The sequence below is a fragment of the Juglans microcarpa x Juglans regia genome, chromosome 4D (genome assembly GCF_004785595.1).
Source record: "Juglans microcarpa x Juglans regia isolate MS1-56 chromosome 4D, Jm3101_v1.0, whole genome shotgun sequence".
Lineage (NCBI taxonomy): Eukaryota > Viridiplantae > Streptophyta > Magnoliopsida > Fagales > Juglandaceae > Juglans > Juglans microcarpa x Juglans regia.
The window spans coordinates 34,615,426-34,666,007 of NC_054600.1; the positions used below are offsets into that span (position 1 = coordinate 34,615,426).

General features: G+C 34.6%; 6 protein-coding genes across 9 annotated transcripts in view; 4 read left to right on the plus strand and 2 right to left on the minus strand.

Annotated features, from left to right (window-relative positions):
• LOC121259363 (40S ribosomal protein S11-like) overlaps window positions 1–1,477 on the plus strand; it is a 2,571-nt gene extending 1,094 nt beyond the window's left edge. Inside the window, exons 4-6 of the mRNA XM_041160924.1 lie at window positions 710–854; window positions 940–1,029; window positions 1,203–1,477. Of these exons, the coding sequence (XP_041016858.1) occupies window positions 710–854; window positions 940–1,029; window positions 1,203–1,293 (326 nt within the window). The 3' untranslated portion in view covers window positions 1,294–1,477. The remainder of the gene's footprint in view (window positions 1–709; window positions 855–939; window positions 1,030–1,202) is intronic.
• A 3,007-nt stretch (window positions 1,478–4,484) lies between these two features.
• LOC121259364 lies at window positions 4,485–22,551 on the plus strand. 2 transcript variants are annotated; one of them, XM_041160925.1, is made up of 19 exons: window positions 4,485–4,991; window positions 6,167–6,818; window positions 6,912–7,000; window positions 7,097–7,195; window positions 8,990–9,686; window positions 9,812–10,858; window positions 10,998–11,079; window positions 12,564–14,368; window positions 15,055–15,184; window positions 15,393–15,513; window positions 15,600–15,683; window positions 16,505–16,969; window positions 18,062–18,157; window positions 19,302–19,466; window positions 19,602–19,778; window positions 19,960–20,073; window positions 20,154–20,336; window positions 21,608–21,652; window positions 22,209–22,551. In XM_041160925.1, the coding sequence occupies exons 1-19, from the start codon at window positions 4,899–4,901 to the stop codon at window positions 22,341–22,343; spliced, it is 6,279 nt and encodes a 2,092-aa protein (XP_041016859.1). In that variant the 5' UTR covers window positions 4,485–4,898; the 3' UTR covers window positions 22,344–22,551. The 2 variants fall into 2 exon arrangements, with proteins under 2 accessions (XP_041016859.1, XP_041016860.1); XM_041160926.1 differs by having other exon boundaries at window positions 6,177–6,818.
• Window positions 22,552–23,068: 517 nt separating this feature from the next.
• LOC121259365 (hydroxyproline O-arabinosyltransferase 1-like) lies at window positions 23,069–27,062 on the minus strand. Its single transcript, XM_041160927.1, has 8 exons — window positions 26,474–27,062; window positions 25,917–25,984; window positions 25,560–25,761; window positions 25,310–25,407; window positions 25,121–25,190; window positions 24,592–24,663; window positions 24,272–24,385; window positions 23,069–23,452 (listed from the first exon to the last, which is right to left on the minus strand). Exons 1-8 carry the CDS (start codon window positions 26,882–26,884, stop codon window positions 23,393–23,395), a joined length of 1,095 nt encoding a protein of 364 aa, XP_041016861.1. The 5' UTR covers window positions 26,885–27,062; the 3' UTR covers window positions 23,069–23,392.
• A 1,961-nt stretch (window positions 27,063–29,023) lies between these two features.
• LOC121259367 lies at window positions 29,024–29,733 on the plus strand. The gene has a single exon (XM_041160928.1). The coding sequence runs from the start codon at window positions 29,125–29,127 to the stop codon at window positions 29,533–29,535; it is 411 nt and encodes a 136-aa protein (XP_041016862.1). The 5' UTR covers window positions 29,024–29,124; the 3' UTR covers window positions 29,536–29,733.
• Window positions 29,734–32,255: 2,522 nt separating this feature from the next.
• LOC121260322 lies at window positions 32,256–32,660 on the plus strand. Its single transcript, XM_041162146.1, has one exon. The coding sequence runs from the start codon at window positions 32,256–32,258 to the stop codon at window positions 32,658–32,660; it is 405 nt and encodes a 134-aa protein (XP_041018080.1).
• Window positions 32,661–33,616: 956 nt separating this feature from the next.
• Window positions 33,617–39,080, minus strand: LOC121259368 (homeobox protein knotted-1-like 3). Of its 3 annotated transcripts, none has more exons than XM_041160929.1 (6): window positions 38,125–39,080; window positions 35,510–35,630; window positions 34,845–35,038; window positions 34,629–34,760; window positions 34,112–34,248; window positions 33,617–34,036 (listed from the first exon to the last, which is right to left on the minus strand). In XM_041160929.1, exons 1-6 carry the CDS (start codon window positions 38,926–38,928, stop codon window positions 33,997–33,999), a joined length of 1,428 nt encoding a protein of 475 aa, XP_041016863.1. In that variant the 5' UTR covers window positions 38,929–39,080; the 3' UTR covers window positions 33,617–33,996. The 3 variants fall into 3 exon arrangements, with proteins under 3 accessions (XP_041016863.1, XP_041016864.1, XP_041016865.1); XM_041160930.1 differs by having other exon boundaries at window positions 33,617–34,033; window positions 38,125–39,079; XM_041160931.1 differs by having other exon boundaries at window positions 33,617–34,025; window positions 38,125–39,078.
• Between the last annotated feature and the right edge of the window lie 11,502 nt (window positions 39,081–50,582).

A 50,582-nucleotide genomic window follows, 5' to 3' on the forward strand; every position in this document is an offset into this window, starting at 1 on the left:
GATGATATATGATCTCACCATGGTAGGGTCCTTTGGACCCACACCTAGGGAGTATTTTCCAGATACATGAACCCACTCACCAAAACTGTGTATCGGGTAATCCAGGGGAACTCCTAGTTCGGAATTGAGCCTTAGATGTCTGAGTCTACAGCTTCTCTTTAAACCTGTCCGTCAACTACTGGGCAGCACCTTGATGTGTAGTTTGGTCGTGCGACTTTTTGGAGATTACCCTGATATAGTTCTTTTTTTTTCTTCTTTTCCGCTTCTTTCGACTTGCATGGCACATAACTGAATTGGTCTTGCAAGTTTGATCTCTTTGGAATTTTGAACTGAGATTGTGGATTATTGTGATCGTATGCATTAACCAAACTAATTGCTTAGAAAATATGGTTAGCTCTGATAGACTTGCAATTTAATGATTTTGTAACTTGGTTTCTGAAAATCATGTATATTTTGATGTTTTTTATTTCAGTTTTAGAATATTCACTTTTGCTGGCTACACTTTGCAGTTTTTTTGTTTTGTTTTGTTTGGCAGCAAATGAATGGTCTATGGTGATCTTAAATTATTTTGGATTTATACCTGTTACTCCGTGTGCAATTTTATGGGTTAGAGTGGATTTGCTGTTATCTCTTGTTTGATCGGTTCATTTTGTACATTGTTTTTTTTTTCAAATATTAAGTAATTAGATTTTCTGCTATCTCTTCACAGGTACATATATCGATAAGAAATGCCCATTCGTTGGAAATGTTTCCATTAGGGGTCGGATCCTTGCTGGTACTTGCCACAGCGCGAAAATGATGAGGACCATCATTGTTCGGCGCAATTATCTACATTTTGTTAAGAAATACCAAAGGTAAAAACCATTCACATGTGCCATTAATTTAGTTCTCAGTGCTTGTTTTGTTGTGGAGGAAATTAACTGCTTATGTTAACTCTAGATATGAGAAGAGACATTCAAACATCGCAGCACATATATCCCCATGTTTCCGTGTGAAAGAGGGAGACTATGTCACAATTGGGCAGTGCAGGTAAAATTTCAATTCTAGTTCCTGTTAATGTTTTTGCCAATGAATATTCAAGTAATTTGCTTCTGGAAGTACCTTTTGGTTGTTTGTGAAGTGAATGAAGTACTGGTTTTGGTAAATTGTATGTTTTATTTCCCAGAAAAAGACAAAAACATATATTTTGTTATCTTGTGCAGGCCTCTGTCAAAGACAGTGAGGTTTAATGTCTTGAAGGTGATTCCAGCTGGTTCTTCCGGAGGTGGTAAGAAGGCATTCACTGGTATATGAGTTCCAGCCTGCAAGGTCTCAGAGGCATTAGATTTGATGACACCGATGTTAGATTGAGTTTCTTCTTCCAGACAACAATTTTTTGTCCGTTTGTTTGCTATTTAAGTATTATATATTTGTACGACCTGTTTATGCTTGCTTTCATTCGGAGTTAATGAATTTTGCCATGCCAATCATTTTTTTTTTTTTTCTTTTTGAGATCCTTATGAAGCTTTAACATGATGTGTTGTTTTATCGTTAAGAAGTTCTTGAATGTAGTTTAGCCATGGGATTTTCATGCCTTCCAGCTGATGTTCCAAAACCCCTTCATTACCTCCCATCCTTGACCTCTTTCGGTATCAATATATGTTAACGCTTCCTATAATCAATTGTTCTAGTTACCACTTACCACCACCTAAAGGAAGCTTGGTCAGTGTTGCTTGGCTTATTTTTGAAAAGAGGAATGATGTATTTTGGGTGACGTTAATCAAGGCTTGTTATAAAGGTAATAACTAATTATCTTTTTTTAGGGGCCGTTTGAATAATGAGATGAGATGATTTTAGATAAATTGAATAAAATATTATTAGAATATTATTTTTTAATATTATTATTATTTTGAAATTTAAAAAAATTATATTGTTTATTATATTTTTTGTTGGAATTTAAAAAGATTGTAAGGATGAAAATAGATTAGATGAAATATGAGATGATTTCTGTATTCAAACGAGCTTGTAAATGATACTATTGACTATGGTGGACTTGTTTAAATTCCATCCTTATTAGGTTATGTTTGGATATTGAGTTGAGTTCAATTGAGCTCAATTTTTTATAAATAGTAATGAGTTGAGTAGTGAAGAGAGTTATGTAAGATTCATTTAAACTTAGTTTAAAGTGTGTTTGAACGTTAATATGAATTTATTACTTTTATAGGAAGTTGAAAAAGATTGTGGGTTTCACATAAAGATGTGTTAAGTTGAAAAATATTGTGGGTTTTACATGTAAAAATGTTTTGAATTGAGATGAGGTTAGTAATTTAAAAATGCATTAGATGTTGAATTGAGTTGAGTTGAGATGATAAAATATTATTAAAATATTATTTTTTAATATTATTATTATTTTGAGATTTGAAAAAATTGAATTATTTATTATATTTTGTATTAAAATTTAAAAAAGTTGTAATGATGAGTTGAAATGTGTTCAAGATCTAAAAAGTTAGATGTTTGAATGTTACAATCAGTTTAAAATTAGATTGACTTCAAGTGAGTTCAACTGAATTTTGTAACAAACGCAGTTTTAATCATCAAATAAATTATTTATTGTCAGGTTAAATTTTGTCGTGTTCAGATAATTTGAATCATTAAATAGAATTTGAATCGGTTACCAGTATTCTTATTTAGACTTTTTAAGTAATTTCCCAGTAGAGAGATGCCTAGGGTCGAATCTCTTCACATAATTTGAAATTTGACTTCTCTGGAATGCCGTGGGAACGTGGGGGAGATTGCTGGGGGCTATTGGACACGACCACCATTGTTTCCGGGTCGAATCTCGTCACATAATTTGAAAATTGACTTCTTGGAATGCTGTGGGAACGTGGTGGAGATTGCTAGGGGCTATTGGATACGACCACCATTGTTCCCGTGAGCAAATTGGAATGCTGTTGCCAGTAACAAAAAGAAAGAAAGGAATAACAATCATCCTTCGATATTATATAGCTAACTGCACTTAACTTTGGTGGCGAGACGAAGGCCAAGTAGTTCCTCGCGTGGAAAGAACAAGTGGATGAGACACCTTTATTTGTATGAGTGAGGGAGCATCATATCATGCACACTGCCGCCCCGTAACTCCAATGTAGCTTCCCTTTCCCCTTAATTTGGTTAGTAGTTCCTACTTTTGGTTTGGTCCCACCCACCAATATCTACTACTCGACAACTAACTATATCTTTATTTTTCCGGGGGGAGAGAATGTTCCACGTGTAAATAATATTCCATGTATACTAACTAAACTTTTACTCTAACATTGAACAAGATATGTATCTAAATAAATATTGGTCCTGCTGTTCATCTTTTCTTTTGGGGGGAGAGTTGGAGGGGGTGTGAACGATAGGGGAATAATAATTTGAATGTTACACCATCATTATATTATTATTATCATGACGATGAATTGACATTATCCATTAAGCTTTAATTTTTTTTAAAAAATGGGACAATCCAAAGTTAATATTAAATTACACGTTTATCAAATTAAATATAAGCGAAATAATAATGTACTATATAACATTATCAAAATTAAATTTAAAATTGTAAGACATTGAAAAAGTAGGTATATCGTTCGAAAATAAAGTCAAGATCCGATAAATTCCCCAAACAATAGAAGATATTAAAAATAAAATGATTAATTGCAAAATCAATTTTTAAATTCTATGTTTGCTTAATTTGAGTTCTCAGTTTTATCTTGTTTCAAGTTTCTTGAAATCAAAATATCAATTTCAAAAGAGTTAAAAATTGAGATAATATATTGTAAAAATAAAAAAAAAAAGTATTGATTTTTACAATTAGCCTAAATAAAATAAAAATGTTACCGCAATCCAAACACAATTTAGCTGTCCTTCACATTATTAAGTTGGCCTCATTTCACTTTAAAAAGAATATAAATTGAGTAATTCTATACACTATATTCTCATCCTATTTTAATCATACTAAGTGATATGTAACACATTCATCACCATTAGATGATAAAAAAATATGTAATAAATGATCATTTAATAGAGATAAATGTGCCAATCATATTTAATAGGATGAAAATGAGATAATAGTATGGTATATATAATTTTCCATATAAACTAGTTAAGAGTTATTTTTATAATTTTTTTAAAATAATAGATTGGGAAATAAATAAACTTTTTTAGGGTTTGGATAGTGAGATGATTTTAGATGAGTTGAATAAAATATTATTATAATATTATTTTTTAATATTATTATTTTTTTAAAAATTAAAAAAATTATAATTATGAAATGAGATGAATTGAAAGTATTTCTATATCACGAAACTTAAAAGTTCTTATCCCTCAATACCCTTCCTACCCCACCCAACCACTATGTACACGTGTCTTTCTTTCATTCGAAGCTTTGCTCGACCCCGCGCCAATCCACCCTGGCGTATCCTTCTTCCTTTCCTTGTGACGCTGGAGTCCCGAACTACAACCCCTATACTCTTCTCTTATGCAAAGAACAATCCCAGCTGTATACACGATCAACGGCCCCAGATCAATCTCTACTTTATTCCTCAATATCAACGGCCCATACTTTATCAGTCCACTGCACGCGTTCTGAGAGTGCCGATGTCAGTGTCCGGTCAGTCCCGCCTCGAAATACAGCACCTTCTATCGGATGCTCCCATCATTCTCCCTATCTAAAGGCTAAAGCCTCTGACCTCTCTGCAGCACACACTCTCTCTCTCGTACTGGAAGTCTAGGGTTTCTTTCATGGTTTGCTTCTCTCTAATCTCCTTTTTCTATTGTTAGTATAGCTGTTGAAAGGGCATTTCTTCAGTTGATCGGTGAGTCCGTTCGTTTAGAGATTTTTTGTGGTTTTAATGGAGGAAGTGTGTTTCTGAGAACCTAGACAGATGGAGAACTCGTGGCAGATCAAATGTGGTTCGACATTTCCGTCATCATCGACGCCGTCCATGGCTCCGTCATCGATGGATCATCGGGATCAGGTAATGCTTACGGTGCCGTTTTGCTTTTCTTTGTTGGTGCTAAAGCCATTGACGATCGCTTGCATGTGCTTTATGTGATATTTGAGAGGTATTGGCTTATGCATTGTAACTTTGCTATTGATACAATGTGCTGCTGGAAAAAATTCACGTGGATGGTTAATAGTTGTGTGCAAATTCATAAATTCCATCTAAAGCTTTATGATCTAGCCGCTTTCGGCTTTTATCATCTGCAGTGCAGTTTTCAAAATTGATGTTTCGTGCATTCTAATAGAGAGAATGTAAAACCATGACATTCACGCTCTAAAATGGGTGCTAAATAATTTAATTCTGATTCCAGGTAGCTAAATGCTGCATTAAATTCTCTGTGGTGAAAGAGTATAAATAGAATAGATCCTTGAGGAAGCCTTATATTTCCCTAAGAATTCCAGGGAATCCATCATTCAACGCTCTGAAATGATTGCTAAATAATTTAATTCTGATTCCAAGTAGCCAAATGCTGCATTAAATTCTCAGTGGCGAAAGAGTATATATAGAATAGATCCTTAAAGAAGCCTTAATATTTCCCTAAGAATTCCAGGGAATCCATGTCCGGCCAAGGGAGAATGTCAATTCTCGAAATTCAATGCACTGAAATGGAGTTCCAATTCAATGTCAATTCGATTCCAATTCCAAATAGCCATATGCAGCTTAAAACCTTTTCTGTGGAGAAAATCTTCATCATCTTAAATCGTGCATATTTGTACTTCCTTGGCTTTATCATGAATATATATGGACTTAATACATTTGAATTGGCACCATTCTATATGTGATCTTTTAATATATTTTGCTAGTGAGGCCGATTTTTAGTGATTTCATGAAGTTGAGAGACAATTTAAGTGCGAGAGATGGGAAATTCCTTGAATGCAAGTTTGGAATCTATCATTATTTGAAGCAAACTCGGATAAGGAAGATTAGAATACTAGGTGGAATACTCTGACCTTATGTTTCGTTTTGTGTGTGTGTGTTTTTTTTTTTTTTTTTCGCCTATGGTGCTAGTTCTTCCTTTGAGGATATCACTTTATGTGATTTATATGGTGGATACATGTATGCTTTTCTGTTTGATAGTTGTTAATAGCCATCATCGTTGCAGAAGTTCTAATTCATTCATTTATTTTAACTATTAAATATTGATTCAGATGAATACAGGCTACTATTCTTATCCACATGCTGAACCAGATTTAAGATCAATGGTGCTTGGAAGGATGGAAGATTCTGTCTTTTCCAACAGTGTGAGTTTTAGTATCCATAAGACTGGTCGTGCAGACCTGGGAAATTCGTTTCTGGCTCTCCTATCTGGGCCACCATCACTGTTGCAGTGTGATTTTCAGGAATTTTCACATCCAAAATCATCTAGTTCCTCTGGTAAACTTCCTTCGAATGTTAGTAGTTTCTCTGTGAATGCTGTTGGAAGTGATATTCCCCTGATATCCAGTAGGTTGCTATCAGAAAATCTAAGCAACCAAAACCTGAGAAATGGAGCAGATTTTGGTCCTGTTTTTTCATCTAGGGCAGTGGTGAATTCCAATAGTAGCAATTCTGTTTTGCACGATCTTCAGGGATCGGAGTTGACCAAGGCCGTTGTCAGTCACATAATTCCTTGTAATGAGAAAGTAAAAGATCCTGCTTTGAATGGGGAATGTCATGTCACAAACCCTGCGGATACTAGGAAGCTCAGCAGTGGGAATGTTCAGAGTTCACAAAATGTGCCTTTAGAAGCCAACTCTTCTAGTTCTAAGCAGCCATCTACTTTCATGAGTGGATGCCCTCGCGTATTTTGCTTGGATAAAAGTGAGTGCATATTGATTCCTGTGGTAAGTTAATTGATTTTCCATGTTTTCATAGTACATCCTGATATCTTAATATGATTATATTTTTGAGAAGGTGGGCATCTACTTCTCAGCAATACAGGACTTCTTGGTATTGTTTGCTCGTGCCACTATTTTCACATGTCAGTCTCCAAATTTTGTGAGGTAACTTTGGCTTTACCCTCACTATTATGAAACACATCTGCGCCCATTTGATATGAAATCTTCCTTAGAAAAAGGTTTATTTCTGTTGTTCTGCAGCATTCAGGATTATGTGATGTTAATGCTGGGGATGTTGTTCATATGGACAGTGGAGAAACCATTGCTCAGTGGCGTAAGTTCTACTTTCAGAAATCCAGGGTACGATCTGTTAAACACTTAGTAGTTGCTTCTTTCCATATACAAGCATGTGTGTGCATGAGGGTTATATGTACATGTTCAAAGACTCGTTTGTTTGGGTGTGCATCTGTTTTGTTTGTGTCATAAGCCAAACAAATAAATTCCGAATTGTGTACATGACCATTTTTTTAATACAGGTCTAACCTGACATTAACAGAACCAAAATGAAAACGTAAACAAACACTTTAGATCTTGGTATTAGGATGTCTGAACTTCTCTCTTCAAATGGCTAGAAAATAATAGTTATAGACTGAGACAACGAATCTACACAAATCTCCAATATAACTTCTCTACAAATTTGAATAAATAAGAGATCCTAAATACAATAAATTCTGAACAGCCTCAACATGGGCCTAACACCTTCAAACAAAAAAAACTTAAAAAAGACAAATTAATTCACAAATTGAGCACCGCCATACTATAACAGAAAGTAAGACTGGTCTAATCCAAAACATAAGGGTGCTGGCAAGCTTCTCATCAAACTCAACTAAGGCTTCCATTGCTCTCAAGGATAACCTTCCCTTTGGAAACATAATTAAGGCCGAGCTTCATAAGTGCATGTGACAGGTGAATTTCTTAAGTGCGTGTTTGTGAATGGTGGGTTAATAGTGCTTTTGCTTGTAGAGCTTTATAAAAAAGCTCTACTGTTAAAAAGGTATTTAACCCTGAGGGGTAGCTCAACTGGTCCGGTCTTGGGTTTGCTCCCCAATGGTCACTAGTTCGAGTCCCCTTAGGGCCACTGGAGGTTTACCTGGTCGTTAACTTCAAGGCCTCATGGGATTAGTCAAAGTGCGCGGAAGCTGGCCCGGACACCCACGGTTATAAAAAAAAAAAAAAAAAAATGGTATTTACTATTTGGTAACCATATGCCTGAAGTACTTTTAAAGTTGTTACCCTTTGGTAACAAAATAAAAAAGTTCTTTAAGAGAGAAAATGACAAAAAAAGGGCAGTTGAATGATTTTTTTAGATTGTGCTCTCTATTTCTTGGTATGGGGGTTGAGAAAAGGTGAGTTTGAGAGGGAACCCATCTGAACGTGGAATATTTAGAGGCATAATTGTCAGTTTTATTATTTCATTAAAATCGGTAACACACCCTGTACAAGTTCATAAACCATGTTTCTGGAAAAGCATCAATTTCTAGCTTTGTCAAAAAGTAGTTTTTTGGCATTTCTAAGATATTGAAAGTACGTTTAAATTTATCAAACACCTATTCTTTCTTTTAAAAGTGCTTAAAAGTAACTTTTCATCTCTTAAATGCAAAACCAAACAGGCACTTAGCCTATATATGCATGTAAACATTCATCCATGATAAGTGTTGTCTCATGCCAAACAAACATGACACAAAATAACGATGAAGAGCCATTTGTCAGAAACATTTTCTGGCACAAATTTCAACAAGATGGCTGAGCAAATCTTGTGCTTTCCAAAAGAGAGCCTTGCCTCATTAGATGGGCTGGTGTTGTGGATGAATACACAACTACACTAATCCAAGTGATAATTTGCTTGAACTGGATAGTCTTCAATAGTTTGTTTATGTATATATAAATAGTAGGTTCATGTATACTTCCTGAGTACTTGGGCTTTGCCTTCTCTTATGAATAAAACTTCTTGATTACCTATCGAAAAACTAAATAGTAGGTTATAGTTTTTAACCACTCACGTTTCCTTAACTTTGGAATTGAGTGTTGTATTCTTATTTGCATGTGTTTGAAGCAACGAGAACACTGGATGGTGATGTTTTTATAATGCTTTAGATTAGGGTTCCGGAAGATCAGAGTGAGTGGGACTGGCCTGAAGGATTATCAGTGACTGGAGGCTTTGTCAAATCTAGTGTGACTCTGCCCAACTTGTGCAAGAGCTCTGATTTGTCTCACTGGTTTGGTTCATCTGGAGGTTTAGTAAGGTCTGGACAGCCTCTAGACCATGTTCTCTTTCCAATGAACCATCCAGAGCAGAATTTGCTTATTGATGCTCTGCAAAATAAAAAACAGAGGAATATTCCAGATGTTGACAACTTTCTTCTGAAGAGTTCTATTGGGTCTTCATGCAGCAATTTAGATTCTGTAGTGGACAACCAGAAAATGGAGTGCCCTGTATCTAGGTGTTCGACCGTCCAAAAGTTTGTCAGTAGTGGACTGGATAATGGTCGTCAGTCCATCTCTGCTTGCATTGATTCTGTCGTGAAGAATGGAAATTCATCCATCTCTTCTACTTTGCAGAATGTAAGAGAACTCAATAAAGATTCTGATATTAGCAGAAATAAAAATGCGAAAGATAATGTGATTGTGGGCAGGGATGCTGCTTCTTCAAGCATCGAGTTGAGGCTTGGGCAGCCATACCAACCAAGTCGGACTTCAGGGAACTCAATTCTACCAGTTATAGGACCTCAGAAATTTGACAAACTTCTTGATCCGCCAAATATGTGCTTCCGTCGGCAGATGATTCATAATGGTTTGTTGGAAAACTATTTTTACTTAGCTCATCATCTATGGTATAAATGCTTTTTTCTTATTCCACCAATTTTATCCATTTTGGCTGCAACCATATAATGGTTACTTCTGGAATTTTTGTTGCAGCTGCCAACTACACGGAGGAGGATTATAGGCAATATCGTCTCTGTGCTGCTGACCCATTTAGTTATAGCACAGAAAAGGAACCAAGCCAGTTGAATCTTGGTAACCATGCAATTGGAAGCATCAGTGCTATGAATGTGAGACTAGAGAAGTCAAAAGTCAATGCTGCCAATAGTTCTGTGGTTTTGCCGTTTTCAGACTTTACTACTGCAACAGAGGGTGCACACTCTAAAGCTAATGTTGATATGGTTAATGGCGATGGGCATATGATGACCAGGGCACTGCATCATGAATCTCATGCTTCTGAGTGTGACCAATTCACTTTCTGTTGGAATGGTGGTAATGGTTTAGAGAGACAATTGAATATTTCTCAGTTAGACTCCCTGAGGCTTATGGACAAGGGTAAGGGGGTGGGATGTGTTTCTGATGTCCCTTGCATTTCAAAAGATACATTATTTAATCTGAAACCGGTGGAAAATTCAGTTTTAGGTGGAAGCAGTGAGCCTTGTTTCCCAGCTGTGAATAATAGAAGCTGTTATTCACGTCTGCCATTTAGCGTAGTGCCGGATGCATCTGATTCCAGGAACTTATCTGGCTATGTTGAGAAGGTTCCTTGTCTTGGAAGTAGTGGACAAGGTGATCATGCTGTTCTTAGATCAAATTTTCCATTGCAAGGAATCTCAATGGGCTTTCCTTTGGTAAGTTCAACATCTACTTTGGATAAGAATCCTGCTTTCATGAGACAAGAGGGCTTTGGTGCAAGCCCTTATTTACTTGATGACAATTTGAGATTGCTTGCATTGAGGCAAATAATGGAGTTATCCAAGCAACAGCATGCATTGACTTCCGTGATTAATGAAGAGCAAGGTAAATACGGGAGCTCTTCTCATATACATCATTTGCTCATCGATGCTTCAACTTCTCCAGAGCAAAGGCATGGACCTAATCTTACCAGTAAACGGGATGTTTCTGAAGCCTCCATGAATTTTCTCCAATCTGCTGCTGCTCTGAGGATGGGTGATGATAAGAAAAAAGTGGCTTCTGTCACAGGCAAGTGCATATCTTGAGTTTTTAATGTAAAAAATTTGGTGAAGCAAGAGTCCTAACATTCCTGTTGTTGTAAGAGGTTATCATTATTTAGTCTTTATGTAGGTCCCTATGACTACTTATTTTTTAACATTTACTCCAGGAAATTTGTTACATCCAGACGGAACAGATTTGCCATATCAACTTTCTGATGATCCTATTCAAAATGAGAGGCCCTCACTAAGGTTAGGTTGAAACATTGTTAAGTCAAATAAAAAGTAAAATCTTTTATTTGGCCTCACATATATCCTGTATGTAGGTCACAATGTCATGCTTTTTTATCCTCTTCTCGTATAAATCCCGATATTTTTGTTACATTTTCTTGTATATAATGTAGCCTGGATGTGCAAGTTTGTTCTGCTTTCAGAAGTGCTTTGGATGGGAATATTCTGCACATGTTTTTCATTTTTAGCCATAGCATTCTTAATATGTTGGTGCTAGTTGCTACGTTCTTACTTGAGTTGTGCCTATCACTACCCATATGCTTCAGTTAGTATATGTCACTACAGGGGCACACGATTTGTGGCCAAGGGAAGAAATTGGAAATTAATGAATGCATTAGGATAGAACCTAGTGACCTAGGAGTGAGAAGGCTTGGCTTTCAGGCGGTGAATGGGGAAAATGCATTGGCAACACCAATTTAAGTAGTTGGAATATATAATTAAGTTGATTTGATTTGTTAAGAATAAGTTATTGATATTGTTGTGATATCTTGCAATGTGAAAATGATGCCGTTGTGGAAAAAATGGAAGTACAGTGGTTAATAGTTTATGAGTGAAAGCAGTGAAACATAAGAAATGCTATTAGTGACAATGATGAGCTATTTTTTTTTTTTTTTTATAGGTTACAATGATGAGCAATTTTGAACTGGCATGTGTTAAATGAAATGTGGCAAGCTATTCCTAGGTGACATGCCAGTCAGAACTCCAGTGTGTGTTTGTTTTATTCTGGATAGTTTTATTGCTATTATCCGAAGGTTAAGGAATGAAGCCACTCATCTTCTCACTGAGGTTCTGGATTAAATTGTGCTCAAACGATGTTTGAGATGATTTGTTTATTTTGGGTTCCGCTCTTATGGTTCTCTCTATGACATGGTTTCAAAGCAACTATACGAATTTATGTATTAAATTCTGCTATGCATTAAAAGATTTGTTGAGAGAGAGAGAGAGAGAGAGAGAGAGGGTGGGGGTGCGTTTTGGAACACATACTCAAGCATTCTTAGATATTCTTTAGATATTTCCTTCCCAAATATCACTCAAACACAAAACACTTTTCAATTTCAAAATTTCAATTTTTTCATCTAATCATTACAACTTTCCCAAACTCATAAACAAAACACAAAAAATAATACAACTTTTTCAAATTTCAAAACAAAAATAATATTCAAAAATAATATTCAAACAGTTTTACTTTATAATATTTTTTTTCAACTTGTTCTCTCTCCTTTCCCAAAACCCAACTAAACATTTTAACCCAAATCATTTCACTATTCACAAATATACTGAGCTATTCTAAATTCCAAACGGACCCTAAATCTTTATGAATTGATCAATTACTTGCTGGTGGCAAGAACTTATCATGTGATACTTGTGTTTATACGATGCTCTTCTTATATGTTTGTGTGAAGTCTGTTGCCGCTAACCTTTTGATCTGGCACTAAATGTTTCAGATTTGGCAGAGGTGATAAAAACATGAGCAGATCAAGTGAGCATGAAAGTTTCTGTCAGAGAGTTCCATACACGTGCTATCAGGGCAAGTGCAACTGTGAGGCCCTGAAAAATTATTCAAGAAATTTCGATTCAAAAGTTGGAAGTTCTCCCAGTGCTTTCAAGGAGCAGATGGGAACTGTTAGTAGTGAGGCCTCGATGATCTTCAATTCCAAATATGGAAATAATCAGGTTTTGCTAAAGGATTTGATCACATCATCAGATCAAAATGACAAGCTAAGTAGGCAACTTCATAAGAACATAGTCTGTCATGCTTTTCAGTGGAGAGATGTACCAAGCAAGGTGAAAGGGGTTTGTGATGCAACAGTTGTAGACCAGTCAGCTGATGTGTTGGATCAAATAGAACATGATGGAAGTCAACTTGGTGATACTTCTGCTAAATGCTTTAATAAAGTGATGCAAATAGTTGACTACTTGAAAGATCAAGAAAAGTCAAATGTTTCTTCAGGAGATTCTGCTCCTGCTGTTACTCACACATCAATTGAGGTTAATAATATAGACTTGTCTACTGTTGATGCTTGGGATACTGGATATGGAAGCAATCATATAGTTGATGAAGGATCAGGCATCGATAGATGCTGGTCATCAGATGATGCGCTTGGAAGTGAAAGAAGTGCTGAGTTCCTTGGCTCTACTTTTAAGGCTAACTCAAGAAAAGAAGGATCTTCCCACATTATAAATAATCAACCACCTCGTAGTCTTCTTGATGAGCTTAAGATCATAGATTCCTTGACATGGAAGAAAGGCCAAAATCAAATCCATAGTGGGCTTGCTATTCATGGAAAAAGCTCTCCACAAAAATCCAAGACTGGTTTGCAAATGGGGAAGAGAAAGAGAGCAATAAAATTGAAGATGCTGAGCGAAACATGTTCCCCTGCAGGACCTTCTCTACTACCTGATGATAATCCCAAACATAATATCACTGAGCTGCCCACCTGTTTGTCCAAAAATATGCAAATGCTTATCCCTTCTGGCCAGGGGACTTCTCATTCTTCTGAGGCTTGTTTGATTCGACCTAGCTCCAAACATAGGCTCTCTTGTAAAAGAGGAGCATGGGAGGATGATTATCAGACAGAATTATTTGGTGATACCGACTTTTGTAAGAAACCTGAAGTTTCGGGAAGAAAGAAGTTGAGAACGGATTTAACTTCTGATGTTTTCAGACAATTTTGGATGCAAGAACCGATTCATGAAGTGGCTGAAAAAACTGAGAAGCACAAGTCAGTAGGTTGTACTGGGACTTCTTCTAGTCGACAAGTAAATGTGAGTTACAGGAATGCAAGACCAGTAGTAATTGGAAAATATGGTGAAATATCTGGTAGGAAAGATGTGTCAAAGCCAGCAAAACTTGTTTCTCTCAGCAGGATTCTCAAAACTGCAAGAAGATGTGCACTCCCTAAAAATTGCAAGCCTCGACTGACCTCCATGAGGGAGTTGAAAAAGACTGCCTCTACTCAAATTGATTTATGCTATACAAAATTCATTGATTTGAAGGATGAGGGATGCAATGGTAGCCATAACGTTACCGTATGTGATAAATTTAATTGGGACACTTCTATTGAAGAAACAGACAAGGCATGGTTTAGTGGAGATGAGAAATCTGCTAACAAGTCGCCAAACTTGGAGAAAGTGAGAGATGATGTTGGGCAGAAGGATCTTAGCATTCTAGGCTGTAATGTTCCTGCTCATTTGAATCTGAAGTGCAAGGAAATTCGCAAGCGCAGCATTTATGAGTTGACGGTTGAAGGTAAACATAGAACTGCTAGTTTTGTTTAATCTTTTTTGGTAATCTAATCACCAAATCTCTCCCAATCCTATAGAATCTGTTTGTAGTTTATTATTTTGGCCTAATATCTGTCTGAAACTTGTTCATCTTCGTACTTGTAACTTTTAAACTAGAAAGAAAATATCATTTGTTTTCGTTTAGTGCTTCATGGAATAGCGGACTACTTGCTGTACCTTTCTCTGTTTTTTCACTTATTCTCTTCACAATGAAAAAATGTATTAATGATTTATTTTTCTTTAACTTTATTGATTTCTTCTGATAAAGCCAAAGAAATATCTCTATTCTTCTTTTTAAAATATTGACAAATTTCAAGGCTTGAAAATGTCTTTTCCGATTTTCTTGGATGTTGATCATGACAACCCCTCTGAAAACCAAGTATTCTGCAGTTGTGTGATTGTTTGGGCGCCTATATTAGCAGTGTGCATTGCTATCACCTGTTATGGTGAATGCCTTGCTATGGTTGCTGTTTAGCCCGTATCACTGATTGGTGGGTGAACGGTTGATTCTCCTTTTTACTAGCTAAAAATGACTTCATTGTCAATATATATGCACATGACATAACAACATTTTTATATTGATATTCCTCTATATTTGGGCCTCTTGCTTCAGGCTATATTCGTTTACTTCATTGGTATTTGTATCATCAGGACAGAAATCTACTACCAAAACTTTTCCACTTAAGAAGGTTCGAAAATGCACACCAGAAATGAAGGTGCAAAAGATTTCAAAAAACACTGAAGAAAGCAGTCGTGCATTACAGAGAATTTATGCTAGCAAGTAAGTTGAAAAATTGATCCTTGTGCAATTTGATAAAATTGCAATGCATATACTTGTAGAGGAGCAGAAATTAGAATCTTACACTGATTGTGATCGAAGATACAAATTATACTTGGGGATAGTTTACTTATGAGCTCAAGTTCTACATCAGGATGGTATATTTGCAATTTTATCAATATTGATTTAGTCCTGATGTGTTCTGGTACAGATCTATGCAAGAGCACAGGTGCCTGCCCATTTCATATTCAGATGCATTCTGCTGTGTTTGTGGAAGCTCAAACCAAGATGATATTAATTGCTTATTAGAGTGTAGTCGGTGTTTAATCAGAGTATGTTGCCATTCAGATTAGCTAAATTCAAGTTCTCCTGGTGCTTTTGCTAATGATCAATGATACTGATGTGTCATGATAAGCAGGTGCATCAGGCTTGCTATGGTATTTCCAAAGTACCTAAAGGCTGTTGGTATTGCAGGCCATGCAGGACAAGTTCAAAAGATATTGTAAGGAACCTGAATATTAATTTATATGATCTTGTACATGTAACTCGTCTTTCTTTTTTCTTAAAAAAAATTGTTTAATGTTTGTTAGTTGTTGTAATAACTTACATGGTGAATGCCTTGCTACTGTTGCACTTAGGCCATTGCCTCGATGTTAATCTTGAAAGATTTGGGATTCGAGTTATTTGGTCAAGGAACTATGTAGATAAGTTCTGGAAACATTGTAGATGTTAAATTCAACTATATATGCCTTTTTTCTGGTTGTTGATTTTTCTTGAATTTAGTACTATTATATCTGTTCAGTGGATAAGGTCATGAGGGTTGATTGTAACTTCCCATTTTATGCTAGTTATCCAACTTTCTGGACAATAGTGGCATGCACTTGTTTATTTCAACAATGACATTCATAAGTTCATGTGTGATGAGAACTTGGCTAGTGAAAATGACTTATATAGTTCAATGGTAGCTTTAAAGGGGCTTAAACCTGTTGTTTGTCTTTGTTTTCCATACTTCTTTCTGTTCTCAATTGCCATGCTAGTCAATTATGAGAACTTGGCTAGTTAGATTTTCTTGTCGATTTAGTGACCCAAGATCAGGATATCTAGGAGCAAATTTTCGTCTTCCAGATGTTAGTTTTGCAACGGTTGTATATGAAATTAATAAACTATCTGGTTTGTATGTTTAGTTTTGCATATTATTGACACCATCTTAAGATGGCCGGCTAACTAGTAAGCTGCAGTTGCTATACTCTTTATATATATGTATATAGATATATCTCTTGTACTTCTCTAATGCCTTTTTGTTTTTGGTTTATCATCATGTAGGTTTGTGTGCTCTGTGGTTATGGAGGTGGGGCCATGACTCAAGCACTGCGAAGTCGCACGATTGTGAAAGGCATTTTGAAAGCTTGGAACGTCGGAACAGTTTGCAGACATGGGAGAATTTATTCTGCTGAATCTTTACAAAATGAATCTAATGCATTACATTCCTCTGGTTCTGAGCTTGAAAGGAATTTCTATCCCGTTTTACAGCCTGTAAATATCAAGTCATCAGCTATAGATGTGAGGAAAATGGAAATAAAAAAACAGTTGGATGTTCGACAGGACTCCCTTTGTTGTGTTAGTAATTTAAAGGTACATAACAGCATTACAGCAGGAGTACTTGATTCGACCGTTAAGCAATGGGTTCATATGGTTTGTGGGCTTTGGACTCCTGGAACACGGTGCCCAAATGTTGACACCATGACTGCTTTTGATGTATCTGGTGCTTCACGTCCTAAAGCTAATGTGGTAAGCAATTAGGAGCATTGTAGGCCAGAGTAAAGCTTATGGCAGTCAATACTCAAGAAGTTCACTTTGATTTGGAGATAGTGAAAAGATAACTTTGTAGTTTATTGGTTAACGTGTGCATGAAAGTATCCTTAGCTCTAATTTTGTGCATGGTTCTCTGTATCTCATCATACATGGTTGCTTACCATTTTTATGTAAAACTGTGCTACTTTTATGCAGTATCTTGACTCTATCCGTCGGAATAATCAAATACATGTAGGGAAAAATAGTATAGGCCTATATACAAAATCGTGAAATTTTTCCTTACTTTCTTGCCAAACTGAGTCCCCCCCCCCCCCCCCCCCCCCCCCCCCCAAACAAAAAAAAAAAGGGCCCAACTGAGTTATTAGAAGGCTTGACATTTTCATCACTCTTCAAGTGCTCATTACCTAATGTGATTTACTTGTGGCCTTGAAATTGTCCAAGGAATTAATGAACTTAACAGAGTTAACACCTCACAGATTGTGTACGGTAATGTAAAACAAGTGTATCGTTCAACTTATTGGACTGCATGTTTGATTAGATTCTCCTTAAATAAATATTGGGTTTCTTCTGTCGAGGAGTATGATGGGCTGGTGCTCATCAAGTTAGGATGGGACGTCACTCATTTTCACATTCAATGTTGTGATGATTTAAATATCCAATTCCTTATCATCAATTATATAAGAGGTCCATAATCTATCAAATAACTTAAATTCGTTTATAGGTATAAATTCGTTTATAGGTATACAGAAACCTACCATCTTATTTAATCTATCTAGTTTGTCTATTTATCTAACAAGTAATTCAATATGTGACTGGAGGAAAATTAGTCTGATAAATGATAATGTCATGCAAATGGAGGCTTCTGTTTTGAATTTTTTTGCTATGGTATGTATGCGTTTAATTGTTCTTTGAGTGTTTGTAAAGAGATATAGAATTCTATACTCAATGTGATACTTGTTTATGCTTATGAATACCATAATCTATGTTGCAATATCCTTACTCTTTGTTACATCATACATGGTAAGAATGTTTTTATAAGCTCTGCGTGTTTGTTATTTGTTTTTCCAGGTTTGCTCAATGTGCAATCGACCAGGCGGCTCATGTATACAATGCAGGGTTGTGAATTGCTGCATTCAATTTCATCCGTGGTGTGCTCATCAAAAGGTTCCCACTTAACAGTTTAAGTTTGAGTCCATGTAGCGTTTAAGGTCTTTCTTTTTTTTTTGATAAGTAGCATTTAAGGTCTTTCTTACCATAAGCATTCCTGTGAAGCTTTCTCTTCGTTGATTATATGCCCATTTCTTCATATCCTTTGCAGAAATATCTTTAATTGGACATTTGTAATAAGTAAATTGCACTGATGAGGTGAACTAAACTGTGCACATTTCTATGGGACAAAGTATGTGGTATGGTATGAAACCTGATATAGTGCTCATGATCCAGATGGAATCGTGAACCTTTTGATCTTATTGTTGATCAGATTGACGTATTGATCTTGCATGTTTTTACATTGTTAAGGGAATTTCGTAGAGAGTGCATTGTGCTCAAATGGTTTTGTAAAATTGATTGTGTCAACATCTCTGCATGATTTAGCATCTGGGCTACTCTCTAAGAATAGTTTATTCTGCTTACTTTAATTGGTCTGAATGTTGATTGACACTTGAATTTATGTGCCTGATTTCCCGTTTGTAGTATAATTTTTTCTTGCCCGGTTTTATGTTGCCCAACATATTCCTTTGGATATTATTAACCGCACCCTGATTATGCTAAACTTGTGTAGTCTACGGAGTTCGTCAACATTCCACAATTGAGAATCCACTGATTTGTTCAGGGTGGATGTTTTAATCAACTGCTTGATAATATAACAGATGTATGAGGTTGACACTTGTAGTTGTAGGGCAATGCTTTTCTTTAAATAAAATGGTTCCTTTCATTTCTTTTTTGGATTTTTACTTTGGTGGCATCAGGACATTGTGGAATTGAGTTGTCTTAATTCTTTTCACACGAAGTGGCTCAACGGTTTTAACTGTTCATTTTGTTATACCATGTGAATATATTTGCACTAATTGTCTAATTTAGGAATAGTAGCCTCCTTACATACTCCAAGTGACTGGATTTTGTGCTCTCTGAGGAACATATTGTAGCTCGCCTAGTCTACATTTTGTAATCATCAATGAGGTTTTTGTTTACCATTGAAAAAAATGTTTCATGGTGATTTTCCTGATTTTTCACTTTTAATTACAATTTCACTTTATCGAATGTCATTGGTTCTCTTTGAATCCTGATCACTTATATGAAAATTATGCAGGGTCTTTTGCAGAGTGAGGTTGAAGGAGCTGATAATGAAAATGTTGGTTTTTATGGAAGATGTGTGCTTCATGCTGCGTGTCCCATAACTGAGTCCAGCTGTGATGTTATTAATTGGGAAATTGGTGGTCATGGAGAAAATGAGTTAACCTCTGCTAGGACAGAGGTATTCTGTTAATTGATTAGGGTTTTCTTTTGGAAGATAGAGCCTTGCTTGGGGATTTTTGGGGGGGGGGGGGGGAGAGAGAGAGAGAGGGGGGGCGTTATCCTAAGAAATTTTAATTATTTTGTACTGCTGTAGGGCTACAAGGGCCGAAAACATGATGACCCCCTGTGTGATCTCTATGGTAAATCAAAAGGCAAGGGTGGATGCCTTGTTCCTCAGGAGCAGTTAAATGCTTGGATTCACATTAACACGCAGAAGTCCACACATGGCCTTCCAAAGCTGCCAAATTCAGATATTGAGTACGACTGCCGGGTACATTCAAGTTGCTTATCTACTATTAGTTTTATAAAATATAGAGTTGGTATTTGCCCTTTCCATATTGTTTATTTCTACCTATCGTTTGGCAGATATACTAATTGAAATTTGCAATGATTGTATTATGAAGTATCCATGTTACAATTTTGTCACTATTGCTTTCCCTATTTCTTTGCAGAAGGAATATGCGCGATACAAACTGGCAAAAGGTTGGAAACGCTTGGTTGTGTACAAGTCTGGCATACATGCCCTTGGTCTTTACACATCGCGATTCATTTCCCGCAGTGAAATGGTTTGATCTTTTTGCCCATCGAGATGTATAACTGTCAAATCGCAATGGTTTGAACTATGATATCTTCTCATCCTTTGTAGGTTGTTGAGTATGTTGGTGAGATCGTGGGTCTGCGTGTGGCTGATAAAAGAGAAAATGAATATCAGTTTGGGAGAAAACTTCAGTACAAGAGCGCTTGCTACTTCTTTCGGATAGATAAAGAGCACATCATTGATGCTACCCGCAAAGGGGGAATTGCCCGTTTCGTAAATCACTCGTGCTTGGTAATTGTCTCACTTCTAGAGTTTAAGGTGGATTTGCTTAAGAATTGAGCAGTATACGGTATCCATTGTGATACCTTTCGGAGGAATTAGATCAAACTCTAGTACCTAGAGTGGGAGAGAGACACATAAAGTGAACTCCACAACATCTATTGAGCATTTAGTGTTGCCCGTGCAATTCATTTCGGCAGCTATAAATGTTGTGAGGTCTACTTCATGTGTGTGTGTCTCTCTCTCCCACTGTAGGCCTTAGAGTCCTGACCAAACTCTAGGGAACCTTTATTAGGAGTGGCAATATTTGATACAATCCGTTAACCCATCATGAATACGACATGAACACGACACGGAATAAGCTAATTTGGGTTTGATATAAACGTATTTGGGTAAAAACGGGTTGACCCAATAAGACGATTAATAAACGAGTCAATTGCGGTCGGCCCGTGAAACCCGTAATCAACCCATATTACAAATAAATTATATTTTCAAATTCTATGAAATGTTTAGTTTTATATGCCTTTATTGTTGTTGGGATGTAACATTAATATTAGTATTTGAATACATATCTCAAAATATTAAATTTTTTGTTAATACGTAATTTTATTTTATGAAAATATTAATTTTCTTATATACTTTAGGTTAGAATATTGATCATAAAACATTTTAACATGAATCGAGTTGTAATTATAAATGATTTATATAGTTATCCTTGTATCATATATGAAATTATATTAATTGGGTTAAAAAAATAAATATACGGGTTGATTCAACCCATTTATATGTAACAGGTTGAAATAGGTTAAACGGTCCATATCCAGGTTAACCCAATAAAAATTAATTATTAAACGGATTATATGGTTATATCGTGTCACCAGTTATTTATATGGGTTGTGTTAGGGTTTTAGGGTCTAACCCGTTTAATTAAATGTGAGTGATCAAGTTGACTATAGTCTGACTATAGGGTCTATCTACTTGTGAATATTTAGTCATAGACTTGTCTTGGCTTTGTTAGTTAGGCCCACTTTCAACAGTAATGAAATAAGACAAACTCAAGGAGAAACCTTATGTTAGGCATTCCTATTACACAGTCTCCTGATAGAGAAACTATTACACAATCTTAAATTGGAAAATTTGAGAAAAAGTGGTTGGTGTAGAAAGAACTAGAATTTAGAATCTGAATTTACGAATTGTCAGATAATTTGTTTTCCCTGGGTTGTTTTCTAACCATTCTGTGTTTTGACCCAATTTTCTCACTTGATTTTCAATTTATGTGACAGCCAAATTGCGTCGCCAAAGTGATTTCAGTTAGGAATGAAAAGAAGGTAAATTGGACTACATTTTTTATCGTTCATAATCTACTAGTCCCCTCATATAGTTAGGATATCTTGGTTGACATGACAATATACCATGGAGACACAGATTTTTTTTTTTCGTTTATAGTTGGACATATTTCAAGCACCAAGGCCTGTTAATATTTTGTCGAGGTTAATTTTATCTTGGATAAAAAATGGCTTTCATTTTTGTATACTTCCCATGTACTTGGCTATGCCTATTTATGTCAATAAAATTATTCTTGTAAAAAAAAATCTTGGATCAAAAGTACTAAAATTTTCTAAATTTTGTGTTTCTCCATCCGATTTGAATTCCAAGTTTGCAAAATCACCGACCATTTTACATGAACTTGTATTAACGGTTGTAAAAAAAAAAAAAAAAATTTGTGTATCCTTACTCATAAGAAAAATGGGTGCCCCAGAGTCCCCGGTAAATTCTTTATGATACCAATTTTTATTTCTCCAAAAAGGAATCTTAGTGTTCAGTAGGTTCTGAAGCCTTTGGAATGCTGAAACTGGATTATTAAAATGGTTTGCTGGTTTGCAGGTTGTCTTTTTTGCAGAAAGGGACATATTTCCTGGAGAAGAGATAACATATGACTACCATTTTAACCATGAGGATGAAGGTAAGAAAATTCCTTGCTTTTGTAGTTCAAAAAACTGCAGGCGCTACTTGAACTGAGATGATATTATCCCAATCCCTTGTATATAAAAAAATGTCCATTCTTTCAAAAACCAATTTTGTTGGTGGTCATAATATTGGCCCCTACTGGCAAGTTAAAGGATTCGGGCATAGCCCCGAGATTTTTTACTGTGGCCAGTAAGCATGCACCTGTACGAGCAGAGGTACCCAATCTTGAAGGACTAGATGACCCAGTAAGTTTCTTTCTCGTTTCATTTGTGTTTGCGTGCGCATGTTATTAATAACATGCGGAAGGCATTTCTTCGCTGTTATTGTATTGAGGTCCTCTGTTTCACACTTCACCCGTAGAAAATGTATATGCGTGAACCATTATTTACAGAAACCATTTTAGAGATCACCAAATGGCAAAAGATGCAGAAAGATGCGCATGCAAAACATGTCCGAGTTTATCCAGTGCAAGGTCCTGAGTTTACCTAATTTGGATTCTGCTAGCAGCTATGTATCTTACGCATTAGCAAAGGAACAGATTGAGGTGCTTCTGCCCCGTACATCGATTACCCCTTCAAACTTCAGTTGCAACATTTATGGTCGTGAGGTATATTTTTCTGTAATTTCGGGGGGAAAACTAAACAAAAAACACTTAATCCGGACTTTTCTCAGGAGAAAAAGAAATCAAGAGACAAAACTTCTAACAAAATAGTCTTAAAATAACGGCCAGGCTATAGAGCGACTACAAAGCATAATAAGTAAACATCTCTACATACAGAAGAAAAGAAAACTAATTTATATACAGCACCTGTTTCTCTACTTGCCCGGAGCCACTGATCTTATTATTCTAAACTGAACCTTAGTTCCTGAATATTTATTAGACGCATTAAAATCCGGACAACTGCTTATACAAACTTTGGGGGCAACGGACGGACGTGCATTGAAACTTGTATATTTGGCGGTGTTTGCAATTCAATTGAAGGAAATGGAAAAGTTCACTAGGGTTTTCACAAATATAAAATCTGTACGAATACCAAGCACTTATGCTTCCCCAAACCAAAACACGAATATATACATCAACCTTGCCGCAGAACTCTTCTCTACGACCCCCAGTTTGGGATGTTTGCCGTGGCTTCGTTGACCATTTTCACCAAAGTCACCTGCAATGCATGAACTTGCCCATAAAAACCTAAATCTTGGAAGCAATGCCGAGACCAAGTTAAGAGATATCATTTCTTCTATCTCCCTTACCATTGAATTTTTTTTTTTTTTTAATACATGGGGGAGGGAGAATTCAATTCTTGGTTCTTTTAGTGAAAATTAAGGTGTTACCAATTGGTCTAAAAGACTCGCAACCATTGTTGAATACAAACTATATCTACACGTGCATAGTTATTTGGTCACTAAAGACTTGGCTCAAATCTAACTGTAGCTTATTTGTCAAAGGGTGTCTAGCTCGGTAGGTAAAAGGGTGGCATGTGTCTGGATGGAGCTTTAGGTTGGACGCTACCTTTGTATATTATATAAACAAGCCCTGAAAAACGTGACCCATTGTATCCTTTTTTTCTTTGATGACAAGGAACCTCAGCAAGGCAAGCCGTTGGGACCCACCAATGGCAAGTAACCCGAGATACATGGGCCCACCCACCACAATCGTGTTTGTAAGTTTATGTCCAAAATTCTAAGATCTCGTTTGTTTTCGTAAATGAGATGGGTTGAGATAAAAATTAAAAGTTGAATAAAATATTAGTAAAATATATTTTTTTAATATTATTTTTATTTTAGAATTTGAAAATATTGAATTGTTTATTTTATTTTATATGAGAATTTGATAAAGTTGTAACGATTAATTGAGAAGTTTTTTGAAAACAAACAAGTCAACTGCTAGTGATCACCAGGGAAAGACGAATGAATAAAATAGAGCCAGACGAGTTGTTCAGCAATAAGGTTTGAACTTTAAATGGCGAGAGAGAACTTACCACACTTTCTGGAACACCAGGTGGAGGCAATGAAAGGTTTCTTGGTGGCGGGATATCGTCATAAGATCTTTTGTCAAACCTCCATTCTCCTATCTTCCCATAGGTTAACTCACCCTGAATATCAGAGCAGGCAATGTAGACGGCATAAGCCAAATAATACAACAGGAAACTGATAAATCAGCCAAAAATCCAAAGCTGATATACGTGTGCTAAAAAAACCCAAACATACACACACACACACAAAGCATCTACACGTGCTGTCTCCAAAGAAACATTAACCTGAAAAAATTTGTGGAAACCGAGTCACAAAAGAAAACTACCTTCATGGTATAGTCACATCCATAAGTGTAATGGATTATGAACTTCTCGCCAACTTGTGTCTCCCATGGAGGCTGATATGAGGATGTTGTACCATTACGAAGTTAGATGCCAATACTAAGAAATGGCAGAAGATGCAAGACAATTAGTGTGGTCGAGCTTGTATCCAAAAGATTGAAGTACACTCAGATAAAAATTAATTACCTTAATTCTTATAAAGATGAAGGTTCAGTATTGGAGAACCATAAAGGCACCAGGACTCAACAGAATTTGAAACAACAGTATAAATTGCATAATGCTTGAAAATGACAAATTCAGCCATGATCTCAGAAATATTAAAGCTAATTAAGAGTGGGGAAAAGGAATGCATGTTGAAATGTGAAATGAAGTAGCAAATGTTCCCATTCTTGAATAGTTCGGAATGTTTTTGAAATAGCAAATAGTAGGGAACCAACTACTACCGGATTAGCAAATCGTTGAAGATGAACAAGGTATGTGCACTGAGTAACAAGAATGGTAATTTCATCATACCTGAATCATGAAGTCCTTATACAAGATGTTACCAACTCCATGCAGAGCAGATGCAACAGCATAGGCATACCTATATATATATATATATATATATATATATATATATATATATATAATAGGATATGGAGTAGAGATCAATAACCGTACTTCAAAATCAACACAAAATTGAGTTGATTAGAGAACCCTTACATTTCAAGCACCCAACCAAAAGCCTTATCTGTTTCAGGATCCTTCTTCATAGCCAAGGAAACATTCATCCAACTGGGAGCAATCTTCTTGAGAGATTCCTATAAAGAAACCAAAACAGACTATCACTACTTTCATCCTCTGTGTACTTGGGCCATGCTTATTTCAATGAATAAAATCTTTTGCTTATTAAAAAAAAAAAAAAAAAAAAGGGTTAGTTTCATTAAGCCAAATCACCATATTATATACAAACCTTTCCAACTATGACTGGAGAATTCCCTATCGGGTCAATGTTAGTTATTGGTCCCTTGTCCTCAGGAAAATACTTCCTTAGTATTGACTCGTACTTCTTGGGTTCAATATAGAAGAAATGAAATGCAGCTCCAAGCCCTTCTCTTGATAAGTTTGGTATGGGCTTGACGATAATATGATCTGGCTCCGCCATCAGTATGTAGCTAGATACATCATATTGAACAGTATACATTTATTCAGCAAAAAAAAAAAAACAGTATACATAAATTAAGATCTACCAACGAAAAAAAGGTGGAGTGGGGAAGGGGAAGGAAAGATCTTATCAAATACAAGAATTAGATTGTTATTTATTTCATACTCCTCTTTGATGTCTGCTTGTTGAAGCCATTGCACAAATGCCCATGGTCTGTTGAGGACTATATAACCCTGCGATTGTGAGGTGTAAGAATAGAGAGAGAGAGAGAGAGAAAGAGAGAGAGATTTTCCTAGTTTTCTCTTCACGTCTAAGGAGAAATCCTATCCTTTTTTCTGATAAATTATCAAGAATGTTATTGACGAAAACTATTGGCATGACCAATGAACAATGGACAAGGAGAGAAGTCCTACACTTCATAACAATGTGTGAGAGAAAGGCTGATAAACTAATGAGTAGAATCGGATGTGGCTTTTAAAGTAAATTATTCATCTAAAATTATCTCTTTTATTTCTGCCTGATGGCAGTGTGAAGAGATATCACATAAAAATGATCATAAAAATCTAAATTATGATGCCATTGTTGTTTCCAATAACCTTCAAAACACCTATCAAAATATCTTCAAGTTAAAATAACACAACAGAAAACCCAATCGACTTCACAGTGTGCTAATAGTTAGATAAAGTAGTAGAAGGGAAAGTATAGATAAGAGGAAGACGCACCCGGTCCAATCCAGGAGGGAGAGGCTGGGCAACAAAGGTGGGGATCTCATCCATGTACTTGTCAGGTTTTCCAGAGTGCAAGATCCTCGTAAAGCCACCCATCTCGGAGTTGGGTCCGTCCTTGAATTTCTTGAACCAGTAGTACATGACCCTGCTCTGCCACGTGTTGTAAACGGAGTCCGAGGCCGTGACCGCCGTGTGGAACAGCCGCCTCGGACTCGTTGAATCCAGCCCACCTCTCGATCTGTCCACCGGCATCTTGATTATGGGGTCCACGGAGATTTTCAATGAACGGGAAGGGCTAGGGAGTTCTTGACCGAGAGAGGCATTGGCAGAGACGATGATGTTGTACGTGATTAGAGCTACTGAGAAGGTTATGAGCAGAAAGAAGAAAATATTACCGCAAGCCATTTTTCTATTCGAATCCCACTCTAGAGCTGAGCTCTTAAGCTCTAGAGCTCTCTAGTATCTATCTATATGCAACGTGTATTATGTGTTTGCAATTTCTGTGTGGAGACAGATAGAGCTTGATGAAGGTGGCTCTGACAGAAAGAGTCGTCGTCTTTAGCTGTAATTGATGTCTCTTCTCTCTCTCTCTCTCTCTCTCTCTCTCTCTGCGACGCACCGACTCATTGACCAAGGGATCTGCGAAAAAAATTTCAAAGTGAACAGATGCAATGTTTAATTATACAATATTTTGTTAAACAGTCAAAGTAATTAATTTTTTTTACTGAAAGAAATAATATATTAATATATTTTACGTTAACGAGATTACACGAATTCTATATTTAGGAGTGTTATGAAAATGATTTGCATGTTTGGAACAAAATTGAATTAATTTGTATAACATATATATATATATATATATATATTAAAAAATGGAAAAAGAAAATACCCATATCGCTGAATAAATAATAAATAACTAAGGGCCCTTTAATTCATGAGAACAAATAAGAGAGTTCTACATGATATAAATAATGTCATATACCAATAAAAATTTAGATGTTGGTTGGATAGTGAGTTAAAATAAGATGAATTGAGATGAAAATTAAATAAATATTATTAAAATATTATTATTTTAATATTATTATTATTTAAAATTTAAAAAAATTATAATAATTAGATGAGATAAAATATTTTTACTATTCAAATGAGATCTTAATAATTAAATCACATGGGTACTGCTGCTAACAACTCAATTAATGAAATTTAAAAATCATATCCATCATTATAATCATATCTGGCATATTAACTCGAAAAGCTATAAAATATTGGTATAATCAAATCTCTACCATTGATTAATACACAGTGGTTATTATTTAAAATAAAAACAATTGTCTGCCATCAGCCATCAGCCATCAGCCAACAACATCTTGTGCCAGTCGACGTTTCTGATCAATAGTAGTCTATTTTAACACTAGTCTCAACAGTTGCAGCGCAGGCCCACGATAGGTGATCAATTAGGCTTCTTTTATTCAAGACAAAATCTGTTTACAAGTTTTTTTTTTTAATACATCCAATACATGCCCATTTGGAAGTTTTACTGTTTTACATATTAATAATATTAAAAAATTTAATTTCTTTTTAAAGTTATAATAGATTTTCACTTTAAGTGGTGTGCTAACTTACTTACTCATGTGTAGTAAAATTATTTATTTAAATTTTATTAGAATACAATAAAATCATTAAATTTTTGTATGAGTTGACTTGTTAAAGGAGAGTTTGATGAGACACGAATGTTAAAATATAATTAAATAATTATATTTATTCTTTTCATCTAATTAAATTTATTAAACAATTGAATCATTGATGACTTAATAAACTTTTATTATTCATTTTTTTAATACTTATATATATATATATACACTGCGGTCCCCTCTTTCAATTGACGTCCACATGGGAGTGATGTCAAAGCCAAAAGTTACAAATTAGATTTGTATTTACGGGGTGGAAGGATCGGAGCAGCCACCCCTTTTTTATCTTCATGCAATATGTAGATGCATCACAAATTCTCCAATCTGACTCATCTTCGAAAAACAGCCTTATCGGTTTGCCCTTTTACGAAACCCCACAGAAAAGGGTTACGCTCCCTCGTCCTTCCGCAGACTAGCTCTCTCTCTCTCTCTCACACACATTTTGTTTGTTTTTTATTTTTTTTATATAATACAAGGAGGTCTCCTCCTTTACCAATAAAGATTACTTTTACTCTGCTCGTATATTTATAAACACACACACTTTCGGAATTCCGAATACATACATGGCCTTAGTCTTTTTTTTTTTCTTTTTTTTTTCTTTTTTTATTTTGTCTAAATGTCATAGAAAATTTAATATCAAAAAAGTAAAAGAGAAAAAAAAAAAAAAAAAAAAACGAGTGTGTAGTGTAGTAAAGCCGTTGGGGAGAGTTTGAGTGCAAAAAATCTGACGCGGAATTGAGGCAAAAAGCGGCACCACGCACGACCCACGTTTTCTACCTCTATTTCCAGCTATGCCCTGCTCACTGACTTGGCCTTTTCTCTATCTCCCGAATCCTCCCTCATCTATTTACACTCCTTTACCATATATAACAACATCCACCGCCTCCCTTCTCATCAATTTCTCTCTCTCTCTCGACCTCTCTCGACTCTGAATTTCGTTTTCGTTATCGTCCGCCAATGTATAACGAATACCACCAGCCATCCCCTCCCTCTCTCAGGCACAAGCTCAAGATGTGCTGTTTCTCCTCCTCCGTCCACGACCACGAACCTCTAGACGTCGACCATGACAAGCCTCGCACTCCCCGCTCCCCTTACGCCTGGCTCAAATCCACCGCCCAAGACCTTCCCGATATTCGCTACCGCTGCCGGAACCTGATCTCTCGGATCGGAAAGACCCGCCGGCGCTCCCACTCCGCCGACTTCAGTTACGACCCCTCCAGTTACGCCCTCAATTTCGAGGACGATGCCCGGCTCGATGAGTTCCCCTTTAATTTCTCGGCGAGACTGGCTGCGTCACCTTCGCCGCCGACCGATTTTTCTGAAGTCACGGTGGCGCCGCGAAGGAGGGAGATCGCTACGTTTAGCTGAGAATAATCTAGCCCTTCAGGTCCTTGATGTTGTTTTTATGTACAGCATTATATATATATCCGTAAGTAGTTTTCCTGAAATCCATGATGTTGCCTGAGGTCGTACTATAATGTATATCTTTTTGATGTATTTAATTGCGCTTACAACTAGAATCAATTCTGAAACCTAGCATTCTGAAACCTAGGTTTCAAAAAAATACTAGAATCAATTCTAATTTAGGCATTTGGTGTTCAAAAGTTGAGAGTATTATTTCGGGAATCATGTGTTGTGTGCATGACTCATGCAAAAGCGTTACCATAATAATCTGAAGCGTAACGGCCATCCTTGTTGAATGTGCAAGGTGTTCGTGGATTGTAGAACCAGAAAAAAATAAGAAACACTCTAGATGAAATGAGACGAGACGAGACGAGACGAAATGAGATGTATTTAGATAAGTTGAATAAAATATTATTTGAATATTCTTTTTTAATATTATTATTATTTTGAGATTTGAAAAAAATAAATTATTTATTATATTTTGAAATAAAATGTAATAATGAGATGAGATGATGTGAGATAGTTTCTGTATCCAAATTATTCCTGCAGAACCCCCCTTCCCTTAGCGTTGTTTAAAGGCATTCTTCACGTCAACCAAGTTTAGATAAGGGCCACTTTTATTGGAGCCAAGGCAAGAATGCCACTAATGGGGGGTCTTTTAATTAGCAACTTGGGGCAAATGTTTCTTATCTTTAAAGGTGTTCGACCCAATATTCTTGAAGGGACTAGTCTAGCTTTGTATCTCTTTGCCGAGCCATCTGTTTTATCCTTGATCTTGGTGCAAAGCATCTCTCTGGCAAGAATACTTTTACAATAAAATTGACGCATACAAACAATGTTATTAATTAATTGTTATTCCTTTTCGTTCTTTTTACTGAGTGAGAAGAATATATGCATTTAAAATTTATGAACAAACCCTTTTTAAATTGTTCAGAAATTCAATTAATCTCATGATCTTTTCAAACCATACCTTATAATTTTGAATACAATTCATGACTATACATGATAATAGTCATTCTGCCCAATGTGAACTAAGGGGAAAGACGAAAGTCAATTATAAAAAAGACCAAGACCGTTAATGGATCACATTGGACCGAACGACCTCAGGATAATGGTGCAGTGTGAAAGAGGCATGTATAGCACACGCACTATATGATATTGGATAATGATACATTTATAGTTTTTTTATAACTATTTTACAATTTACTTTGCAATCAATAAATGGAAATTATGTCATTTCACTAAAACTGAATTTCAATTTTATAAAATTAATCTTGTTGTAAAGTTAACCATTTTCTTTATGGAAATTTTTCCAATTCCCTTAAGGAAAACGTTCGAAGACAGTCCCTGATCAGAAACCACAAGGATCATCCCAGCCCAGGCCAGTTCTATTTAATTAGTCGCATAAATACATTAATACATCAGATTCGACCAAAGGATCAGCTGAGCTTTCATTTTCTGTATGGTTTTAGCGTTGCAAGTTGAAGAAGTAAGTCAACTATTTTTTATTAAACCTAGAGAATCAAAGCCTCTTAAAAAAGAGGCGAGAAAGTCGTGAGGTTCACTGAGAAAGTAGGAGCCTCTCTTCGTCGTATTCTAATCAAGAGAAGCCATACGTTTCAATATTCCTTTTGCCCTTTTGCCATCTTCTCATTCTAGCGAAGCAGGGGAAACCTTTTCTTAATCACGAAGGGCCATCCAGTAAAGGCCATATTTTTAGAGGAGATTCTGGCATTAAGTTGGTCTAATGACGTGAAAAGAAATGCTATTTATTGCAGTTTGATTGGTAGCAGCCTCAGCGAATATGGACAATGTCGAGTTGGTTGGTTTCGAAGTTGGAACTGAATCAATCAAAAGCTCGGGTTTAGCGCGTTTAAATGATGAGCATTGATCTTCTTCCCCAAACATAATTGAGCTGAAAACTCATGGGCCAATAAGAGACCAATTTCTCGGGATGCAAGCCCACATATCAATTAACTATGGAAATATAGATCGCGGTATCGACATCTTGACTTACATATTAGATTTCTTTCGTACTAATCTGCTAAAGTTTTGTACGTATTTTTTCTTTTATAAAATAAAGAATCTCACTCTCAAAAATTCTGAAAAAAATATAAGCTCAGTTTTTTAAAGAAAAAAAGGTTAAAACAAGAGCACTAATGACTAAACTAATAAATAAAATGACTAAATATTTCCCGTAATTTAGGATTAACTTAAAAAGAAAACACGTTATGTATTTCGAACGAGTAATAAAATAGTGAAAAAATATGCCGGCAAAAACGGTTGAAAACAATGAGTGGCATGCACGAAGACGACAGTGATCAGCTGGCTAAAGCGAACTTTGCACTCAAGCATCCAACTGCCGATCGAAGACAAGGGTTGTATATCTTGGCATTTAACTGTCAACTAACAGGCTCCACATAAGGCACAGCTGCAGTTTGTGATTGGCCGGCAGTATCATGAATGTCTAATCACAAACGGGCGCTGCCAAAAGTGAACATGCATACAAAAAGAAAATAAAAACTCCGGTCTTAATTATAGCTAATTTGATTAGTTGCTTAATCGCGTAATTATTAAATACGTGTTCACCTATGCATACCAACTTCCTGTTTTTAAAGCTGAAACATCCAGCTTCGTCTTCGTGCCCCAGCTAGCTCTTCTTCTCCTCTTTTTCACTCTCTACCATGGCTACCCAAATACATGGACATTCGGCGGCCTCCATTAGCGAAAACCTGGAATTAGAAGAGAATGATATCGTTGAAGATTATGATGAAGAGATGGGTACGTCTTCTTCTTGTGGCTGTTTCCGGGGACTTTGCTTTGGATGGTGCCCGGATAACAATGTCACCCGTAGACATCTACTTCTGCAACAACACGGAGAGAGAGAGGAAAACTGGGTGGCGAATAAGCTGAGGCAGGTCAAGCAGTTTTCGGAGGTGTTGGGTGGGCCGAAGTGGAAGGATTTTATTCGATTTTTCAGTCTGCGTGCAGGAATTAACAAGAAAAGGAGGAATCAATATCGCTACGATCTGCAGAGTTACGCGCTTAATTTTGATGATGGAATAAATAGAGAAGAAGATTGTGCATAACCCGATGTCATGGCTCTATATGATACGGCTCCACTTGGTAGTACAAAGACAAGTTGGGACGTGATCACGAACCTGTTGCCTTTTTTTTTTTTAATTATTTTTGTTTTGTTTTTTTCCTGTTTATGAAATCCAATTCATAGCTGATCTAGCTGAAGTTCATTTCAGATAAACATTCTTAATTTGGATATATATCTATATTTATATTTTATAATATTATATATGTGTGTGTGTGTGAACATATTGATAGATTCACCCTTGAAACATGAAGGTACTTTCTCATAATATCTCGCTACACTACTATTTATTATTTTTTTTTTATTTTTTTATTATTATTCACTATTATTCAATATTTTATTATTATTTTTTCACTACTATTCATAGAATATTTGAGAATACCTTACTACCTAAACGCAACCTAAATCTTGGGATTAGGACTTGATATTCATCGGATGCGTCAATGTTCATGTTTTGTATCGTAGCATTATGTAGAGAAAATTCAAAACTAGCATTAGCATTTTATAGATCATGATTACAGGCGCTAAGCATCAAAATTGCTCCTCCATTAACCGTGTTAGCTTGATGGATCATTAATAATAATTATAGTCATTGCCTGACCCATTGGAATTAATTACTTGTATCAAACGTATTCCCAGTTGATTTCATGAACATTTTTAGAGAACGACATACCAATTAGCATTTTTAGAGAACGATATCATGTGAAATTAAAAAGGGAATTAATGAAGAGCATACCATTATGATATTTCGTGCCAGTTATATATATGGTATTTGGAATTGCTCGAAGAGCATGATCAGGTCCATCAAATTTCAAACTATTAAAAACTTTTATGCTATATTAATTTGAAATAAAATTAACTCTCCAATACAATTTTCAATCAAAAGCTATAATTGAAGTATAAATGTAAGGCAACATGCACAGATTATTACACTGTACATCCACATTTAACCCTCACTATTAGTATTCACAGGCTAGCTAGGCAGGAAGAAGGAAAAAAAAAAATCATAATCTTGTCAACGGCATTCAAGCCATTTTCAGAATTAATTACAATTCATAAATACTGGACTTCCTACTGAGATTGGCATCATATAATATATATATATATATGCGCTACACTGTGTAAAGCCTTTGAACATATAATTTGTGAAATGTCACGAACCGATTTTATCATCTCAACTCCATCCTCGAGTGTTTTACTTGAGCCCAGAGTCGTACCATGAAGGCCTATAATATAAATATTTTTGGAGTAGGCTGGATTGATTACTAAGCACGAAGAGAGAGATCAGTCGAGGAATTGTTCTTGAATTTTCTTCCTTCCATTTACATAAACCGATCACGGGTGTTTTCACCTGCATTACTTCTTTTTCAAATTATGGTTGGTGCAATGCTCGTGGGAATTTTTAAACAATCAAACAAGCACTTTTTAATTGGATACCTCTTGCGTTTGCTCTTCAAGACTGTAGAAGTCGAGGTGTTGCTGTGCCAGTTCCTCTTCCTCTGATTAATGAACCAATTATTTATCTGCTTCAATTGCAACCCAGTTTCCTGTACCAACCTTGCCTTATCTTCCTCCTGTAATTTCATAGAATTTAGGAATAGATGAGCAAAATAACTTCTATGAAGCTTATAACTTAACTCATTAAAGGATTTCTGAAGAAAGCAGATTCAGCTCGTAACTGACATAATTTGTACACAAATATTTGCAACATTTGTTTGACTAAACTGATATTAACTTCTAAGCAGCATACTCATTATAAGGTTTTTGAAAAAACCAGTTTCAGCTTTATACGCACTTCAACTTTAGGAAGGAGAATTTGTGGCTTTTGACGTGAGCATACACTCCCGGATATGGCGGGGTGTCGTATTGGCTCTATATAGCCTTTTGCCCTATTATGAAGTCAAACTATAGTTCAAAACGATTTCTCAACTATTTCTAACTGGCCCAAACTTACAGTGGGGTATGGCCACTTAGAATGTGATTGCCACCATGCTTTTAATACCGAGGTGGTGTCTCCAGGAAGTTTTCCTGCTCTTCTCTTGCGTAAAATTTCCTCCCTTATGTCTACAATTTTCTCCTTGTAACCCTATAAAGAGAAAGAGACTACTGTTCAGTTGGCAACACTAAAGATATATCATAATACGTTGCAATCAATAGTCCCAGAAATTACCTGTTTCAGTTCATGTTTCAACTCTTGCCTCACACGCTCCATTAAGGACCTCTCAGTCTCTGTTGGTATAAGAGGACCAAAACCCATGCTATCTGGACCGTCAAAACTTCCATCAAATAAGTTGGCATCACTATCTCCTTGGTCATCATCATCATCAGACATTGTTGCACCTGTACCTTCACCTGGAGAGACTCCTGTTCATGCAAGCATTAGGAGAAATTATAGCTTTAGTAAGTCTTGATTTTCCCATGCATGATTGCTTCCAGACCAAAGTGTAAAAAAGAAGTTGATTTTCTAATGGTGCCTGGTTTGATGGGCAGACCATTTTGAGCTTGATAAGACGCTGCCTTATTAGTACATCTAAATAACCACACGTAGTTTAAAAGATTTTTTCATTTTTTTCAAGTGAACTATAGTGATTTCAACACTCATTGTTCTAGGAATTCTTCAGCATTAATAGTGGATGTTCCATGCTAGTATAAAAAAGTGTATTGCAATGGTTTGAAAACATCTTGCAGCTGCTAAATTACCCTCCCCCCCCCCCCCCCCCCCAGCAGGGTATTTGTTGTTCCCCGCAGTTGGTAGCTAGACTGTAACTATATCGCAGTGTCATAATTTCTACTTGGCATGGTTTGTGTGATCAAGTAACTATCATAGGATATCACCTGTTAAACTTTGTAAGGATTGCTCAATCTCCCAGCAAGCCATTACTGCCTCCATTGCATGGACCCGGACATGTTGTTGCAGTTGTTCTTTAAAGGAGCAAAGCAACAGAACATAATGTGTCTACATTAACAAAGGAGAAGATAAAAAACCTGATTCTATCATGACAAGCCAATTTACAAAAAGGGCATAGAGACAGCAAATTACAGATGTACAGGACAAGCAGGCATGTAAGCCTTATAAGCTTAAATTAAAACTTTCCACCGTAACTCAGTATCATCCTGTTGGTTAAACAATTAACTAACAGCATAAACAGAAACCTTTATTTTTATAAACTCAGTCTTTTCCAAGAACGTTGACATCTATTTCTACCACTAAACATGGATCATACCTATATATATAAATATTAAAAAAACATAAACATAAATAAATGTGGTGAATCAGACTCCAAATAAAGAGATTATGGAGTTCCAACTAATGTTTTTTGTATGGGAAATACTCCAGCCACAAAGTAATTACACAAAAGCAATCTCATAAACTGACGCGGCTTGATGTAACTTGTCAGATTATAAAGTTATTTTTATTATAAAGTAGATCTAACGGATTAAATGAAAGCATGTCAGTTTGTGGGATTGTTTTTGTGTAATTCCTTTGTAGATGTAGCAGTCCTATTTTTGTATAGCCAAAGAATGCATCTCACACATTTAGAAGTTTTGACATTCAATACAAGTTAAAATGACACGCTTCCAAGAAAGTTCAGTTCCCTGATCTGTTGATGGCTACTACGCAATCTGGAGCTTGCTGAGTTTTTCTATATGCCTGTTCTGATATTGATTATAGCGCATGAGATATAAAATATTTATGTTGGTTGTATCCAAGTTCCCTCGTATTAGCATAAGTGAAAATATCCGAATTTCATGCGTGCCACTAGCCCTCACGAGGATCCAATTAATATCATATTTGCAATTAGCACACGTACCTTTGGAGTTGTTAATTCTTAAGTTACACTAAGAACTCCAACTAATTGAAAGTAGTATATGTAATCCTACATGAAGTTTCAATGATGAAAAATATCTATGCGGTATATGATAGAATATATCATGCATGCATGTAGTTCAGCACATATCCTTGCTACATACTCTCCAGATTCCGAATGACCTTTAACCCTGTATGACTACCAAAAATTATATTTTTTACCATTTCTGAAACTAACCTGGCAGACAGAAGTGCACAAATGGTTAGGAGAGGTTAGTTTACTCTCTCCCTGTCTGGGATTTCAAATCATCAGAGATAGCAAGAAGTTTTCCAACAGGCACTAGAACTTTGTGACAGAGAGTGAGCGGAGAAAAAAATAAGTCAAGAACATTTAATTCAATGAAATTAAAATGTAAATAATGACGTTGGGCTGCCTTCAAATTCATGGTGAGAACCATGGGAAAACCTCAAAGATTCATGCCAAAAAGAAAAGGAAAATTCGGGTATCCTGGATATGGCTTTCTAGCACAGGGATTGTGATGCCCTCTCATTGATTAGTCCCAATATGTGAAAGCTGTTTAAATGATTAGGTTCATCAGTCGAGGTTACTCCCTTTATTCACATAACAATCACCATGATGTCTCGCAGCCCAACTTTGGAGTAACCTAAGCAACGTAGACAACTTTAACAATTTTTCTTTTTTGTCTTTTTTTCTTTCTTTCTGAGTGTAATATTCAATGAAAGCATCTGCTAGGTTTTTTCGGCTGAAAAGACTAGGAGTTCCTATTCCTATCCTTGTAGGACTTGAGAGTCTGTGACGACAAAGAAGGATATGTGGTGGCAATTCCTTCTACCAGCGGTTAAACAAGGGACTTCCAATATTGGCATTCCGGAAAAACTTGAGAGCAAATTACATGTCGGTGAAGAACATCTAATTTGCTTTCGGTCCTGGAGGGCAGCATGAACTCGGCACAGATCACACTCTGTTTATTTTATTTTATTTTTTTTTTGTGTATGCACAGTTAAATGGACCTCAACGGCTTTCCATACCCGGGAATGCTGGAGAATTGATGGGCCACGCAGAGGCATGCTAACCTTTACTTGATAAAAATTAAAATTTAAAAAGTAAAGTTGTGCTATCTATTCCCAAGGAAGAAAGGCCGTTTAACTTGAAGACATCTATCAAATCAATAGGCAGCAACCGGGAAATTACCAGTAATGATGCATCATCCTTCCTTTTGCTTCATGAAAAAAGAGTTCCACCGTCCATTCCAAATTACAAGCCACAAAAACACCAACTAGGCTTCGGTCCCAATTGAATTATAGAAGCAAAAAAGTGGTCTTTCTCGCCATTGCCAATTTACCATTCCTCACGGAACAATACAGATTGGTAATAACTTCACACTTCAATCACCAAGAATGCCTAGTCGATGGATTGTCTTCAGAAGAAATTTTCATAAAAAAAAAATACCCTAAACACATCTGAATTTGATGGATCATAACTAGGAATATAACCAAGTAGTTGCACATACATAAAGGAGATAAACGATAAACACAAATTTTCGTTGTAGAAAGCTTTTAATTGCAACAATCAACGAATGTTGGACAACAAAACAACGACATCAAAGCGAAAAATACGTACCAAGAACTGATCGAGCTCCTTATCGTCCCCAACCATGCCCGTAGAACCATGTCCGAGAGCCGAGAATTTGGCGACCACATTCTGGGACTGGGCAAGCTGGGCGTCGATCCTGGGCAACTGGTCCACCGGCGTAGCGATCCGGAGGCATGCCACGTGGGCGGAGAGCAACTGCTCGTAAAGCGGATGGGCCAGAATCTCGGCCATGTACCTTGCATTCTGCCAGTTCATCACTCCATGTTCCCCGCTCTCAACCACAACTCCCACTCCTACGGCTCCCTCGCTCTTTTTCGGGTTGCTGCTGTTGAGGTTGAGGTTGTCGCTACCGCCGCTGTTCTTCAAGTTCTCGGCCGATTCGTGGGACATGGTGGCGGCAATCATGGAGTTACCGCCGGCGGCAACGTCGTCGATTACGTTACTGTTGTTGCGGTGAAGGATGGGGCGGGACAGCCATTGGTTCGAAGATTGGGAGACGGCGGTAGAATCAGAGGCGGTGTGGAGGTTCAAGAAATTGGTGCTGTTAATGTTATTGTTGGTGGTAGTGGTGGTGGTGTCGTTGTACTGGGCTTGGGTGCGGAGAAGGGCGTTGTTGAGCCAATTGGGTGCGGTTTGCAAGGGGTGGTGGTGGTGGTGGTTGGAGCCGGGTTTAGAGGTCGGGTCAGAGGTGGTTGAGTGGGCGGCGAGTTGGTCGATGGTGCGCAAGGAATTGTTGTCAGGCAAGCCTCGGTTTTGCGGTTCCTGTTGTTGGGATTGGTCCGTGAAATGCTGGAGAGGGATGTCTTGGGAGAGGTGGTTGTGGTACGCCATGAATGAAGTAAAGAGAGGGTGAGACAGAGAGAGAAAAACGAGAGAGATAGAGTTTATGAGAACTACTCTCGGATGATGAAGAGGTAAATGGCCTGGATATAATAAGACTTACAAAAAGACGCAGATGAAGTTCAAAGAAGAACTCAACGAGAGACAGAGAGAAAGATGAGCCATGAGGTTCTTTGAGTTACTAAAAACGAAAAGGGGGTATGTGTTGGGGAGAGAGAGAGAGAGAGAGAGTGAGTGGTTAGGCTGGTTTGTACAGTGATATCAAATGAGGTCAAATATTATTATTTTAAAAAAATTATAAGATGAGATCATTTCTTATCCAAGGATGTCAACTCGTGTTAATGGATCGTGTTCATATCGTGTCAAAATATGTATATTATACTATATAGGTTAATCCTAACCTAACTCATTAAGTTTATCATGTTAATATCTCAAACCCTAACATGACCCATTAACATAACGGGTCGTGTTGTGTCAACCCATTTTGACCCTTTTATATAAATGGATTAAACAGACTCAAAATTAATCTCTTTATCTAGTTAAATTTAGCATAATTTTATATAAATTTTAAAATCACAATATCTATAAAAAAATATAAAACTAACTATAAGTCTAAAATTACAATCAAAACAATAAAAATATCGAAATTAAAATCTCAAAAATTTTATTTTTTAGGTATAAGGATATAGTTGTAACTTTAACTTTCTTAACGGGTCATAACGGATTAACCCGAACCCGTTAAAGCTAAACTTTAATCTATTTTTATCGTATCGTATTTGTGTTAAATTAATAGATCGTGTCACATATTACCCCCACCAGTGATAGACGGTGGTTGTTTTTGTGAGGATGGTTTCGAGTTCAGGTGATCGCTCGGAAAACTGCTCTAGTATGAACCAAACTTAGGAAGTATGTTGATTAGGCCATTTGATTAAGCTCACCCTTTTTGTTTCACAATTATTACTATAGTTTTTGTCGTTAGTTGTAAACATAAATTAAATGGATTGGCTTTTGTACACGTCCGTCCTCCCTACCACTCAACGTCTCTCATGATTTCAATCACACTCTAAATGTAACTTGATTAGTATTTATAAACCAAATATAATTTGGACTTTTCCTTGATGCTTACATTCTCAAACTTATCAGCAAATCATGTCACAAGATTGGAAGCAATGCAATAATATTGTTAAAAATTGTAATGGTGGGATTAAAAAATAAACTCAATTATGGCACTATACATATATTAACCAAAATTTTATTTATTCAAAATACTAATTAATTATGTGTTTGTACAAATATTACTGTAATCAATACGATATAAGAGAAATAATATTTATAATTTAGGTTGTACAAACGCCATTTTTTTTTAAATGAAAAAATATGAAATTTATATAAAAAAATAATTTTTTAATAATAAATTATACTCTTTTTTAATAAAAAATATTATACAATGATATTTTATAATATTATTGTGTAATGTATTATATAATATATGAAAAAGTCTACTATGTCGCTCCATTATGACCGCTCAATTTGACCGTTGGTTAAAAATTTTTTTTTTATTTAATAATTAAGGAAGTGATTTTAAATGTATTGATATATTTTTTTATTTTTTAAAAATATTAAAAAATTAAAAAAAAAAAAAAAAAAAAAAAAAAAAAAAAACAAACAAACAAACAAACAAAACTATTGGACGGCAAGAGTAGCCGGCATAGTAGCCCACTCGTAATATATTATGTGTATATATTACCCTTAAAAGAATACGCCGCGTTTACGTAATCTATAAATATAGAATTACTCATTAATTCGTTGATATGACGTTCACTTTCGGTTGTAGTAAATAGTAAAGTATGATCATTTAAAAAAAAAATGGAAAAGCTGTGTATATCTCTATGGTTCGTCGGTTGACTATGAATAGGATCGGACGGAGGAGATACTTAGCCCCTTTGGATAAGGTGGAGATGAAAATTAAAAATTAAATAAAATATTTTTAAATATTATTATTATTTTAATATTTGAAAAAATTAAATTATTTATTATATTTTATATTTTATATAAAAATTTAAAAAAAAATTATAATGATAAAATAAGATAAAATGAAATCGTTTTTATATCTAAAAGAGGCAAATCAAAATAGTCGATATTTATGACTGTTTGAGATTAAATGAGATGGTTTTAAATTAGTTAAATAAAATATAATTAGAATATTATTTTTTAATATTATTATTATTTAAAAATTTAAAAAAATTATATTATATTTTATTTATTTAAAAATTTAAAAAAATTATAATAATGAATAAGATGAAATAGTATGAAAATTAGGTGTGGCCCGCTGCCCTGCCCTGCCCCCGTGCGGCGGGGCGAATCACCCCGTCCGGCAGATGTGACCCCCACCCCGCCCCCTGTGGATTTATATATATATATATTAAAAGAAAAAAAAAACCTAGGTATGAAACGACATGAGTTTATATCAAAACCCATCCCCCAGCCCCTTTCCCGATTCCTGAACCTTCTTCATTCTCACTTCTCCCTCTCTGGCACGCTCTCAGTCTCTCCCTCTCTCTGAGTTCTCGACGTCTCGCAACCGATCCCTCTCTCTGCATCGTCGTCCCCATCTCGTCGTCGTCGCACAACTCGCGCCCAGTCTCTCTCTCTTCATCTACGTCACCGAAGATTCAAAAGTAAGAATTTGCATGACTTGCACCCAGTCCCATTCGTCGCCGTCGCCGTCCATGCGGGGGTGCAGATAGATGGAGGTCTACCTCCACATCCCGGCCACTGGATGGGATACGAGAAAAAATTTTCCATTGACCGGGATGTGGGAAAAAATTTTCCTCTTGTATATGCAGGGGCGGGTATCACCTATAATGAAAATGTTTCTCTGTATTAAAACCGCCACGACTAACAACGTATGCTTGAACGAAAGCGCGTGGGAAACAGTTGTTTGCGTTCCGACCAAGCGTGCACGTTGCTGGTTCTCGAGTTTTGCCGTACGACAAAGGCAGGAGCTGTTTTTTCCCAATACTTTTTTTTTTTCTCTTTTTTGAAGCTCAAGTCAAAGGAGGAATAATTTAGGTCGTGATTAGAGCAGTTTCATTAATTGTTTATTTTCATAGATTAGATAAAATAAATTGAGATTAAAATTAAAAAATTGAGATTATTTATTGTTAAAATATATTTTTTTAATATTATTTTTATTTTAAAATTTAAAAATTTGAAATATTTATTTTATTTTATATGTAAATTTAAAAAGATTGTAATGATTAATTGAGATGAATTGAGAAGTTTCTTGAAAACAAATGAGAATGCAAATTCAAATTTTAGTCAATATCACATGAATTTGTATTTGCCCATTTCATTCAAATATCACCACATTAAATTATCTATTTACTTTCTATATAATAAAAAAATATTATTAATTTAATAATTTTTTATTTAACTTATTTTTCTCACATTTTTTATTCTACTAATTAAATATTATTAATAATTATTCTAATTAAATTAATATTAATATTTATCACATTTATCAAATATTAAATTAATAGGAAAATAGTTTAAACACAATATTTTTTACAACACTTTATACAACTACGTTTTAAAAGAGAGATATTTTTTGTAAAACATCATATAATATTGTTGTGAAATGTGTTGTGAAAATATGTTGTGTGTATATCATTACTCAAATTAATAATTATATTCTAATTAAATTAATAATTAATATTCTAATTAGTATTAACCAAATAATTTATTTTTATCATATTTTATATTTAATAATAATAATAAATAGAACCAACTTTTTTAATTACAAAAAATACCTACATACTTGGTGAGAGAAGTGATCAATGAATATTATAGTATTTGGCTAAGTTACTTTTCATCCACATATTTAGTGAATCACTGTAGCTCAAGTTTAAATTTATTTAGATGTGCCTAATTCAATGTTGAGTATTTTAAGTGTCTTTTTAGTTAAATTTGGTTAAAATTGAATTTTAGACAAGTCAATGAGAGTGCTCTTAAATAGTGAAATAATTTCAAATATTTTGTAAATGATAATGAAAAAATATTGAATAATAGTAAATAATAGTAAAAAGTAATGAAAAATATATAAAAAATAATGATAAAATAATAAATAATAGTAAAATATTCTCAAAATACTCTATTACTCAAACAAAGCCTTAGTCAGTACAAGAAAATAAACAGTTTTACTTAAATAAATTTAAAGAACAGAAATGCTCAAGCCACACATGGGGACAGTGGGTTTTTTTTTTTACTCAGTGATTAAAAACGTATTTTTTAATGATATTTTAAATTTTTTTAAAAAAAATATTCAGAAGTGTTAAACAAATACATAAAATAAAAACAAAACAAAATGATCCCCACGTGTGCTGTAGAGCCACTCTTTAAAGAATGAGATAAAATTATTAGGTTAATTTGGTGAGTTTAATTTTATATAATCTCATTTTTTTTTTTCCGTAAATTAATATTATTTGATTTTCAACTGTAGCAACGACCACATTGATGCGCGTGAGCGCACTGATTCTCTCGTTGTAGATCTGTCACAAACCACAGCAAGTCGTGTTACCCCCAAAACAGCAAGTGTCACGTATGGGGTCGGATTACGATGATGAAAAGAGCTCGCCCTCGTTTGCAGGGAAATAATTAATCTTGTATATTTTATTATGTGTGTCATGTGGTGTCAAGACTAAGATTATGATTAATATTTTTTAATCTATTTTAATGAATTTGGACATATAAAAATACTCCACTCCTCTTACCTCGATCCGTGCATAAGTTAGTTAATTCAAGGTATCATGACGGCATCATTTAAAATTTAAATGGGTAAAATTTCATGTCAAGTTTGAATACATGCTAATCACATCGAAACCTAAAAATAATTAGTCATATTGGCACTCTGTAATTATTTTAATCAAATGGACATCCAGCATCAACAAATTTAGCGTTTATCAATGCATTCTTAGATCATATATGAGGCGAAATAATATTGGGAGAAGTTACTATTTGAGAGCAGCTACTTTGTACATCCTATATGGCATCATCCCAACCATCTATCTGGAGAGAAGAAGTTAGTGAATTGTAGTGTATACATTGTGTGCACCACTACAATGAATACTATAAAACACTACTCATATGGAGCCAATGATTCTAGAAACTCGCAGATGTTCACTGCTTTGTACAATTTGATCCGTTTTAGAATCCAATAAAAATAAACCATTTTGTATAAGTTCAAAAGACAACTCACAACGTAACAAATGTTAATAGGAAGTAGGGGCAAAACTACTCATAGCCTTAAAACGGCATGTTTTGGATAAAAAGACGCTTCTATCTTATTATATTTTATCTCATCTCATTTTAATATCTAAATACTATAAATATAAATATTTTTTAATTTTAAATTTTCAACTAATCATTATTGAATTATTACAACTTTACCAAACTTCAAAATAAAATATAAAAAATAATTCAACTTTTTTAAATCTCAAAACAAAAATAATATTCTAACAATATTTTTACTTTATAATTGTGTTATTCAATTTTTTCTCTGTCATTTCTCAAAATTCTATAAAATATTTTAACTCAAGTCATTTATAACTCATCTCACTCAAATTCAAATATCTCATTACTATTTACAAACCATCCAAATTTATCTTATCTAAACACACTATTTAATTCAGATCTTACCTTACAATTGACTAACGTATGCTACCACAAGTCAACAAAAATCACCAACTCTAACTTTTTTAAGAAATCTTTTTTTATTTCGGCCGGATGGGAGGGACCATCCTTTTTTCTCAAGTAATATATGTCCACTGGCAATGAATTAGGTATAATATATTTATATATATATATATATATGTAGCATATAATGTACAAACTAGGTTATTAATTTAAAGACATAATAAACACGTGTTAGCAAACGTAAGTAACAATTAGGTCTCGTTCACTTTTATAAAAAATTTCAACTTATCTTATATAATTATTATAAATTTTTTAAATTTTTACATAAAATAAAATAAATAATTTGATTTTTTCAAATTTTAAAATAAAAATAATTTTTTAAAATATATTTTAATAATATATTCTAAAAATATATATTCAACTTCCTTCTCACCTTATTTGACAAACTAAGACCTTAACGGTGATAAGTGATAATCATGATTTGCAACGTAAGCCATGGAAGGAAGAGTATCCATGTCCACGTAACTGTGTATTCATAATGCGTATCTGTACGTGGTAGCCCGGACAGTATCCCCGTAGTCTTGGAGCGTGTCCTCGACGTCATCCCATGGTAGCGTGACGGATTACCCGTTGAAGACAAAACAATACAAGATTAACGATATCAATTATAGTTTAAAGTATCTCTATGATCTCTAATTTATCTTCTCGGCATACCATTTCTCTTTGTCATATTCGTTTGTAAACATCGCCGAAAAGGAACCCGAAAAGGGAGGGGGGACCATGATTTACGTCGCTAACTCTCTCCGCTACTCGCGGGACTGATAATGATACTGCGACACGCGTCGAGCTCTTGTCTATTGGACCACAAGTTGGGACCAGTTCAAAAGCACGCGCCAGATAAGCATATCCAGGCCGTCCACATGGCGGGATCGGACGGGTTTGGACCAACAAGAATTTAGACTTCTCTGACAGCCGCCGGCTTAACCAATGATAACTGTCCACCTAGAAGGAGTTTGAACTTTGGTCCCCCTACTTGCGCCTTCCTTCCATTCTCTTCTTCCAATATTTATCTGTTGTTTTCTGGGACCTGCCGTCAGGCAAACGGTATCGGCATAGAATCCTATCATAAAAGAAATAAATATTTTAGTCAATTTTATATATTTATTTTTATAAAATCTATTTTGTTGGTAATGTTCACTTTTCATCTAAAAATACTTTATCCAAGATTTTATTTATTTTTAGCAAACATTTTATTTTATCTCATCTGATATTATCATTACAATTTTTTTAAATTTTTATACAAAATAAAATAAACAATTCAACTTTTTTAAATCTTAAAATAAAAATAATATTAAAAAATATATTTTAATAATATTTTATTTAACTTTTTAACTTTAATCTCAACTTATCTCATCTCTAAAAATAAATGAGCCATATATCTTAGGGAATGGCCGATTCTGACTTTCTCAACGTTTATTGCTTTTGTCTGTTTGCTTTGTTTTTCTTTTTGTCTTTTAAAACAATTTAAGTTAAAAGTTTTGAGTAATGTTATATATAATTATGAAGCATGTAAATGTCATACAATAATTTTGTATTATTAAAAAATTAATTTTTTTATATATATCTCGTATATATTTACTTTTTTCAAAATAATTATTGAGCGTTTGCACATATACAATTATAACTATAATTCCTAAAAAAAAATTAATATTATTTATTATTCACATATAGCACTATTATTTAAAATAATAACAAAACGCGGACCTTATATTTAAAAAGTGGATAAAACTATTGCTAAATTATATATAGCTTGTCTTCTCTCCGTTTAATTTTTTTGGCCGTCATTAATTTTCTTTTTCGCTTCTTTTATGTGCACAACATAGATGCCTAAGGTTCATTTCACTCCTATTGCTCAAATTTTTATGTGTTTTAATATTTTATGGGAAAAACTAGTTTGCCGCCCCACACTTACCGCTCCTTTTGATTTCTAGTCAAATTTTTTTTTTTACTTAATAATTAAGGAAGTGGTTTTAAGTGTATTGATGTATTTTTTTATTTTTTAAAAATATTTAAATATATTAAAAAAATATGAAAAAAAAAAAGAAAAAAAAACCACTGGACGATATGCTCAGCAGTAAGAGTGAGGCGGCATAATAGCCCCACTCATATTTTATTTATGGTCGGCGCTACTTCCACAGCTCACCGTTAGGCATAAATTTTTTTTTTACATGTATTTTGAATACTTTTAAATATTTTTTTAAAAAAATAAAAAAATATAATATTATTAAAAAATACTTATTTAGTCATTAAAAAAATAATAAAATAAAATAAAAAATCCCAGCGATAAAATTGAGCCTTAAGAATCAGTTTAAGAGTATCATTTTTCTTTATTTATTTATAAGTCGTTAATTGAAAGAATAAAAATTTGAATCAGTACGATTAAAAATTAAAATACAGTCGTTTGAAATATAATAAGAATCTTCGGGTTTTGTCGTTGAAATACTGCCTGAGAAACCGACCAATGTAATGTCCCACGTCAAAGCGTTAATCGCTGTTTGTACCCACGCGTGCTTCGTCCTTCACATGCCTTTGTCCCAATTGCCACATTCATAGTTTCTATAATGTTACAGTAAGTAAGGGTTGTACAAGGTATTTAAAAAAAAAATACGAGAGTTTATTATTAAAAAATTAATTATTTTTATGTAAATTTTGTGTTTATTAATTTTAAAATAAACTTAAAAAATAATTATATATAAGTATAGATATCATTGCTCTTAATATATTATTATTATTATTCAAACATATTTTGTCGAAGACAAGTCTCAGAGGACGACCCCCCCCCCCCCTCCCTCTCGAGTCAGAGAATGGTAGCACTGTAGAACCCTTTTTTAAAGAGTTTTTTTTTTATGAATTTTGCTATACAATCTCCACCACATTCTATATTTCATATTTTTTTAAATTTTTAAATTTTTAAATTTTTTTTAAATTTATTCTTTTTAAATTATTTTAAATTTTCTATTCATTATTCATATAATAAATATTTGATAAAAGAAAAAAATAATAAAAATTAAAAAAATGTGAAATGTGGAGTGTTAGGAGGTTGTGAAAATTTATTCTTTTTTTATTCATCATTTCTACAAATTACATGTTATATTTTTTTATTTTTTTATTATTCTTAAATTTATTGAATTATTCTACTAATCATCAATAATAATAATAATAATAATAATGTATAGTATATAAAAATAATGAATATAATTTTTCTTTTTTAAAACGTGTAATTTTTAGAGTTCCTTACAAAGTGCCTTACACGACATGATATAAATATTTATTTAAAAGATTGTAAAAGTAATTTATTTCAAAGTGCAGAGTTGGACAAAACTGAATCTATTATTTTCGCAACACAATCCGAAAATGTTTATTAATCTCCTTAATTTGTATTCCATAAATAAATGAAAAAAGAAATCCCACTTTTATATTAAATAAGTCCTTATTTTAGTTGATGTTATATACTTAAAAGTCATTTACTAAAATAATCCGACCCGAAAACTGGGATTTCCTAACAAGAATAAATAAATTAAACAAAACTACAGAGTCTCCAGCGCAATTTGTGAAATATTGGGACAAAGTTTCGTCGAAAGGACAAAATATCCCCCCAACTTGTAGAAGATGGGTTAACTGTCGGAGACGCGGTCTGTATTTCGTGGAGCATCCGGTAGTTTCGTTGCCCGACGTGCAGTTCGTATGGGGCCCAGACTCTTAGTCGGTAAGAATGGGCCCACACGTTCAGAGGATTCCCCATGTTGTCCCATTTAATACTTACCTTTTTTCTTTTCTTTTTTCTTACTGATATATTTATTTTTCACACTAATCATGAATTGAATGTCCTTTTCTCCAAATAAAATAAGGGATGGGTAGGTTGATAAGGTGATTGTTTTTGTTTTTGTTTTTAATTAAAAACCGAAGTACACGGGAAGTAAATACACAGTACTAATTAATTATACAGACAAAGAAAGTGGGTCTTTCCCACCATGATAAGGTGATTGTTTGAATGTGATTTTGTATTTGGTAGGTTGGGATTTAGTAGGGACTTGCATGTGTGTGTTGTGTAAATAGTGCACGTGTAAGACTTGGGAAAGAATGTGGTAGAGCCTTGACAATGTTGTTCTCCTTTGTGGAAGCATTGATTCATTTATATTGTGAATCCCTTTTATTGTGATAAGATAATGACCAATGAGGACAAAGTATTAGAAGTTGTATCCAAATTCCATACTCGTGTTTTTCTGTTCAAAGTCTCTGTTTTTTTTTTTTTCGTTTTTTTCTTTGGTCTTATTTAAATATATTCATTTATTTTGTTATCATTTTTATTAAATATGGGTTTTTATTATTGTCATGTTTAGATGTTCGACCTTCACATTTTGTTTAGATTAAGAGATTAGATGAGATAAATTAAAATAATTTATAAATAATAATAAAATTTATAAGTTAAAATTTATAAATAATAATAAAATAATCTCAACTCAATCCTTAATTTAAAGTGGTTCTAATTGATTAGAGGAGGGTTTTTTAAGATTATTATTAAAAAAATCAATATCAACATCCACGTGTTGATGTCTTTTCGGGTTTTTTCAAGGACATGATAGCTACATTGGGACAGGGAGCCAATCTTGATCCTATTCATTCCTCTCATTATCTTACTTTTTTATGTTATTTTTCTCTTCCACCAATCGTTGTAGTTTCCCACTTGTTTACGTCAATAAATGAAACTCTTCAATCATCTTATCCCTTACTTTAACGGATGATTTTTTTTTTTTCGAAAAAAAATATATATTAAAAGACAAGCTGTGAAAAGTTCAAACATGATTACCTTGAAAATGTATGCTTTTCGAATAAAGAAACTACCTACCAGATGGATTATGGAAGGAGTGTCTGAGTGATTACTTTTCCTTTAGCACCACGCCTACTCAAAGCTTACATTAAAATGTAATATATGTATATATATATATATAAAGATAAATGTATAACTTCGCATTTTGAATTAAATATAAGAAAAGTCGATAAATAAGATCTCAAATTATTTAAAGAGACTTTTATATTTTATATATATTTTAAAAAAAATCTAATTATAATATTTACTAATCTTTTTAAAATGTTGATATAAATATAACTAATATTTTTTGGGTTTAGTTGTCATGGGAAGTCGCAAGGGTGGGGGAGCATTCTTTTTGGAAGAGACTTGCCGAAAGAGCTAATTTAAGGCAGCAAGTATGGAAAAAAGGAAAAAAAGAAAAAGAAAAAGGATATCTCCTTTGAAATCTTAGCAAGACTCGTGGATTCCACTCTGTTTATTACTGTGCATTTTGTAGTGTTCTAACCTTTATGCGAGATAAAGGTAAACAATTGCATTCATCAAAAAAAAAAAGTAGGAAATTGCATTGACCAATCCTACCCATTCGATAATTGTTGACTGATACCAAAAATGCCTAATACATAAACCAATTTATTCAGATGGGTTTGTTTTTCTCGTTTTTGTTAAACCAATGTATATATGATTTATGTTAAATTTTATTTTCCCTATCAATTATCATTTGATAAATAAATAAACAGGGATTAATAGTGGACCTATTTATCTACATATAGCTATATTTACGAGCTAACAATAAAGTATAAGAACTCTATGTATTAATTTACATAATTTTGTAAATTAATTCACACATGGTAGTACGAAAGTATCACGTCATCATACAAGTTTAGGTATGCATGAAATTTGTATTTTAGCGACAATTTCAAAGGAATCACGTTCAAAGTTATCATTCATTTGATTGGATTGAAAGCCAAGCCTAACCCATTGAGTGTTTAAATGAAATGGAATGGAATAGTTTGGACTCTTTATATTTAGCGAGTGTGAGGGGGGCCGAATAGAACAAGGCAAAGCTTGGCTTTTTCTATGC

Coding starts and splice junctions, on each gene's coding strand:
- LOC121259367 (XM_041160928.1), top strand. CDS start 29,125: ATGTATAACGAATACCACCAGCCATCCCCTCCCTCTCTCAGGCACAAG.
- LOC121259368 (XM_041160929.1), bottom strand. CDS start 38,928: ATGGCGTACCACAACCACCTCTCCCAAGACATCCCTCTCCAGCATTTC. Junction 34,761..34,844: donor TGAAACATGAACTGAAACAG/GTAATTTCTGGG, acceptor TTCTCTTTATAG/GGTTACAAGGAGAAAATTGT. Junction 34,037..34,111: donor TTGAAGAGCAAACGCAAGAG/GTATCCAATTAA, acceptor AATTTGAAAAAG/AAGTAATGCAGGTGAAAACA.
- LOC121259364 (XM_041160925.1), top strand. CDS start 4,899: ATGGAGAACTCGTGGCAGATCAAATGTGGTTCGACATTTCCGTCATCA. Junction 6,819..6,911: donor CGTATTTTGCTTGGATAAAA/GTGAGTGCATAT, acceptor ATTTTTGAGAAG/GTGGGCATCTACTTCTCAGC. Junction 9,687..9,811: donor TCGGCAGATGATTCATAATG/GTTTGTTGGAAA, acceptor TTTTTGTTGCAG/CTGCCAACTACACGGAGGAG.
- LOC121260322 (XM_041162146.1), top strand. CDS start 32,256: ATGGCTACCCAAATACATGGACATTCGGCGGCCTCCATTAGCGAAAAC.
- LOC121259365 (XM_041160927.1), bottom strand. CDS start 26,884: ATGGCTTGCGGTAATATTTTCTTCTTTCTGCTCATAACCTTCTCAGTA. Junction 25,762..25,916: donor CAAGCAGACATCAAAGAGGA/GTATGAAATAAA, acceptor TGATGTATCTAG/CTACATACTGATGGCGGAGC. Junction 25,408..25,559: donor CTCCAGTCATAGTTGGAAAG/GTTTGTATATAA, acceptor GTTTCTTTATAG/GAATCTCTCAAGAAGATTGC.